At 40.3% G+C, this 72,089-nt stretch overlaps 1 protein-coding gene across 1 annotated transcript; it reads right to left on the bottom strand.

Annotated features, from left to right (window-relative positions):
* Positions 1–23,919: 23,919 nt before the first annotated feature.
* On the bottom strand, positions 23,920–71,297 carry SEC24B (SEC24 homolog B, COPII coat complex component). The gene is made up of 24 exons (XM_054161735.1): positions 71,183–71,297; positions 63,880–64,584; positions 57,496–57,681; positions 53,159–53,263; positions 48,641–48,721; positions 47,209–47,390; positions 45,646–45,830; positions 44,317–44,419; positions 42,369–42,495; positions 41,619–41,728; positions 40,603–40,715; positions 39,235–39,353; positions 38,798–38,853; positions 37,827–38,033; positions 36,794–36,917; positions 36,028–36,186; positions 35,422–35,595; positions 34,658–34,768; positions 33,320–33,495; positions 32,175–32,312; positions 31,637–31,741; positions 30,315–30,407; positions 28,299–28,402; positions 23,920–26,313 (listed from the first exon to the last, which is right to left on the bottom strand). Exons 1-24 carry the CDS (start codon positions 71,295–71,297, stop codon positions 26,199–26,201), a joined length of 3,693 nt encoding a protein of 1,230 aa, XP_054017710.1. The 3' UTR covers positions 23,920–26,198.
* Positions 71,298–72,089: the final 792 nt, after the last annotated feature.

Here is a 72,089-nt window from a genome sequence, read left to right as displayed (position 1 = left end):
ATCTTGTCCATCCTTCAGCCTACTCTTTGGGGGTAAAATGTTGGCAAAGCACAGCCTCAGTTCTTGGTTCAGAAGTAGCCAAAACAGTGGTGGGTTAGCAGCACCCAGCTGCAGCACTGCTGTGTTTTGAACCAGAAAGATGCTTTGAGGAGAATTAAATCCAGCTCAGGTAAACCAAATGCACCCACCTTATCACTATTTATTCTCATCATAGCATTAATTTACATTAATTTGTCTTTTCTCCTAACCATCTCATATATTCATGGGAAACTATGAAATCTCCATTCAAGGCTTCTTTTTGCTAAGCTAAACAAGCCAGGCCCTTTGAGTTTGTTCTTATACAACTTCCTCTCCATTTTCCTCCCTATTTTAATAGCATTCTTTATTCAGTTTTCACTTTCTCTTTATTGAATACAAGTGACCAGAACTGCACACAGTGTTTCAGGTAAGGCCTTTTCAAAAACCCCACAGCCATAACTATCCTCCCATATCTTTCCAGGATATATTTTGACTGACAGATTGGAAATTTATCTTTTTTGCTTTGTTTGTTTCCTTGTTTGTTTTTTTTTTCCCACATTAGTAACACTTTTCAAGTTACCCACATCCTTCTATAATTTATCATTTATTAGGTGTTACTATAGCAAATTCTGTAATGAAATCAAAAAATATGAGATCTGACATACCATCTTTGGTTAGAAAATCTGGTACCAAGTAGTAGAATTTTGTGGAACCTACCTTTCATAAACCACTGTGGCATTTTAACCCCATTTTAATACACATCTTTAAGGTGCATTTGTGTCTGTAGCCTTGAGGGCAACTGTGCAGTTTCATTGACCTGCAGTTTTCACAGTGATTTCTGCCTGTTTCTCAAATACTTCAGCTTTAACTCTGTTGGCATCTAGAACCTCTTTGCTTTGTTTAAAATACTTGCTACTGAAGCTACAAAAGTTTTGAGAGGGAAATTCTCTCATCAACACACTTGAGTGTACTAGCAACTTAAATTTCTAACCTATTTAGAGGTACTGCAATTTACATTCTCTCCTTCCATTATCCCTCTCACCTCTGTGTCACTAGTTTTGCTGAGAAAGCATGCAGTTAGTTCTGAGGTGCTAGACCTACAGTACCCTTTAGCTTCACCCATTCTTCTCCTTAATTTCTAAATTCTCTCTAAGGTGCTTATTCATCCAGCTAAATGTCCTCTCAGTTGGGAAAATTTTCCCCAATACATTTAGCAGTTTACAAGCATTCTCCATTTTCATGTTCCTGGGCTCTGGGGCTGTCTGGAGAAAAAGGGGCTGAGGGCAGACCTTGCTGTTCCCTACAATACCTGGAAGGAGGCAGGAGGAAGGTGAGGCTTGTTCTTCTCTCCCAGGTAACATGAGGAAATGGCCCAAGTAACAAGAGGAAACCAGGGCAGGTACTCATTGGATATTAATGGGGGGAAAAATCATGGAAAGGGTTGTAAAACTTTGGAACAGGCTTCCCAGGAAAGTGATGGAGTCATCATCCCTGGAGGTATTTAAAAGATGTGCAGATGTGGTCCTTAGGAATATGTTCAGCGGTGGTGTTGTTGGATGGGTCTACTGTGACAACTTGGCAGGCTAGGTCACCAACCAACATAACTGTTATGTTTATGGTTAGACTTGAAGAGCTTAAGGGGTCTTTTCCAGCCCAAGTGAAGATGATTGTGTAGCTGAATGTATTTTCTGTTTGAAATGAAAACCTATTATCATTCTTCCACTGAATGTAAAATACATTTATTAAAGATCACTTAATACATAGTTATTTTCTCTGATCTGTCATCAAATTATTTAGGTCAGAATAGATCTCTTGAAATCCAGGCCTCTGAGTCCAACTCTCATGCTTAAGCAGGGCCAGCCACAGCAAGTTCCCAGGACCACAATGCCATCTTACTCAGTTAAAATAACACATCTTATTATTTTTGCTGCCATCAAGCAGCCAAAAAACCCCAACATCCTGGACTGCAAGTACAAACAACAGATAATTAAAAAACCCTCATTTTATTGGTGTTGTTTACTAGTAGCAGACCCTGGTGTGCTAGCCAAACAGCTGCTCTACCAACAACATAGTGAAAAGCATCTGTGCTGCATCTAAAAGCCTATCAATATGTTTGGGCCTTTGTTAAAGTACAGTCAGTGTAAGACATATCCACACTAACCTTTTTTACTCACAAGTTCAGTAACAGAGGAGAGCAGAGTATGGTGCCAAAGCTGGTAAATACTCAGGCAGCCAAACGGTTGGAAGCTGTAGTCACGGCAGTAAGTTTGATACGGATAAACCCAGGATGAACGCAGACAGTATAATTTGATATCCAGTCTTAATATGTATCTACCTGCTGGAGAGAGCAGAACTGATCAAATGGATGACTGCTTCTCAATCTAGCATCACATTTGAAGCCACAACTGCTTTTCAGATGCTCTTTCAGAAATACACAGGCTCCATCTAGTCTTCCTTATCGTAAAGTACGTCATATTTAGGACAGCATGAAAGACTAGGGGGTTCTTTCATTTTTACACTAGCAGTCAGAAATCACATGGAAATAATTTCTTTTTGTGTTGATGCCTCAATTAAAAACAAAGTTTTGCTTTTTCTGTTCAAAACAGAAGATGATTGTACACTCACGTACACGTTTGCATGTAGACTCCTTCCCTCCCCACAAGCCTAGTGTCATACAGAGTACAAGAGAAACTGAGAGGAAAACACCCAAAACTTTCTCCTGCTGCTGTGCTGGCTTTGACAGGGTTAAGTGAACACTCCTAATACTCTCCATTTGTACTACTGGTTCAGATAAATGGGTTTCATTTTATTGTTTACTTGTACTTGATAAGGTTCTTGGATTGATTCCGGTGGCTCACAATGCCTCCCAGGCACAGGATGTTATTCTTACTACTGCATCCAATGCCTTTCACAACACAGTGCCTTTCTCTAAGAAAGGCAGGCATTGTGAAACTAAAATGTCAGCAAAATCAGTTTCTCCATTTTTGTAAGATGAAGGAAATTGTGTGAAATGAAATCAATTCTGTGCCAGCACAATAACCATAAGAGCCAGAAATACCAAGAGAGATGGGAAAAAATGATTATTTTTTTCCTTTTTCTATCAGTGTTGGCCAATACAAAGACACTGTGGAATTCATGATTGACCTCATTAACCCACAGCTAAAAAAGTATCTAAATGTGTTTCGAATCACAGAAGCTGCTCTAAAAGAGCAAGCAAGTATTCTTTAACAAAATCAGTTAACAGCAACAGTAAATCAGATTCCCCAAAATCACCTTCACCTCCATCTGGTGAAGTCCAAACTTGCATGACTTTGCAGTGGGAGATAGAGTAAATCTAATAATTTCAATAGAAGACTAAAATCAAGACTTTTTTGCATCACCTCCTCACTGATTTGCACATATCTCTTGTGTACCTTCATCTTGCATACCATCTGTAGTAAGATGGATACTAACTGATTACTTAAAGAAATGCCAGTAACATTCCTCACTAATAGTAAACTACTTTGAGACCTTCATTTTTAAAATTAAATCAAGAAAGGCAAATAACTAATTTCTTAGCCACACAGTTTGCTGGTTATTTTGACCCTTCAAGGCTAGGCCAAATCATTTGGAGCACGTGGAAATTTTTACTACAATATGAATGGAAAGGTAGTTTTGACTTCAATACAAATTAAATTACATAGAATACATAGAATACATAGAATAAACCAGGTTGGAAGAGACCTTCAAGATCACCACGTCCAACCCATCAATCAATCAAACACCACCCAAACAACTAACCCACGGCACCAAGCACCCCATCAAGTCTCCTCCTGAAAACCTCCAGTGATGGCGACTCCACCACCTCCCCAGGCAGCCCATTCCAATGGGCAATCACTCTTTCTGTATAGAACTTTTTCCTAACATCTAGCCTGAACCTCCCCTGGCGCAGCCTGAGACTGTGTCCTCTGCTTATGATGTTATCAAGAAAATTCAGAGGCCATTAAAAGAAACTGATGCTTTCAGATATTTCCCTGATTTCTGGATGACTTTGGAGAATACTTTCTCTACACAAGTTTGTCACTAGGCTTCAGAACCAGAGAAACAGCTGCGTTTTTTATACAGATCCCTTGGTCAAAATCTGCTAGGACTATTTTACACTTTTCCTGACATTTTCTTGAATCTCATCCAGCTCTTTTCCTCTGTGTTAGCCTCTTGTAAATTGGAGCTTTGGGACTGGCTGCATAAAAGAACTCCCACACTAAAGAGCAATTGTGTTACACCACTTGTTTCACATCCTGCCTTCCTAGGGAATCCTACCCCATGGAAAGCATCCAAGGTCCAACTGCAGAAGTGGTCAACTCTGATAGCAGTATTTGAGCATCAACCCCCTCTTTTGCCACCCCTACCTCTCTCATCTCCTTGGCTTCCAGAACTACATGGCCTGTATGCTTGCATAATGTAAAGGAGATGGTTGTTGAAGTCAGTATTCTCATCTGTGAGCAATGACTCACAGCAACTGCTAGAGGAGCGCTAAGGCAATCACAGCATCTTTGACAGGGATCACAAATCAGAACCTTTACTAACCTAATTGTTGTGTTTGCTAGGACTACACGTATGCCCTCAGAGCTCATAAGCTGGTGAGTACAAGGTAAAACATATTGTACTCACCAGCTTATGACCTCTGGGGGCAACATGTGGGCAATTCTGCTTATCCTCATCCCTCCTTCCTTCGTGGTGGGAAGTAACCTTGGTGAGGATTCACACTTCTGCATCCTCTATATGTGGACATTAGTAACTGGTGCTCCTCAAATCAAATTATTAGGGTTTTTTCTAGGCAAGCTGTAATAACATTATACAGAAAAAAGTTAAAGCCTTACTCAGAGCACTGTTGTCACTAGGTTTCAAATCTTGGAACCAGAACATACAAATTCAAAACCAGGCAGAGCAGAGTACAGGTAGCAAATCCTGCTTCCTGACATACAGAATGATCAGTTAACATGGTATGATGAAAAAGGTGAAAGATGTTTGGGTCAAAGGGTTTCAGTCAAGTCTGCTAGTTTGGAACTTTCCCTCTTTTTTTTAAAACTCTTTGGCTTATTCAAGAGCAACATGTTCAGCACCATCTTCCTACATTCAGGGCCAGAACTTATACTCATGAGGAATTTCACACCTGTGCTGTGCTTTCCTCTCAAATTAGCTGCTCATCAACTCTATTACTAAACAAACATGAAGCAGCTGTAGTGCTCAGAGTATGATTAAAATTAAACCCTTCAAATCCAGCCCAGCTTAGAGAACCTCTGTACAGTTGTTCTCAATTGATTAACTCCAACTAGCTCACTACTAAAACTAATCTATTAATTTAACAGTCGGGGGGGGGGGGGGTGGGTGGTGGTGGTGGGGAAGCTTCAATAAAGCATTTCACATAAAAGGGATCCAAATGATATTTCAAGCAAAACACAAAGTGATGATACCACTAAAATTCTTTAAGAAGAATAAATAATTTACAGTTGTAAATTGCTTGCTTTTTTTTTTTTTTTTGCCTTAGAGCAGTTAAACCATGGATTATTTTATTGATTCAACATTCACTGTTTTGCTTTGCACAACACTGGAAAAACAGAATAATGTCCTTATTGGTCTTCTAAGGGAGGTAATAGAAGATGCTGGGAAGTACAAACCTATCAGCCTATTATCAGCTGCATGTAGCACCTGTGGCAAAATACTGAGCACTTAGCAGAGGACTGGGTTCCAACTAGGCTACAGAATAGGTTTTCGATCTGAACTTTCCAGAATACATACTCCCTGTGTGCAGTCAACCAAACAAAGGAAAAGACAAATAGGGCTGATTCATAGGTTGGCATTATCCTGTTTAATCATAATGTGATGCATGAAATTATAGAGCTAGAAAGTTAGCTACACTGTAGGCGACAGAGTCTTCTGCACGATCTTCCAAAACATTTCAGGAAACATTTCTTTGCCTTTACAACTTCTCTTTAAGAGCAAATACAATCCTACACAAAGACTTCTCTTACTCATAAATATGAGCAATACTAACCCAATCATATACTGTCTTTTTCCTCGTTTCTATTTCAGGTTGAAAGGTTTCACCTGAAGATCCACATCATTTTTACTGGTATGACTAAAGGGCTGAATCCTCTCTATGTATTGTTCCAGTTAAGTTATTAGTATTTCCCTGGAACATAGACAGCCCCATGAACTAGACCTTCATTAGTATTCACATGACTTTGTTCTCCACTTGTTCACTGACTTCAGCATTTTAAATTTGCCAATAGCTTCTCCCAAAGATGGAGCTGGTTTCGCTTTGACATGCTGTTTCCATGCCCACCTGTCCATCACATTCTATGGTGACGGACAGATGGGCATGTGTGTACACAAAACACACAACCTCTCAAAAAGAAACAATACCATTTAGTTATGAGACTGTTATGTGTATGAGACGCAGTGCCTGAGGCAGTGTGATCCCAGAACTAGGGGATCTGTCTCTCAGCCAGATAGACACATCATGTTCTCCAAAGCTGGCACAGAACTGAGGAAACTGCCCAATTCAGTTCTCAGGACTGTGACAGATTTAAAAGCCATGCCAAATTATGTTATAAAATAGAGATATGCCTATAGTTGGGTTTTTGGGTTTTTTTATGTGAGATAGGAAGAGATAAAAGGCACAACTTCCGTAGCTTGAATATGCTTCAGGGATGAATGAAGGCACCATTCAGCACAGAGCCTGTGTACAGAATCTTTCTGCCCTTCAGGAGGAGGAGAAAACAGGATCAGATCCTCAAGACATCACTTGACAGGATGGTTATGTTGTCTTTCTCATGCCATGAGCAGGTTACAACACCAGCAGTAGTCAAAACCATGGCACCAATCCAGACAGGACTATTCTCTAGCCTCTCTGCTAGTAGATACTTTGTGGAGGCATACGGCAGTGCAGTGTATCCCGACAAAACAAGCGCTCTGTCACCAACATCAAAGGAGGCATTTGAAAGAACAGATACCTCCAGCTGCTTTTCCTTTTTCCACTAGCAAGGAACTCACAGGTTACCTTTAGGAAACCACTTCATCTCCAGATGACTTTCCTCTGAATTGCACTCCCACACTGACATGCCCCTCTGTGAAGGCATCACTGGTACCAAGACATAGACTTAATCTACCCTGAAGTTCACCGCTTCAGAGAAGAGTAGAGTATGGTGCAAAAGCTGGTAAACACTCAGTCAGACAACCTGTTAGAAGCTGTAGTCACGGCAGTAAGTTTGATAAAGACAAACCCAGGATGAACACAGACAATATAAATTTGATATCCAGTCTTCATATGTATCCACCTGCTGGAGGGAGCAGAACTGATCAAATGGATGACTGCTTCTCAATCTAGCATCACATTTGAAGCCATAACTGCTTTTCAGATGGACTTTCAAAAATACACATCACTAGCACTGAGTCTGGGGAGTCTTGTGACATGCCTCCAGGAGGAGAATAAATAAGAGATGGCACCTGCAAATATTCTTAACATCTCTTATCAGCACCCATACCCCAAGAAGCAGAGGGGAAAAAGACCTGGCACCCTCAGGTCAAAGGGGTGAGATAGTTGCCTGGGAAAGCAAGGAAGCAGGTCTCACACAGCATCCAGGAGCCTGACAGCCCTCTTTCCATCTTCCCCTTTTTAGAGTTGTCACTGTCATTCGGTCAACAAATGTTCTATTTGTGTACAGGTAAGCTGGGTCACACTCTTACAAACCCTTGATTTTTAATGGCTGCATCACCTTGGACTCATGCTGATTCCACAGGGTGCTTTTGTTTCTCATTGCCTCTAACAGTAAGGTCACCATGTGGTCAGTGTGTTTTATGTTTGTTGTCTTCCTGTGAGTAATGTGTCTCAGGCCATAACCCAAGCAAGACACAGGAGTACAGTCAGTCTGAACTGACGCTGAAGCCTTCCAGCCTGCTGCAGTAAACGACTGGGAACAGTGCTTCAAACAGTATCTGAAAATATTATGTGGTTGTGAACCTTGGTTATTACAGACCTCTACCAAGAAGGGCTGTCCTTTACGCACTCCATCAGCCCCTGAGAAGCAGCCTGACATGCATAAACATCCTCTCTTCTTTTTAACATCCCAGTGCAGCAGAGGAGCACTAAAGGACGATAAAGGCTAGCCTGGAGGGCTCACTTCTTGCCTCACACCACAAGACTACCAAAACTGGCTTTCCACTAAAAGTTGTTCTGCTTAAACCACACACAGATTCACAGATTGCATGGGATTGGAGGGTCACCCAACCCCCCTGCAGTGAGCAGGGATACCTCCAACTAGACCAGACTGCCTAGGACCACATCAAGTCTGATCTTAAATGTCTCCAGGGACAGGGACAGTCTGTTCCAGTATTTCACCACTCTCCTTTTTAAGAATTCCTCCTATGTCCAACCTAAAATTACCCTGCTCCTCTTTCGATCCATTGCCCCTTGTCCTGTCACTACAAGCCCTTCTCAGCGGTGCCCCCCCAGCCTTCCTGTATCCCCATCAGATACTGAAATGTAGCTGTAAGGTCTCCTTGGAGCCTTGCCTTCTCCAGGCTGAACAGCCCCAATTCTCTCAGCCTGTCTTTGTAGGAGAGATGCTTCAGCACTGTGATCATCTTTGTGGCCCTCTTTTGGACCTGTTCTAGCAGGTCTATGTCTCTCTTGTGTTGGGGGCCCCAGAGCTGGACACAGTACTCCAGGTGAGGTCTCCCCAGAGTAGAGTGGCAGAATCAGCCTGCTGGCCACACTTCTTTTGATGCAGCCCAGGCCTATTCCCTGAATTTCACATAATTTGAGGGGGGAGGACCTGGGCAGGGAGAGCAGGGAATAATTGTTCTTATCTTTTTTCACTCTGACTTCAGCCAGCTGCACTTGCCATCCCTTGCATCCTCTCCCTAAGTGAGGAGGCTTCCTCACTTGCTGGGACAGACTGTTTGCCTTGCTCAGAACAGAGCAAATCTCTGTCACCAGGGAAAATGAGGTGCATGGGTATGGTGTGCATAGGCTACATATTCTACCACAGATCCACAGACTGCCCACTGGTACCACTGAGACCCTGTGCAGAACAGTATTTCTTTTAACTTGAATACTTGTAGCCTTCCATTGGATACTGGAGAAAAATGCATGTTCCATTCATGGACCTATCAGAACTAGACATTTGGCACCTCCTGGATGTGACAATTCTGGACACCTTAGTGATGAAACCTGAGCTAGATCTCAGCCATATGCAGCAAAGACAACAACAATGGACTTTGCCAGTGCTGAATAATTTCCCTGGAGCCCAGCATAATCAGAAACAAGGATGATTCCTACCCACTACAGGACTAAACAACTGAAACAGTTCTGGGAGAATTTCAGGTCTTGTGTTCTGGGGCAGTAATAGCAAATCCTCACACACATTCCTATGGACTCCACCTCCTCAACAGGCCAAAGAACAGTGCTCCATTAAGAAGTTAATTGTATAAATTAAACCCTAGCTCTTTCACATACCAGAAATTCTGCCTGGATTATTTCCTACAATTCTGTTCCAACCAGCCAGTACCCTGAGATGTACTGAAACACCTTAGCCAGTCTCAGAGACCCCAGCTTTTAAGATCTAAATCAGATTATGCCTTGTCACCACACAGTTTCATGAAGCTGTGACAGCAAAAAGATTATTTTTATCTTTGACAAATTAGATTTGGAATTTCCAGGAGCAGGAGAGACCCCTTCAGCAAAATAAAGCATAATTGGGGAAAAAGTTGTTCATGCTGCACCTAGACTGTAGTTTGAAAAGCACTGATGTACACCAAGGGTTTGTTGTGGGGAAAACAGCCTGCAAGTAGGTGATGCATACTGAAATATTCCTTTTCCTTTTCTCAAAGGATCAGAATATGGGAAGATCAGCAGTTTCAACTCCCACTCACTCACCTGCTGTGACAGGACACAAGCCAACAGATGTTGCCAACTCAAAGCACTCATTAGTCAGGCTAAAATAGCTCACAATAATGGCTTTAAAAAAGTATTGGGGGAGGAGGGGGGGGAGAAAAGAAGAGAAAACCAACAAAAAAACTACAACACACCAGATGTGGTCTTTTGTTCTGCCTTTCAAATCTTTAAAACCTTCCAATCAGGTTTCATGTCTCTTCTTCATAACCATGAGGGACAGGAATTCTGGATTGCATTGCATTTTTTTTTCATTGGAAGCTACAAATCTGACTTTATTCATTTAAGTTACTGAAGCTTTAAAAAATAAAAAGGTCAATCTGTCTTAGGCTGGTGAATGCTGCCATCTCTGGCTGCCATGTTGCAGAAGAGTTTCCATGTAGTGTGCTATGGGTTAGAAATTTTATTTCCTAATGTCAAGAAGGATGACTGTTGGTTGGGGTTTTTTTGGGTTTTTTTATTTGGTTGGTTGGTTTTTTCTGCTTGTGTTGATTTTAGAAAGCAAATGGCAAAAGCCTACACAAACTAGAGTTGCTAGATATGTGATGGGCAAAATTAATGACAAAAGTACAATGAGATACTGATGACATTCTTCACAGTATCACAGTATAACTAAGGTTGGAAGAGACCCCAAGGATCATCAAGTCCAACCTGTCACCACAGACCCCACGACTAGACCATGGCACCAAGTGCCATGTCCAATCTCCTCTTGAACACCTCCAGGGATGGTGAATCCACCACCTCCCTGGCCAGCACATTCCAATGATGAATGACTCGCTCAGTGAAGAACTTTCTCCTTACTTCAAGTCTAAACCTCCCCTGGTGCAGCTTGAGACTGTGTCCCCTTGTTCTGGTGTTGATTGCCTGGGAGAAGAGACCAACCCCTTCCTGGCTACAACCACCTTTCAGGTAGTTGTAGAGGGCAATGAGGTCACCCCTGAGCCTTCTCTTCTCCAGGCTAAACAATCCCAGCTCCCTCAGCCTCTTCTCACAGGGCTTGTACTCAAGGCCTCTCCCCAGCCTTGTTGCCCTTCTCTGGACACGTTCAAGTGTCTCAATGTCCTTCTTAAACTGAGGGGCCCAGAACTGGACACAGTATTCAAGGTGCGTTCTACATTTGCCTTTTATCTCTCTAACTGCCTCAAAATCTAATACATATTGCCATCATTTGGAGGCCCTCTGGATGGAAGAAGAAGAAAAAGGGAAAAAAAAAAGTAGGACAGTCTGATTCAAGTACTCAGAAGAGTTAAGTGTATTTATTTGTCTTTTGTATTTTGCCCAAGAAAGGGGGAAAATCCCAACAAGCAGAACTACTGTTACTTACATTTTCCACATTTACAAGGAAGTGAATGGACAGGGACAATGAACAGCTCAGAATTCCCTATAGAGCAAAAACTCTTTTCTGTCTTTGCCTAGACTATACCTATTCTATATCCAGTAGCCTACAGGTCTCCCTTCCGCCTCCACAATTACTAAGTCCATACAAAAGCATCTTTTACAAGACATTCACTCAGACTGCATTAAGAAAAATTGCCTTTTTGTGGAAGAGCATCTGCATTCAGGACAAATTACACAGAATCAGGAGCTATGGAGGATAAGAGAAAAATCACTTAGAACAGCTCTTCAGATTCAAATGGGCAATGAAAACAATCATCACAGGTAAATGCTCTAGTCCTGTTGGGGGAAAAAAAAATGTATAAAGAAATTACATGGCAGTCCTGAGGGAGAGAAAACGTCATTTACAAAGAGAAAGTACAGTTTTATGGCCAGGAGGACAGCAGCACTGAAAATTAACACCTTGCCACGGATTCATTCTCCTTTTAAGACTGGCCAATCCGTATCTCATTGAAATGGTAAAGGACTCCCATGCAGTCTCAGAGGACAGGAAGAAAAAATATATAGCCCAAAGGCAAGTCACATACTCTGGGGGGAGGATGGGGGAGCTTACCAATGGTAGACCATTTCTCAGAAGGAATGCTGTGAAGGCAAGTACACCCTTCCTAGACTATGCAAAGCAATCTGTTTATTCCTTACTGACTCACAGCAGAAATACAAAAAGGAAGAGGCCTTTTAGAAACACTCCCCCCGCAAAAAGTACTAGTTAGAAACTGTATTTAAATTAAACTTGATTATAAGCTAGCAAGGAACAAGTACAGCAGTGCTGCACATACGTGAAATGGCAAACATTTCCCTATGGATTTCTTGTGGCTTTCATAATAAGATAAACAAACTCAGCTATATGTAACAAGGGAGATAAGGCTCACTGGAGACAAAAAGAAAGCGTGTCCCAGAGAGGGAAACGTCCACATGTAAACACACAGCACTAAGCAGGTAACTTACCACAAAAAATCTGCTGTGTTTAATTTATAGTTGAGTCCATATTTGCCATACAGAACCAGTAAATAAGGGGAAGGGGGTTTCAATTATATCTGCATTGAATGTGTTAGCTGTTTTGCCAGGAAACGTCAAAAAACCATCAAATACACTCAACTTAAAGAATCAAATTTCCATCCCATAAAACCTGAAATTACAGTACATAGCAATAGGTTGCTGCTTAAGCACTGGAAGTAATGCAGTTTGATTTTTCACTCATTAGTGTCCGGTGATTTACTAGGAGCTGCTCCTCACAGACTCCTTTCTGCTTGAGGGTTCTCTCTCATCTCTAGTAAGGTTGCAGTTCATATTGCAACCTTTCCTTCCATCAGGGAAGTTATAGATCTTTCTCCTACTTACAGGGAAGTTATAGATCTTTTTCCTACTTACCTAACAAGAGTTTCAGAACTCACCAGAGTTCAATTATTGTTGTGACGCTCACCTGTCTGTTAAATTGGGGAAAAAATGGCTAGTTAAAATAACAGTGATAAAGAAACAGGGACTAATAGGTGGAGACAAATGTGGTCATACACATACAAAAAGTTTCCCAAGTACATCAGGATAAAAATCAGGGTCATCAGTGCAAAAGAATGACATGATTTGAAGAAGCACACATGATAAGGCATTTGGGATGACAAGCAGAAATCAGAAGGCCTGGGTCCAAGTAAATACCATATGTGTTGGTGACTGAATGAGGCCATTCTACATTCATGGTTGCCTTTTTATTTCTCTTGCATTCCCTTAGTGTCCAACAGAAAATGATTCTGGTGTATGATCTGTCGCTCACTGCCAAATTGTAGAGCAGGGTCTCAATATCTGGAGAAGCAGATACTGAGAAGCTCTGGCCAGCCAGAAAGTCTTAGCCACAGCAACTTTACAGAGAGACAGGAGAGGACAATGAGGCACTAATGAAGCGAGCCAATAGTGAAGCAAGGCAGAAGAAGCTGAGAATCCACAACCAACACAGGGTCTCTGAACTAGAGATATTGAGGACTCAGGGATTCTGAGCTGGTGCTCCATCCAACCCCTGACAGGCTGGGAAACTCCTTTGATTTTCCAAATACTGTAACTACTCTACCATAAACCGAGTAGTAGAAATGCCATCTTGAGAATATTTACTTACCTGTGCTGAAAATCTAACATGAAGATAATTTCGGGTCACATTTAAAATTTAGAAGATATAATAAAAGCATTTTCAGCATGCAGTATTAAAAAAGCCAAGAATCAAATTACTGCTGCAGAACTGCAGGTCTGGTAAGACCTCAACAGGAGCACTGTGTCCAGCTACGGGACCCACAATACAAAAGAGATGTAGGTCCAGAAGAGTGCTACAAAGATGATCACAGTGCTGGAGCATCTCTCCTACAAAGACAGGCTGAGAGAATTGGGGCTGTTCAGCCTGGAGAAGGCAAGGCTCCAAGGAGACCTTATAGCTACATTTCAGTATCTGATGGGGACCTACAGGAAGGCTGGGGGGGCACCGTTTAGAAGGGCATGTAGTGACAGGACAAGGGGCAATGGATCTAAAGAGGAGCAGGGTAAATTTAGGTTGGACATAGGAGGAATTCTTAAAAAGGAGAGTGGTGAAATACTGGAACAGGCTGCCCAGGGATGTGTTTGAGGCCCTGTCCCTGGAGACATTTAAGATCAGACTTGATGTGGTCCTAGGCAGTCTGGTCTAGTTGGAGGTATCCCTGCTCACTGCAGCGGGGTTGGGTGACCTCCGAGGGTCCCTTCCAACCCAATGCAATCTGTGAATCTGTGAGAAATCACTACAATATTTCAGTGCATGCAGTTTGTCCCTCAGGGGAAAAATTACAATATAGTTGCTCTCATTGTAACTCGCATCAAATTTCACTCCTTCTGTAAATGAGTAAACAAAACCACATCAGTCTTGGCTGTTACATCAATCAGCAGCTTAGATATTTCACAAGGGCACCATACTTATAAAATGAAAGCCAAAAAAAACCACCCCCCATCTAAACTATCTGTCAACTCTGCTATCAGCAGAGTTAATTCAAGTCTCTCCAGTTTGAGAAGGTGCTTTTCTATTTCCTAACATAAATAAACAAGACAGAAGAAAACTCCAGTGCCCAAGTATTTGGTCCACGCTCTTATAACACTTGGCTATGTTCACGGACACTCATTCTCACTTTGCCACTTTCATCAATCCCGAGTGTCTATAGGAAATGTTGTTTGTAATGATCCCCTTCAAAGTTGAATGATGAAAGTGCACATTTTGCAAATGACACCTCAGCCAATCTGCCCCATCTGCATGAGAGACAGCAAATGATTTCACTCTTTAGGCATTCAAAATAAAATGCACATGCGGCAGATTCCAGGCTGGCAGGAAAATCCAGTCATTAAAAAAAGTGATTTGTTTCCTGCATTTGCAAACATAAAGGGCTCCATTTATTTCCATTGCCATAATGAAAATGAACTGTTGGATTTTTAATTTATTTATTTATTTTTAAACAATCATAGCCAGCACATTTTGGAAATGTTTTAATTTTACAAATACTAACTAGCAAATTAGAGTTTAAATAGCTTTCCTAAAGTGGTACCCTTTTGGATCCAGTAGTCTGATTTATGGCGTTGCTTTAGCCCTGTGGAGAAACATTTTGCTCTCTTCTATATATGCTTGGTTGTTGCTGGAGTCACTGAATTAAAGAAGACATTTAAATGATGTGAATTTTAAATAAAAACACATTCATTAACAAGAAGATACATTTTACATTATAGGAGTCTGGGGAAAAAAAAAAGTCTCATTTTGTTTTAAAAGTAGAAATTTATGGTCTATGTCCTTCCAATCTTTCCCTCTTTTTCTTCGTAATTGTCCAGTTCTGGGCCCCTCAGTTTAAGCAGGACATCGAGACACTTGAACGTGTCCAGAGAAGGGCAACAAGGCTGGGGAGAGGCCTTGAGCACAAGGCCTATGAGGAGAGGCTGAGTGAGCTGGGATTGTTTAGCCTGGAGAAGAGGAGGATCAGGGGTGACCTCATTGCTCTCTACAACTACCTGAAGGGTGGTTGTAGCCAGGAAGGGGTTGGTCTCTTCTCCCAGGCAACCAGAACAAGGGGACACAGTCTCAAGCTGCGCCAGGGGAGGTTTAGACTCAAGGTGAGGAGAAAGTTCTTCACTGAGCGAGTTGTTCGTCATTGGAATGGGCTGCCCAGGGAGGTGGTGGAGTCACCATCCCTGGAGGTGTTCGAGAGTAGATTGGACCTGGCACTTGGTGCCGTGGTCTAGTCGTGAGGTTTGTGGTGACAGGTTGGACTCGATGATCCTCGAGGTCTCTTGCAACCTTACTTATACTGTGATACTGTGATAATGGGGAAAATAGCAAATAATGAATATAGCAAACATGATCGATCCAGCCCCATCCTAAGAAAGACTGCAAACCCGTTTAACTTTACAAAGAATGGATTGCTTAACTAAACTCTCTGGGACTATTCCCAATGCAAAAAATATAAGGATGTGTGTAATTCTTTCCAGGATCACGATAGGTAGGGGTGATCTGTAAGGAAAAAAAACCCTACTCGTTTTCTTCAGTTGTCTTAGTCTGTATTTATTTTCGGGGCTACAGCGACACCTGGTGGACAAATAGCAAAATACAAAGCCCCTGCACTCCCATCGATTTTGAAATACAACATGTTTTCGCTTGGATTTAGGTTTTTCCCCAAAGTTAACAAGGAAAACAAAACAAAACAATTCACCTTGGATACTTCTTAACAACTTTAAAGTTATTAAGTGTTAAGTAATGTTTGATATCCTTCAACAAAAATGGTCAAGGTATCTTTCACAGAATTACTAAGGTTGGAAAAGACCTTTAAGATCATTGAGTCCAACCTTAATCCAGCTACCATGAGCACTAAACCATGTCCTGAAGCACCACATCTACATACTTCTTGAACACCTCCAGGGATGGCGACTGCACCATCTCCCTTGGCATCCTGTTCCAACACCTCACCACTCTCTCAGCAGCTTTTCCTAATGTCCAGGCTAAACCTTCCCCTGGCACAACTTAAACCCATTTCCTCTTATCCTGTCACTTGTTACTTAGGAGAAAAGACCAACACTAGTCCCACTCCAACCTCCTTTCAGATAGTTACAGAGAGCAGTAAGATCTCCCCTTAGCCTTCCCTCAGCTGCCCCTTGTATGACATGCCCTACAAACCCCTCACCAACCTCATTGCTCTTCTCTGGACACACTCCAGGACATCAATGTCTTTCCAATGCTGTGGCCTCTTAAGGTCAGAGTACAGGGGCACAATCACTTCTCTACTCCCACTGGACACACTGGTTTTGATACAGACCAGGATCCTGCTGGCCTTCTTGGCCACCTGGGCACACTGCTGGCTCTTGGTCAGCTGGCCATCCACCAGCACCCCCAAATCCTTCCCCAGTGAGCTGCTTTCCAGCCACTCTTCCCCAAGCCTGTAGGAAGAGGTTGTTTTTGGATAACTGTGGAAGGCTATGGAGAAGATTTGCCTTTGCTCAAATTACAGAATATTTTGTCTTTGATTCTGAAAAGACTGTAAACACCTTGTAACTGAAGGAGAGAAATTAGGCAGAATGTGTTTGGATGTGTTAAAATATTGCTTTGTTATTTTAACCTATTGTATGCCTTAATTACATCCATGCCAGTAGAAAATAACCAATTAAGATGTGACACATGTGCCTTCTGATACACTATATCACGTTGCTGTATAATGTAGTAAAGGTCTTTGCCTGCTTGCATCTTGTCCTGGAAGCTTTGCTGAAGGTGATTCGAACATCTATATAACAACAAATGGAAGCTGTACATGAGAAGGATGAAAAAAATCTGTATTATAACACAAGCCTGTAGAATTGATCAGGGTTGTTGTGACCAAAGTGCAAGATGCAGCACTCAGTTTTGTTAAACCTCATTCAGTTGACCTCAGCCCATTGATTTAACCTGTTCAGATCTCTCTGTCCAGACCACTGCTTCATAACATACTGAAAGACGTACCTTTTCTCTGCCATTCTCCTTTTCAGACAACTGCTTATATACTTTGAAGTGCTGGTAGTCATGCTATATCAACATAGAGAAGCCCACTTTGGCAAGACTATGCAAATACCCCACAAACCTAAGGTTGCACAGTTAGGCAACCCCAAATTCCTCTGTTTTCATGAAAAGAGGAGCACAAAGTTTTGGTTTTGCTCTGTCCTGCTGGAACATATTGTCATGGTAGGGCCAAATGGCCCCAGCACAAACCCAGACAGACCTTGAGGTGTCTAGATGAGGTGTCTAGACGAGGTGTCTAGACATGGTCTCCCCTCCTTCCTGCACAAAGCCAGGGTAACACTGGAAAAGGTACAAAGGGGTTGGGACCACGCATGTCTGGTAAACAGCCCTGTATCTATGTTCCTGTAGGTCCTCTTCAGATATTGAAACATAGTTATAAGGTCTCCCTTGAGCCTTCTGTTCTCCTGGCTGAACAGTCACAAGTCTTTCTCCATAGAAGAGGTGGTTCTGCTCTCGGCATGAGTTGGCCACAGAGATTGAGCTCAAGTCCTTAACTTGACACCTGCAGTATTAACAAGAGCTGAGGATCCCTTATTTACCCAAGTAGTTTCTGCACTTGAGCAGTCTGAAGGACCTGCACTACACCTTTGAATGACTCATGGCTTTAAGTGTGAGAATGTGTAAATTTCACATCATCATTGTGGGACAGGAACCGACTGCTCAGAACATAGCACAGTGCAGTCCTTGTGGTCAGGGGTCCTCAGTGAAACTTGTGTAAATACTCAGCACTAGTAACTGAGAGTTAGTAATAGCTATGCACTGCTTGGCACCCTCCACTCAAATACATGAAAGAGAACCAGATTGGAATTGAAATAAAATAGAGTCCCAAACCTGAAAAAAGAAATAATAAGTGACCTCAGACAAGAACAAACATTAATTACAGCAGAGGAAACCAGGCACACCTAGATGCACAGCTGATATTTAATTAGTCATTAGAAACACACACCAGAGCTCAGTACAAACTATGAGGCACAACTGCCCATTCTAAATATTCTGCCACCCCATTTTATGCAAATATAGGGACATTGTTTTTATCCCTAAATATTTGAGAGAATCCACTCTAACCCCACTCCCTTCCCAGGAAATCACACTTTGTTTACCTGCTTTCTGAAGCACATTTGTGCAAGGGCTTTGTAGTAACACTCACTGTTTGGGTAATAGTTATTGCACTCTTTGAGGTGATGTGTTGCCTGCTCTGTTAGTGTTTCAGGCTCAGGAAGAAAGACTGCCAACCTGTTAAGAGGAAAGGCTGGTTTCTAGGCCATTTTATAGTTCATTCATGTAAAACTCTCAAGTTAAAGCTGAAGGACACTCCTAAAAGTCCTAACTGTTGTTTCACTAAGTCTTGCCTAGATCTTTTCCATGATGTGCAGTTTCTACAAGAGTTAGGTTACTTTCAGTTCCCTGCTTCAGAGTTTAGGACATGCCTTAAAAAAACAACTGGAAGATTCTCCCTGCTACCTTAGGAAATTGCCACTGATGAAGGAAGATAGCTCACAGGTTGTTTCTGTTTTGCTCAAGAACTTCTCCAGGACGCTATATAACTGATTTTGGGTTTTATCACACACTCGTGTTTAAAGACCCAGATATTACTGTTAACAGTTCAATAACAAAACTGTCTGTATTTTCTTCTCCTGAGCAGGAATTGCTCAGGTCTTTTATACAGTTTTTCAGTCACAGGTTTTTTTAGGTATGTGTCCAGGTGGTTAATCCATTGTCCTTTTCACCATCCTCTCCCTTTCTGGGGTAGATGATGGGTAGAGATGATCTTGTCCATGCACATTCCACAGAGTCCTTATCCAGTAGTCTTCCCAATCCCAATACACATCAGCTATTGTCTGGGCTAGGAGCAAAGGTGATTTTATCTTTGTTGATTCACATCAAGAGGGACAAGATTGCCCATTGGAATGGGCTGCCTGGGGAGGTGGTGGAGTCGCCATCACTGGAGGTTTTCAGGAGAAGACTTGATGGGGTGCTTGGTGCCATGGGTTAGTTGTTTGGGCAGTGTTGGATTGGTTGATGGGTTGGACGCGATGATCTTGAAGGTCTCTTCCAACCTGGTTTATTCTATGTATTCTATGTATTCTAAGATTTAGTCCTCAAGTACGGTCCTAGCAGGTGGCGTGGGAAGACAGAACACCATCAGAAACCAAGAATACCAAGACTGAGAAAGCAAATTAAGACAACAACGTAACAAGGTATCAAAGAAAGATGGATACAGAGCAGTTTGCTACCTTCTCCCCTCCCCAGAACAGAGACAGTAAAATGCTCTCTACCCTTCTCCCTACCCTCCCATTCTCCCCAGAGCTGAAACCTAGGGAGTGTTTGGCAACTCTCAGACAGAAGAAAAATAATTATACTCATCTTCACATGTGATTACATTGCAAAATTCATTAGATTTAATTATTCAACCTAAGGTCAACAATACTTCTTTATTTTCATTAGAAAAAAAGATCAGCAACGTTTCAGCTATCTCTACACATGTTGGCTGGAGAGACAACTCTAGGAAGGACAATCTGCCCCCTAGGGAGCTCTTACATTTCACCCTGCACCATCCAATACCAGTAACTCTGAGACAAGATGCTGAAGTAGCTGGAAGGGCAACACTGCTCCCCGGTCTGGCTGCAGTTTGACATAGATGGAGCAGAGGACAGATGCCTCACATTGTACTCCTCAGCAGTTGTACTCCTCTTGCAGAGCTAATCCAGCCACACTGCTAGAGGCCGGTTGCGTTTGCAGAGGTGTTTTCCACTCAACTTCAGAAATGCATTGGAAGGCTGAAAGGTTTTGTGCAAATAAAGTACTTTTGTTAATTAGAAATCATTGTCTGAATGGGGTGAGGAAAAGGGGAAGCTTGGAAACAAATGGCTTTTTATTTGGAGTAAAGATATAAAGCACTCAGAAACACAGCCACAGCACCAGCAATTGCTAAGCTTGAACATCTGGATAGGCAGTCAGAGCACCAAACATTCAGAAGCTCTGCACATGGTCATCAAGCTGGATGAAGACATCCAGCACACATACCAGGGATTCCAGTTCCACTTTTGCTCCTGGCTGTTCCTGGCTGCTCCCAAGCTCTGCTGTGGCAGCATGTTCAGCTGCCAAAGCAAGAGAGAGGGAATCCCTTTGCCGCAGCTGAATGCTGCGCATTGTATTCTTCCTTTGCATTAGCATCAGGCCACCAGGTAATTCTTAGCAACATTCTGTATTCAGAAAAGCTCAGATGTATAGCCTGTAGAACTTTTACAGAAACAGCACTTAATGATAGAAGACAGTACTGTCCTAAATGTTTTTTTTTTTTTGTTTCTGCCTTTTCCTCGCCTTTCTCCTCTTCTAACACTGAAGTATTTTGTTAATTTATAGAACATCTTTTCAAACAGTTTATCAGACTAACATTACCTATGGCTGGCAGATTGCCAAGATGGTTAATCATCACCAACTCTTCCTCATGCTTGAGGCTTCTCATGCCACTAAACACTTCATTCAAAAACACCACAAAGCCTCAATGTCTCGCAAGCAGAAGAGACTGCTCAGGTTGACAAACACAAGGGAAGATAATGCTGCTTGCCAGCCAAAGTGGACATCTCTCCAACTTTCCTGACCTTTTTAAAGCTGACATTTCTCTTTTAGTGGCAACATGATTAAGGGTGTAATTGGAGATCTGTTGTTTGCTGATGCCTCGAAGATGATGTTCTCCTAACATCTGAAAAGGAAACAAACAAAACCCAACAAAGGAAACATGCATATGTTGCTTTAACAAAATATAAACCAGAAAATTATAAACAGGTACAAGGAAAACATGTTTTAAAACTAATTTTCCTCCAATTTTTTTTTTTAAACAAGTCTGTAACATTTCCAGTTCTGCCACCTCCTCTACTTATCTTCTGTACAAGTGTGCAACTGCTGCAATCTTGTGCATTATTGATACTACTGATTAGGCAGCTCCATTGTTTTGCTAAGGACCTTCAAAGAAAAAGAAGAAATTCCGTGAAGCAGTTGGTATCTTCTAGTTATCAGAGTTGTAAAGGAAAAGACATCAAAGACCCTGGAAGTGGAAATCACTCAGAATTCAGGATCACAACATAAATAGAAGAAACACACCTGGCTATTTGAATTTCCATTGCTCTTGTAATAATCTTCTTTTACATCATGTGAGAATAATCTTGCTACAAACAAGCAGAATGTGTTAGGATTTTTCCTGAAAAAGCACCACCAGTAGCTTATGAGGAAAATCAAAATGTTTTCAAGAGGAACTTCAAATGCCAGTTATTTTCAATTGCTGTACCCACACTTTCCACATTCCTGGGTATGACTATAACACCATGGCAGTTTAAGTCAAGGCATATGAGGCTGCTATAATCACCTTGAAATCACCTAGTTCAATACCCCTGCCAGAGCAGGATCACCTAGAATAGGTCACACAGGATCACATCCAGGTGGGTTTTGAATGTCTCCAGATAATGAGACTCCACAACCTCTCTGGGCAGCCTGTTCCAGTGTTGTGTCATCCTCACAGTGAAAAAAGGTTTTCCTTCTGTTTACGTGGAACCTCCTATGTGGGTTCCAAAACCCACATGTATGTAGGTGGGACATATATATATGTATGTGGGACAGCCCTCCTGTGTGGGGCTGTCAAATAATTCTAGGAACTGACAGGGAAAAGAAGTGACATTAACAAATCATTAGTCTGGCCAGCCTCCTTTTAGTGTTCCTAACAAAGCAACTGAACACAAACTCTGTTGTGCTACATCTTGGAATTATCTGGGCCCAACAGGAACTACGATTACATTCTTCTAATTAAAACTTAACCCTTGTGATTGTAAGAGAGCTGTTTGATTCCACCTGCTTTATGAAAACCTGGGAAGCAATAGTGTATGTAGACACACCTCCATCCCTTTGTTTAAACAGACTAAACTGTCAGAAAGAATTACAGAAAAGATTTAATATGCATTAAAGTATGAAAACCTGCTTTTGCACACACAAAAAAAAAGGTCAATGAAGTAATTTTTTGATATAGAAACTTACAGATATTTGGGGTATTCCATAAATTCCTCACCAGTTAGCACCTCAGACCTCCATACTTGCTATGACTGAAGCTGCTAAGCTTCCACAGTTACATCCTGCTCACAATCAGAACACAGCAATGAGACAAATGTACTCTAAAACCCCAATCAAAGTGAGATCTTTCAGGACTGTTATGCATGAGTTAGTACTTCTACTTATAGAAACTGCTGAAGTTGCAACTTTTCCCGCATAAACCCACTTCTGTCTCATACCTTGATGATTCTGCATGTAATACTGAAAATGTTTGGTCTGAAATGATGTTAAGAGCCCATATGCAAAGATACTAAAGAGCACCTTGACTCTCAGGATTACTGACAGCAATTTGGGCTTTTTAAAAACCACCACAACAACAAAGTATCTGACAAACCAGACAGAAACCCAAACCCAAACCAAACCACCTACCCCTACTCATCTTTTCTCCATTGCTATGAAGCTCTACATTAACAAAAAAGCTTATTTCATAGATTCATAGGATGGTTTGGGTTGCAAGGGACCTTAAAGATCATCTAATTCCAATGCCCTGCCATAAGCAGGGACACCTTCCACTAAACCAGGTTGCTCAAGGCCTCATCCAAATTGGCCTTCAACACCTCTAAGGAAGGGCTTTCCATGACCTCCTTGGGCAACCTGCTCTAGTGTCTCACCACCCTTCACTATAACAAATTTCTTCCTAATATCCAGTCTACATCTTCCCTCCTCAGGTTTCTACCAGCCCCCACTATCAGCATTGGGTGGTTATTCCAACCTTCAAGTTAAATTGTTCCAACACAAAGTTTACCTAATTTTCTTATAATCTTAAGAATAAAGGATCAAGCCTACTAATAGTTCTCTGGCAAATGCATCATGTGTCTTTACTAGAGTAAGAGTTCCCTGGACTGACAATTATCCACTTGGTAAGAGGTATGAGATGTTCTTTTAGAACCAAGACATGGTAAAAGCTGTGCACTGTCAGTATTCAGAATGCTGAGGATTTGAACTGATGCCCCAAAGACATAGTTAGCTGTGGCTAGGATACAGCTTCCCCAGCAAATCTTACCTTTTAATGAAATAGTGTATTCCTGTTACGCAGTTTTGAAGGTGTTTTGAACAAAATTCAACTCCCAAGATTAGTAGGGACTAATCTTTTTGGTGCGTATACTTTTGCCATGCCTGCAGCTATTCCATTGTTCAAAATGGTGAAATTGATACACCAAATCCAGAGATGTTTCAAATTCAAAATACTTCTGTAGAATCATTTCAGTTGGAAAAGACCTTAAAGATCAACTAAAACCTCCTCTGGGGCAACTTGAGGCCATTCCCTCTTGCTCTTGCCCTATCACTTGTTACCAGGGAGAACAGACCAACACCCACCATGTTGGAGAGAGCAAGAAAGAGCCTCCCTTTCTCCAGACTAAAGAATCCCAGTTCTCTGAGGTGTCCTCACCTGTTCTCCAGACCCTTCCCCAGCTTTGTTGCCCTTCTCTGGACCCCTTCCCCAGCTTTGTTGCCCTTCTCTGGACCTACTCCAGCACCTCAATATCTTTGTGTGGTGTGGGCATGAGACCACCTTTTTAAAATTTAAACCAAAGATCAGCCAGAAGGGAGACATGCTCTATAATCAGTACAAAAATAACTAGATTCTCTGCACCATGTCATAATTTTACTGAACAAATAGCTCTCAAGATGTACTTCTCATAATTCTTATATACAAAACCATAGAAGAATAAAGCTTTCAGTAATGGTTTTACAGATTACGTTGCAATTAATCATGTTCCCAGATATTCAATACCCAGCTCACGACTCAGAAGCATCTTTCATGAGGCATTTAAAACTATACCTTCCCCGCCCCATCTCTGCAGTTACAAATGATTATTAAGGTGCCCCACTCTTCACCAGCACCTAGCTTTCACCCAATGCAAATTAATCTACAAACAAGCACTGAAATCCTGGAGGTCTGATTTAGGGACAACATTCAGCATCACCTCAGACATTTATTACACGATAAATTAATTTACTAAATGGAAAGGTTTTCTTCAGTAATCTTTGGGTAACTTAAAACACATTTAGTTCAGGACAACACACAAATATAACTTAGAAGGTATCTTCTCCAAACAGTAAGTTGTGCTAACATGCAGAGTAACACCACTTGCAGAATTTAATTAGTGTAGCTTTTAAAGCGTTTGCAAACCATAGCTAGTACATTTTTTTTCCTTGACTATTTGATTTGGGGGCTATGGTAGTTAAAATGCAATGTTAGCATTTTCAAGGCTACTTTAAAAGAGAACATAATCATACTAATAACCATTTGCTTCTCTTTGTACTTAATTATCCTGTTGTAGTCACATTTCATTAAACCAAACAAATAAAGCGAGTTCAGAATACTAAGTATGAGTGATTGTGCTTCATGAGTTATTTCTAATGTGCTTCTAAGAAACAAACAAAACAAAACCCAAACAAAGCCATCCTAACTTAACCCAATTCAAAAATCTGGGATCAATTCATCAAAAAGCCCAAGCCATTGAGTTCTGAAAACATCAGCAAGAACAAGGTTTCAGAAAGATGCAACAGTGTGATTGCATTTTGAACGGTGACATTTCAAAGCCTTTACTTTCACCAATGTAAGGAATTAGTTTTTACACCTTTTTGTTTTTTCTTCCTTTAGATCACAGCAGAAATCAAATCTTCATGTGTGAGTCACTACCCACGCAGACAACACAATTTACAGAAACCTGGACCAAGACTACAGCAGTTTACAAAACATAAAACAAGGTTAACAGATATGCCTTCTTTAGAGGATGATACATAAGAAGGGGTTTAGGAACTCTATCAATAGCTCACTTCAGACTATGCAGTGTTTTCTCCTCCCTTTCAGGGGACTCTGAAATTAAGTGGTAAACACCTTCTCTTCAGTTCAGTAAGAGTTTAGCTGCAATAAGGTTATACTTGCATAAATATAAAAGACTCACATGATAAAGCAAAATATTTTTAATTAGTAAGCCAATCATAAATAAATTCACCTAAAATTAACAGAAGCAGCAGATGTGTTCTTTCTACATGGATACTTCTCCTTAGCATGTTTTAATAGTCAACTTCATTGTCTAGCCTGGGACAAAACAATTCATCATTGAGCACTCAACAATTCTGCACACTGAGCTAAGTCTTTTTTTTTTGTTGTTCTTTTTTTTTTTGTTACATTTTTTACATTTTCTTTACAAATGTAATGCTTATGTACATAATATATTTTATTTCTACAATTGATGTACTTTACTGAAACTCTACAACTTTCACAGGGAATTCGCTGAAGTCTTTAGTAAGTATGAATCGTTCCTTTTAAAAAGAAATTCATATAAACAACTGACATACATCACTGCCCTTGGTCACTTCTGTTAAGAATTTGGATCTGGGAGGGGAACTGTAATCAATGTAAGAAAAAGGGCTTTACCTAATTGTACATTTCGTCAAGAAATATCATCTCACATAGCTACATCAATTCACCAGCTTGCAATGAACAGAGCACCATACCGCTGCGTAACTGGAAACATGTATAACCAATTCAAAGTTTACTAGTGAAACAGCTTCATCACTCCTAGCACTTTTAGACTGAAGTAAGTCTGCACAATTCTTTTGGAAACGGATACTCCTTTAGCTCTAAAGCTTCCAGAACCAGTGCTGGTCACTGTACATTGTGAAGAACAAGCATCCACTTTCATCACTTCCAATATGCTTCTCTTGGCCCACGCTTCTGTCTGCAGTCAGGAGTTTTCCTCTATTATTCCTTGTTCACTTACAAATCTGCTGTTGAATATTAAGTAAGAATTCATAATATGAGAAAGCTGCTTCTGTCCGATCCTCAATTAAATGCTGGAAAAAGTCTGTTTTGGCAGGGTTCTCATCTCTGAAAGAAGAGAGGAAGGTGTTTTTATTCAAACACTGAACAAAAATACCCACTGTAAATTCAAGCAAAAAATTCCAACTAATTGCTTATTGCCCTTTGAAGTCTAGATTCAGTTCAAAGATACTACAATTGTAAATAATCTCAAGTTTAGGAAGTAACCTGGAGTTTGTAACACATTCTCAAACAACAGCATGAACAAACAACACTACAGCATCCTTTTTTTATGAACTACAGAAAGGTTTAAAAGTGGGTGAAAGAGAATTTAAAGTATCTTGCAGAAACACAGAAAGGAAACCAAAATGATTTTTCTTTTAGAACTTAAATATACTGGTGGCAAGGAATTTCAAAGGGTTTAAATTAACACCTGACAAAGGTTACCTAAAAAAAGGACAATTTACATCTCTGGTTACACATAAGCTCTATCCCTTCCCCATTTTTCTTGTCTAGTAACAGAAGAGAGAAGGTAAACAGGTGAAAGACCTAACATCTAAAATTACTGTCCTGATAAAAGCTTACTGGGGTACAGCAAATACTTGCTGGGGCAGAGTGTTTTGTACTGGTGTAATGCAGCATGAGGTAATGCAGAGCTACAGGCTGGGGTCAGAGTGGCTGGAGAGCAGTCAGGCTGAGAGGGACCTGGGGGTGCTAGTCGACGGTAGACTGAACATGAGCCTGCAGTGTGCCCAGGCAGCTAAGAGGGCCAATGGCATCCTGGCCTGCATCAGGAACAGTGTGGCCAGCAGGAGCAGGGAGGTCATTCTGCCCCTGTACACTGCACTGGTTAGGCCGCACCTCGAGTACTGTGTCCAGTTCTGGGCCCCTCAGTTTAGGAAGGATGTTGACTTGCTGGAACGAGTCCAGAGAAGAGCAACAAAGTTGGTGAGGGGTTTGGAACATAAGCCCTACGAGGAGAGGCTGAGGGAGCTGGGGTTGCTTAGCCTGGAGAAGAGGAGACTCAGGGGTGACCTTATTACTCTCTACAACTACCTGAAGGGAGGTTGTAGACAGACGGATGTTGGTCTCTTCTCCCAGGCAAGCAGTACCAGAACAAGAGGACACAGTCTCAGGCTGCGCCAGGGGAGGTTCAGGCTGGATGTTAGAAAAAAGTTCTATACAGAAAGAGTGATTGCACATTGGAATGGGCTGCCTGGGGAGGTGGTGGAGTCGCCATCACTGGAGGTTTTTAGGAGAAGACTTGACGGGGTGCTTGGTGCCGTGGGTTAGTTGCTTGGGCGGTGTTGGATTGGTTGATGGGTTGGATGCGATGATCTTGAAGGTCTCTTCCAACCTGGTTTATTCTATGTATATTCTATGTAAAGCTCTACTGTTTATCACGGTCTGTAAGCACTGCTTGCAATTCTAGTAGCAGCCACAATACCAATAGTGGAAGAGCTTCAGTCAGTCCTGTGTTTAAACATCATTTATCTGAGTAAGAATGTCATCATGCTCTCTAAAATGTGATCTCCCAACCAGCTCAGTAAACTGAGTATTCCAGAAAACACAAACAAAATGTAAACTGAGGTATAAGCATGTTATAGAATAGAATAGGGTCACAAATTATAGAAGAGGGTCATGGCTTGAAAAGATTTCAGAACATCCTCATCTGCTGTATGGAGCTCAGTAACTAAGATATAGAAATTATCAAACCATCTACAGATTAACAGCATTACTGGATAGATACATATATATAAAAGTTGCAAAACATCCACCAGAAATTAACGTGCTTTACCCCACTGATCCACTACTTTATTATATTCTTATCAACAAAAATATGCAACTAATTACTACCAACAAAACTAGTAGTAACTGAATTTGCACTAGGTTCAACTATGACCTTTGCTGCCAAAAGGTTTTAGACAACAGCACTATCTCAACTTCAAAATCTCTTTCTTCTGGAACACATACTCCTACTTTCATCAATGTCAACCAGAAATTGTAAATACAAATTGCCAGTAATTACTCATTATCTTAACAGAAATACTTACTTTATTACTTGAAGAACTGGACTTAAAGGTCTATTGTCTCTAAGCCAAGATATAAAGGATCGTGTCCTTTCTGAAGAAGGTGCATCTACCTCTGGAAGTTGTGTCTGGTTGAAGGTAATTGAAAGAAGTCATCATCTTTTATTATCAAAACACTTTAAAAAACACAGTTTCTGACAGTCATAACATGGCCCAAACCACAATTTCTATTAAGAAATTCCAGCCCTGGATTACATATACACATTGTTCCTAAAGTAAATAATATCTGTTCTGTAGCAATCAGTACATCTTTAACTTCAGCTGCTTTAGAAGTGCAAAAGATTTTAGAAAGCAAGCACATTTAAACAGCTATCAAGATGCTGCTTTCCCAGTTTCCTTGCTCTGTCAATCAAATCTGTACATGCTGTATTTTGCATCACTGAGAAAATGAACAAAACATGAAGTGAAACCTGAATTGTAAGCTAATTTCCAAGCAAAGATTAGACTTGGCTATTTGGTTAGGGAATGAGCTGGAGAAAACAGAATTAAAAAAAGACCTTGCTGCTATATGATCATTGAATTAAAAAAAAGTTATCATGCTTCCTTTGTCCAAGTTCTTGCCAAAAACTCTGTCAACTAATACCTACACCAGCTGATCAAAGGCAACAGTTTTAAACTGCTAATACAAGCAAAATAAAAGCTCTGAACAAGGAATCCAGTTTTATAGGGGTATTAAAGCTCCCCACTCTTAATCTGGTCTTACAATTACCACTTGCCACTTACTTTTCCTCTTCAATACTACACAAGCTTTACAAGCAGAAAATGCCTTCCTGTGTGTTTTTGGTTCTATCTGAATATAACCATTTGATTCTGACCTTTCCTGGTGTCTTAAAAGGGTCCATTCTTACACACCACTTCCTGATATTTTGGAATCAGTACCCTCAGAAGAGGGGTATTCTCTATAATGGCTGCTCTATTACAGGCATGAGACTATGGGAACAGTTTACAACAAAAACCTCTCCATGAAAACACACATACAGGGGTCTTTGATGTTCTGACACCTGAAAGGGTTTCTTTTTAACATTGAATCAAGACTTGGAAACTAAGTGTGGTGGTTTAGGCTGGGTGCTGGCCCAGATGCCACTGCACAGGCCACACCTGGGAGGTCCCAAGGGGTGGACCCAGCCCAGGGGGTGGTCACAGAGAACCAGGTATTCCATTCCCATAATGCCCTGCTCCCCTATAAAAAGTCCATGCGGGGTCTTCACTTTCTCTTTCGTCCCCTGCTGCTGCCTAGGTAAAATGGCATGAGCTGCCTCCCTTGGGCCTGCCCAGGCACAAGGCTGGGTTGGGGGCAGGGGAAAGAGCCCTGGGGGGGTTTGGGTGTACCCCCAGGTGGGGATGGGATGTTCCTGGGTATGTTCTGGGATCTCTCTCTTTGTCATGGTGCTTGTGGGTCTCTGTAAAACTTTCATTGTTGTTTATTGTTATTTTCCTACTTAAACTTTCCATCACTTTTGCAATCCATTTGCCTGAGTCGTTATTTCTGCCTGTGGTGGGGAGGGGATCTGCCCCAACCCATTACACTAAGCAAAACTTAACTCTTAGGCTTTACTTACAGGCCTATCACATCATGCCACAGACTTGGTATCTTACACCAAGTAAACACAAGGCTTCTGAAAACCGTATCAATAAAAGAACCCTAATTAATATGCCTGAATAGCTAAGATTTGTATTCATGGTATATAATTTCATCCTGTTCTTGTGAGCCCACATGTATTTCCATAAAAACAATAAAAGTAATAACACCATAGAGTGGTTTTTTTGGCATTCCACTAATGTCGAAATTTACATGTCTACATTCTTTCCTTAAAAGCATTTGACAATTTCTGTCTCTTATGAAGCTGGCAAAGGGTTAAAAGGCACCCAGTAAAAATTACCTCATTCATAGCCACATAATTTAAAACTGAAAATGCAGAATAGATTAAACATAGGTTCCAAACGCAGGCACTACAGAGCACAGCTCATTGAAACGCCTACCATTTTCTGTGGTACTGACGCATAGTTTGGGTATCCAAGGACATCTTTGATGAAGTTGTTGTCGCAGTTTTTTCCAATCCAAATGTAGAAAACCTGGGAGATGTCAGAATCAGTTTTAGGAGAGGCCTTGCATATATTTTAGAGGAAAAAATGAGGTGATGCAATTGGAATAACACCAGAAGAATACCTTGCATGCAAATGAATCGCTTGAGAGCTCCAGCTGCAATTCCTATATATTTCTATGTACATTCACCATCTATGTATGCACATGTAAATATGTATATATATAGAGATGTACATCTCTCTCTTCCTTATTTGTATGTTTACTTATACATTGGCAACATTTGGACTAAGATCATTAAAAAGCAAAGTAAGCAGAATGCAAACTGAAAGACTGAAGATGCAGGACACATCTACATTGGAACAGTCAATGTAGTAACTTCCCATGTTACCCTCTAAAATGAAACAAATGAAATTGTATAAAGTCACACCACTGTGCCAGTTACCACACACTGACATTCCATTCTAAGCAAGTCATAGTAAAGCATCATAGAATGGTAGAGGGTGGAAATGACCTCTGGAGATCCGAGTCCAAACCCCCTGCCAGACCAGGATCAGTTATCAAAACATGTTAAGAGTAATTATGCCAGATATCTGCATAGAGAAGCTAGCTTGACATTCACTCGGGAGCCCCTGACCTCATACAAGATTGAGGGAAAGTTGAGTGGAAGTTCACACAAGTGCTTTAGCACTTTCTCAGCTGCCATGAGAGTAGCGTAATACTTTAACTAGTTAAGTGTGTTTTAATGTGTTTTTCTGCAAATGCCTTCAACTGGATCTACAGATTTTGTTCACTCCCTGCAAGTGCACTCTTACAACTCCTCGGTCACACAAGCCACAAATCACAACCCACTTCTATTTGTATTGAGAAGGTTCCTGCACCAATGAGTAAGTATTTCTTATGTATTACATCCTCCCTAACAATGAACCACTAAGAGAAAAATCTGGGAAACAAAAATCCAGAAGAAAAACCCACCCAAACAAAAACCAACATACCTCTTGGTATGTTCTGATCACTTAAGCATAGTAAAAATTTAACCTCAAAAGCCTTAATATATAACCTCAGAGGAACAAACTATGAAAGCCTTTTGCTGGAGTACAGATTACTGCCAGGCTGTCTGGAATGCTGACTCCCTACACTGCTACTGTTGAGAGTTAACTGCTTTCAGTAATATAGCATGAATGTTTTGTTGTTGTTTTTTAATACAACAAAACACCACCAAAAAAATGCCAAACCAGAATGTGTAAAATCAGTAACTTACTGAACCACAATCCATAAGAAAAGCTCCTTCTCTTGTCAACTTCTCTGCAGACAACTTCTGAAGAGGTGGCTGAGGAACAACTCTGTCATTTACATGTATTGTACTCTGTAACAAAAAACAAAACTAAGCAACACTGGAATAGAAACAAATCTTTTTTACAAGGTAATCCTTACAACAAATCATTTTAACAAGGTAAAATAAACCAGGAGAAACCATTGTTAATGTCTAGCAAACTTTTGAGGAGTCTCATGAACCAAAGCACCACGTTAAGCCTAAAATGATTATGTACATCTAACAACTGTAGAATGGTTATTTAACATAAAGACTGGTTTATTACCTAAAAAAGAACAGCACAAGTTCATTTGTGTAGGTAATATTTCTCATGCTATAGATGCAAAACTTTCAGAAGCATTCATAGAATTCTTTTCTTGGGAAAAGGCCTTGAAGATCATTGAGTCCAACCATTATCTAGCTCAACACCAGATTTAACAGACCAGTAAAACTTAAAAATTGTTACCAAACAGGCTTCATACATTACCTCATCAATCAATTTGTCTATTCTGTACAAGTTGGGATGTATCATTTTCATCAAATGAATGAGAGGCTGGCTCTTCATCTGGCACATTGCATAGACGCGATCATCCAAGCGCGTACTCGTGCCTGTTCGAAACGCTTTCTGTAAGAGAACAGTGGTGGTGTTACTCTGACTGGCAGAATCCTTTTGGTTGGAAAAGACCTTTAACATCATTGAGTCCAACCATTATCTAACTCTACCAAAGCTGGTGCTAAACCATGTCCCTCAGCACCACATCCATGCATCAACAGTGCCAGGGAAGGCAATTCAGCCTCTTCCCTGGGTGAGCCTGCTTGGGTCTTGGAGAACCCTTTCAAGTAAAGAATCTTCTTTTTATGTCCAACCTAAACCTTTGCTGGTGCAACACAACGTCATTTTCTCTCCTCCTATCACTTGCTTCTAAGGGAGAAGAGACCACCTTGTACCTCTCTCCATCCTCCTTTTTGTTAGTTGTACAGATACTTAAATGAATCCTCTGGTTTACATCACATTACAGATTATTTGCAAGTGTCAAGTAAAGATGGCAAAACTTGTAAAGAAATCTTATTGAGATACAACAGGAACTCAAATTCAACACAATACTTCTTAAGACTTATCTCATTCTTGCTCCTTATTGACACAAGAGAATAAATAAAAAGATAGTAATTTCCCACACTGTGTGAAATTGTTATGAGTGGGCCAGCATTTCTCATTTTCATTCCTGATAAATGTTACTAGCCTGTGAAGCTCATTGAGGCATAGTAAGCTCAGAGGAAACCCTGATTTTCCTAATTATAGCAGGGTGCTGACACCATTTATCAGCAAATCACAGAATGGTTTTGGTTGGAAGAGATGGTAAAGATCATCTAGTTCCAAACCTCTGCTATGGGCAGGGACACCTCCTATCAGACCAGGCTGCTCAAGGCCCCAACCAACCTGGCTTTGAACACTTCTGAGCTTGGAGCCTCTATGATTTTTCTGGGCAACCTGTTCCAGTGCTTATTCCCTCTGGGGAAAGAATTTCTTCTAATGCCTAATCTAAACCCAGCTTCTCCCAGTTTGAAGCCATTGCTTTATACTTAGAGCTAAAGAATGAAACAACAAATATCAATCTGCTGGATTATACATACCTGTTTGAGAAGGGCCAAAATATACAGCGGAAACAGCTTGAGGGAATTTGGTGCTACCAGCATGGACTGCTGCAGATTTGAGGCCATTGACATGTATGCTGCCAGGGAGTCTACCACAGCATTAACTAAGGCATCTCTTGCATCTGCAAGACTAGATGAAACTGAGCGATCCACAGCTGTTTGTTTAGGAGAAAACGAGAAGTTACTGGAGCTGGTCTCACTCATTCCCTTGAATTCCAAAGATATTAGTTGTGCTTTTGTGATACTTGATTTTTTTTTTATTTCTTTAAACCCACATATATGCTCCTAACTTTTTGTAGGAGTGAATAAGAGGATTGCCCATACAGAAACTCACTGTCACAATGCCTAAAAATACAGTGTGGCCAATCTCCACTCCCTAGTTCCTACTTTTGGAGGATTAAATAATTTGTTTAGAGTTGTGGTATGTGCTTGAGTCTCAATCCTTTCTTGAACCTTATATAAATAACTTAGCTATCAATACAACTCTTTGCTGTCCCACCTCAGAGCGTTTCAGTGGCGTAATTCTGATTAGTGTAAATGAAACTTCATCTTTCGCTGCTGAGAAAGGGCCACAAATCCTTTGTTTGGAGGCAGCCATCTGCTGGACTGAAGGCACATTTACAACCAGATACAGGAGTACTATTATTTTTTTTTCTTCATAGAAAACCAGACTGGAAGTGACCTCAAGAATCATCTAGTCCAAACTTTCAGGGTAAGAATATAGTTTAAATGAGATGGCCCAGCACCCTGTCAAGCTGGGCCTTGAAACTGTTCAATGTATTTCTTCTAATTTGACTACTAATGTACAACAGCCCATACAGGGCCATACACAAAATGGCAGAGATGAGTCTATCAAACAGCTACTTATGACCACAGCAGGGGATAACTGAGAATCCTCAACCTAACAGCAACAGCATAGAAGCATAAAAAACTAGTTCACATCTTGGATTCAATATTGTCAGAAGTTTTCAAGCAACTCACTGAACTGAATCCTAGAATGCTAATGTTGGAGATAACTGTGGTAACACAACATTGAGTTTTGATCCCAGTGTGTTATGATCCTTTAATTAACTCTAGAGAACAACTTAAGGCTCCTTTTAAAAGACTGAAGTCAACTAAACATTCAGACTAAGGAACACTTCAGTTCATAGTTTTGATGTAACTTAGATTTTGTCATCTTTTATGTTCTCAGGCTTCAGTGTGCCCCATTCCAACCTTTTTCTACAATATTCAAGTTTCATTCATTAGCTCATCTAAACAGTTGCCAACAGTAAGAACATCCAGCAAGATAATCAGATCTGGCTGGCTTACACTTACCCATGTTTGCTAAGAGGCATACAACCGCTTGTACATCTGCTCCTGCATACACATCAGCCAGAGAACTTACTACAGGCAAGCAAAGTGTGTGCACTCTAATTCGACGTTCACCTAATCAAAGTAAAAATCATTATGTAGTATCTCCTGGTAGAGATACACAAATTCAGGCATTACAGCGTATCTCCTCTCATCTAAGATGCACTCACTCTATACAAACACCTGTTATAAAACTGCTGTCTCCCATTCCTGTCTCTCAAACTGCTGAAATTCTGCATCACTCTAAAGCATTCACCTTAACAATCACTAGTTCCTAACACAAACTAGCTTCTAACATGAACGTTAAGTGGCTCGATCCTACAAATGAAGTACATCATCCCCAAATTTTGCAGCATCTTCTATGCTACAATGTAGCAGCTCCTCTTTATGCCCACCCACTGTACCAGGCAACCCACTTGAATCTATCACGGGTCAGTGATTCTGGTCAAAGCATGTGACTAGTGCTTGTGACAACAGCGTGCCTTTAAAGCAAAGGAATCTTGCTGGATCATCATTTATCTCCATCATCAGATGGAGATAAATGGCATTTTCCCATCAAAATAGAATTTACAACGATTTAATTATGTCATTAACTGGCAAGTAGCCACAGTAGTTTGGTAAGATTCTCTCAGGACACATAGAAATAACAAAAATCTGTGGAACTAGCTATATGAAGATTATGTCAGAAAAAGAAACAAAAAGCGGTCAATTAATTTCAATTTATTTACCTTTGCTGGAGGTATACAATAGAGCTGTTTGAAAACAAACCAAAGATGTGTCAGTCAGACTTTCCTCGATGGACATTTGTACTGCAAATCCAGCATCAGGGTTGACATTGGCAAGGGACAATAAATCAGTCGATCGTACAAAAAAGTTCCCATGAAAAGTGTGTATTGAAAGACCTGAAAGAAGATGAAATAATTCAGGGTGAGGTTAAAACATCATAAAAAGATCCTACCAATAATTGAACCCCACATTCCTGAAGCTAAGTTTAAGAAAATAGTAAAAATAGTTACTTTAATTATTGCACAGAATCACTAGCAGCAATCATGAGACATTTCAGCATGATCCCACAGCACTCACGCTCAATTTTGGACACTGAACTGGATAACTCCCTTATACTACACATCAACTCAGTTCAAGTGAGGTTGTGCTATCTTAAGTACAAAACCAAACATAAAATTGAATGATAAAAGCAGAACATAACATAGAGAAGGCAACTACCTGTATCTTCAGTGAAAGAATCTGCTTAGGATTTAGCAACATTAGATTCCAAATGGTAGTCAGCGTGCCTAATGCTAATTTTGCCATGCAAAGTGGTATTGAAAACAAACCTTTTGTACATCTTATGCGCATCACTGCTTCAAATCCAATTTTTCTTGTAAGGTATCTTTTAAGGTCTTTTTGCAACTTTTCAGCCTGAGCAGGATTATGGCTACGATGGAAAGAGGGATAGTAATAGATGCATCCTGCAGAATACTTGGACATGCAAGCTGTAAAGAAGGAAAAGATATAGTTAAGAGATAACAAAAGTGAGAACATAAACTGTGTTCAGCCTTTTGCAAGTCCTATCTATGTTCATCTTTTTTTGATAATGACCCATATCTGTAAGACAGAGAACTGGCCCAGACTCAGGCCACTGAAAACAGTGATGAGTCACCCCAGCACATAATGGTCTAATAATACACTTCAGTAAGTATGTTACCTGTAGCAGCTAAGACAGGAGTACATGCAGAAATAGTTTTGCCTCTACACCATTAAATGAGCATATGCAGACACAAATCTTGGCTTAATACCAAAGGTGAGAACCCTATCCTACCCCTGTGATTAAACTTCATTAATTCCTTGCCACCTGAACATTTCCTGCTCTTGAGCAGGAGAGGCTCTTTTTGTTTAAAACTGTGAAATCCAAGAATAAATTGTCTGATACCATCAATCCAACACTCCTCTTCTTTAATGCTACCAACTTCAAAGTCAATTCCTTTGCACAAGCTGCATTTACACAAGTGTGAAAAGATCTAGGAACTCCTGAGTAGCCTATGCTTCTGAAGGAAGACAACAGTGTGCAAAGAGCGAATGCATACATTAAATATTCCTTACCCAGAGAAGCTAGATCAGAATATTGTGAACTTAAAAGAAATAAATCCACAGCAGTCTGCTGGCCTGAGCAGTCCAGCGCCAACTTCTTATAAAAATCTGTTGCTGGACCAAGATGCTGGACCACCTTTGGTGAAAGAAAACATACAGGAAAAGGTTGAGACAACAACTGTAATCTCTTAAGATTTCATGGATACTATTCAGTAGCAAAGTATCATAAGGAAGGTTCCTATAATAATAATAAACCAGGTTGGAAGAGACCTTCAACATCATCGTGTCCAACCCATCAACCAATCCAACCCACCTAAACAACTAACTCATGGCACCAAGCACCCCATCAAGTCTCCTCCTGAACACCTCCAATGATGACGACTCCACCACCTCCCCAGGCAGTCCATTCCAATGGGCAATCACTCTCTCTGTATAGAACTTCTTCCTAACGTCCAGCCTAAACCTCCCCTGGTGCAGCCTGAGACTGTGTCCTCTTGTTCTGGTACTGGCTGCCTGGGAGAAGAGACCAACATCCGCCTGTCTACAGGCAGCAATTTATAGGCATTCCAACCTGCAGAAACTGTTTTCCTTATGTTCCATGTTTAGTTTAGATTTACAGGCAGTTAAGAGTCCACTTGCAACTAAGTTTACATTCTTATACAAATATAACATTCCTGCAACTATGTAACACTTCCTGGATTCTCTAAACAAGGTCATAAAAACAGTGAGAAATCATGTTTTAGGTCTATAAACTAATATATCCATGCTTTCATTCAAAACCCAGGTTGGCATTAACTGAATCAGAGAGATTTGCAGCTTCTTTTGCTTGCAAAGAATAGCTGTGGACCAAAAGTGTAAGGACAGCCTGTGCACTTTGAAACAATAATACCACAAGAGTATGAACTAGTGATCTTAAATGCGCAAACACAGAAATGGAAATTTAGTGATGTTATAAACACGACTCAATAGTTAACCGGCAGAACTATGCAAGTCAGAAAAACATGGCCAGTCCCTATGAGATAAATATTAAAGGAAGTTTTTATACCTTTGTGCTTGACCTTTGATTGGGATCTTCTCTGGAATGCAAAAGTCCTGCTCCCAAAGACGGCAACTGAGTCTGAAACACGGATATCCGACCACCCGTTGGAGACATGAGTTTAAATGCAGCCTGAAGAGCAGGGCCCAACGCACTGTGGGTTTCTCTTGTGTTGGTGAACATATTTGGTAATGCGTTCAAGAGATCTTTGATCAGCTGCAGGAAAGATGGAGATTTGTTCAAGAGATTTTGCAAGCTTGGGATTTTCTGGTGTTCCTAAAAAGCTGTACTGCCATAACTTAAATGGGACCATCAGTGCCAAATACTTCAGCTTCGTTTTTTAATGGGTTGAGGCAGACCCCCTCTCCACCACGGGCAGAAGTAACGACTCAGACAAACGGATTGCAAAAGTGATGGAAAGTTTAAATGGAAAGCAATGAGTGTTTACAGAGAGCCAGAAGCACAGTGACAAAAGAAACCCCAAAGCAGACCCAGAAACATCTCATCCCCACCTGAGGGTGCACCCAAGACCCCCAGGGCTCCTTCTTCCCCCCCCTCCCCACTAGGCTAGTCTCAGCTGGCCAGATCTGAGACTGCACATCCCCCCGTGGCCTTGGGCTGGGAGACATCTCTGGGTGACGGCGAGGAAAGAAAGAGAAAGTGCCAGACCCCGCACTGGAGTAGAGTAGCACAAAGAATTATGGTATGAAATACCATTTCCTGTGTCCACCCCTCTGGGCTGGACTTTTGGACACAGGAAGCACCCCCCATAGCAGAGGGCAACCAGCCCAAATTACTACACGTTTCAAAACATTGAGGAAAACAAAGTCTATTTTAAAAGCTGTGATGCATCAACAAACCAACTTGCAATATTTTTGTAATTAAAAATGACTGCTGGAGCTTTATATTCTGAAAACAAGTTTCACTTCTATTTTTGTAAGCAACTCTTTCATTTAATGATATATTTTGAGCTATTGTACCTCTTTGCTTTCATGCAGATTTACAAGTAAACTGTCTGGTGTGGGGAGGAAAATATCTGTAGGGAGAACAGAAAAAAGGCATTTTATTAAAGAAAAAAAAATAACATTAAACTAGAATGAAACATTTCAATGTCCACTGCTATATGTACCATGAAACAAAGTCTACTGTTCTGGTACAGGTACTCAAGAGAATGCTGCAGTCTATACAAAGCTCGCTGTGTTCAAAGCAAAATTAACATCTGAATCTCGCTTTTAAAATACCACCTACTCTCTAGTTTGTGTAAGATTATTTTAAAAATATATCTCCCATAAATTGACCTAGTAACAGAACATTTGAGAGATTCCAGTATCTCTTCTGAGACAAATAAAAACAACCAAAAAGAAGGCAAAAGTAGCTTCGCAAAAATATAGTTAACGTTTTCTTTCTTTTAACTTACCATCAATATCTGAGACAATCAGCATCTGAGGCTGGGATAAACCTTCTTGCAAGTTGTAGAACTGAACAGTGCTGTCAAATGTTATGAACCCTATTCTTGTTCTTGAGTCTCCAGGCAGCCTGAAGCATTAAAAAACAATTAGTTAAGCCCTAGATTTCTCTCTCAAGATGCATACACACACAGAGCTCCTGCTGATGTTGGCAGAAATTCCGCTCATGTATACAAGGGTGAAAGGAGAAGGAAAGAAAGGTCCAAAACAGTAGGATAAGTAGGATTTTCTGAAAAGCTGGGATGATACAATTCACTAGACTGTTACAGATAAGCATTCACTATCGATGTTTTATTCTGAGAGTGAGCCTAGTTTCATTTAAACATTACACTGGCACATGAAAGAAGGCAGGCTTCTCAGTTTTGCAGCAGAAAATAGACTGTTCTGTTCTTCCATAACTCAAATTCCCCATTTACTAATGTAGTCAATAGAGTACTTAGAGCTCTAAACCAAAATCCAATGCCTCTACAACACAACAGATTTATTTCTCATCTGGACCATGTTCCTATGCAAAAAAAAAAAATTACAGGAAGAAAAAGTAAACATTACAGAAATAAAATACACACACACACACACACACAAAATAATAAAAAGAGGAAGTACTAAAAACAGTGATGGCAAACAAAATCAATAGAGGCAAATATAGTTTTTATTAGCTGAGTATGTAAATTAACTGGATGTACTGATTTGGCACAGGATTTCAGGAATTTTCCTAAAACAACTGAGCATGTTTCAAGTTGACAAAACATTTGTCAGGAACTGATCAAAGACTAAAGCAATAAACAAATGTGAAGGATTTTATTGTACATGTAGATGTCTTGATCAGGAATTAAAAGCAAGTTTCCTCAGAAAAACTTTTAGAAAACAACAAGGCCTTCAGATGAGGCAAATCCATTTTCAAAAGATCTGAACACAGATCACAGGTTTATTAACCCTCACTCAAAAAGGCAGCACTGACAATCACACACAAGATGTTTCAGTGCAAAAATGAGATGAGAGAAAGCAGCACAGGTAACAGTGATCCAAAAAACTCTGAGCTGACATCACAATTCACCTAGGCAATCTCATACTAGTGGTTTCAGCCATTTCTGCACAAGTCCCAGCCAATTTCCTTTGCTTGGTTTGGCTCCGAGTTGGGTTTTTCTGTTGCTGTTTTATTTTTAAGACATGGGTTGCATTTCAGAATCTCTGACAACACAACTTTTGTCCTTCAGGGACAGAATGATTCAGCACTACATGCAAGTTTCCTGTAAAACTGTAGGTTAGTACTGTTCACAATAACACATCAGCTTTTTTGCAAACATTATTGATATTCTTACTTGTCTAGGTTTTCCAACAATGACTGGCAGACTATTGTCAAATATCCAGCCTCCACTGCATTATGAGACACATCTAAAACAAATAAATATACCGCAGGCTGAGGAGGACGAAGCTACAAAGTAAAGACACAAAAATAAAGTTCAAAAATCATATTTAAAGAAATGTTAAAAATGATCAGTCATTAGCAGGGGAATTGGGAAAAGGGAACACTTATAAAAAAATGCACAGTATAGATATGCAATAAAATAAAATTGATTTACCAAGAGTCATGTGGATGCACAAGCACAATAGTCAGTGGTTAATAATTCCAATTTGTAATAGGCACAGGATTTTATGCTTCAGAACAGAAACTGGATACTTTTGTCTCTCCCAACAGCCAACTCAAACACGACTCTAATACCAGACAGGTAATTCAGTCTTCAACAAAGCACTGTTCTTTCAGTATGTGGACAATGAAATTCATTCAACTGGATTATAATAATTTACCTCAATCATTTTCCCAGCCATCTAACAAGCTGCACTTACTCGCTGCCAGAAGTCTTAGCCACAGTGTTTCAATTCAAAGACGACAGAACAAATTATTTTTGCTGTTGTTAATAATGTCATTATAAACAGGGACTTGCCCAGCCATTGCAGGTTGACTCCTACTTAGAATTGTTTCTAACTACTAACTAAACATTTGAACCCATCTTCATTCTGTCGTTATTCCATTACTGGTCTTTCACAACCTCTTCAAAATGAGGGAGAAACTGAGAAACCACACTGCATCAGACTCAAGCTAGACTACACCACATTAAACTACAGACACTAAAAATGCCTCTAACTGGCACAAGCCTCTGAACAGCTACATTTGCCAAAACTCCAAATAAATAAAGAATTGTAATGATTTTCAATGTTACAAGGACCTTCACAGGAAAATAAATGCACACCACTGGAGCAATATGCAACATTAATTTTAAAGGTATTTCTATTAACATGCTACTGCTTTTGAAGTTACCATGAAAGCTTTTTTTACCATGTAGTCTGAGGAAGCAATGAATTCCACAGTAGAATTTTGGACCTCAGGCCGTTTGTGAGGCTCTCCGTAAGATCGCGTCAGAGGATTATACATAAATTCTTCAGGAACTATTAAAATGAAAAAAAAAAAAAAAAAAAGAGGATAATTGGTTTTTTTTCCCCCCCACAAGAAAAGTTTGTGTATCTGCCAGCAAATAAAAGCCATTATGGCAACTACAAGCAGACTAATGCAGACGTATTTCAGTTATCACCAACAACAGAAAACTCACATTAAGGATACACAGAACAAAGGAACATTTCAACTATTCCAAGCAACATAAAAGTTAAATAACTGGAAACTAAAGAAGGTTTATTTTAAACAGTAATATATCCCCAACTATAAAACACCAAGGCAAATAGAGTGTTTCACAAGAAGCTTTAATCTGTATGGTCTTTCATAAATCTTTGGCCTGAATTGCAGGCAGTATTGTCACCCTGCTGCACTTGCACATTGCAACAGCAGTTGGTGGAGTCAGATGATTTCATTATACAAGTAATCAAGATAATATGGTTGCATTTTCTTCTCCCAGAAAACTGAAAAACAACCTTTTGCTTCAGAAAGTGCACAGCACATCTGACTTATGATTCAGAGATTTTGACACATATCTTAAGAACACTATCGTTTTAATCTAAGGTATCCCACAGACCGGTGCAATGCAAATACTTGAAACAGACTACAAATGCAAGCAGCTCCTGCAACAAAGCTTACCATCATTAACTCTATAGCAGAGATTGCATTTCCACCTCCTTTGATCAATGAAAGAAACAAAAGGGTTGATGTATGTCCTGCAGGATCTGCACCTCACTATTGTGCTTGATGTTATTACTGGTAATTGCTGAAAAAAAACAACGGAAAGCTGTGACAAAAGTCCATAATACCTTTTAGGGAAAAACAATCCCTGTGCAGTGCAGAGTATAAAAGCTTCACAAGCCAAGATGTCCTATCATCTTTCCCTGTATCACTTTAGTTTATTTTCATACAATGATGATGCCTGGTAAAAATATCCTCCCCCTTAAAATCAGAAGTAACACATAATTGTCTCAATCCAACCTCACTAATCAAGAATGTAATTTTTTTTTAAAATAAAATGACTTTCAGTTACACAGTTATGATAACACAGCTGCCATGTTATGAGGACTTATGAAGGACAGGACAACTTTGGGTGACTAAACATGCCAGCCAGCAAACCCTACGCAAAGAACGCTTGTTATACAGCAAAAAGTCATACGAGACAGTTATTCACCTTTTTCACTGAATTATGGAATAGTTTGGGTTGGAAGGGACCTGCAAGATCATCTAGTTCCAAGTCCTTTGCCATGGGCAGGGACACCTCCTACTAGACCAGGTTGTTCAAGACCCCATTCCAACCTGGCTTTGAACACTTCTACGCTTGAAGCCTCAACAACTTCTCTGAGCAATCTCTTCAGTGCATCACCACCCTCACATGGAAGAATTTCTTCCTTATGTCTAAGTTAAATCAGGCTTCTTCCAGTCTGAAAATATTACCCCTTGTCCTATTGCTCTGTGACTTTGTAAAAAGTCCCTCTCCATCTGTCCTGGGGGGCTCTTAAAATACTGGAAGGATGGTGTAAGATCTCCCTGCAGCCTTCTCATTCCCAGGGTGAATAACCCCAATTCTCTCGGCCTGTCTCTGTAAGAGATGCTCCAGCCTTCTGATCATGTACAAACATGCTCTAACAGTTTCATGTCCTTGTGTTGAGGGCTCCAGAGCTGGACACAGTACTCCATGTGGGGTTTTACCAGGACATAGGAGAAGGGAAGAATCACCTCCCTTGACCTGCTGGTAACACTTCTTTTGATGCAGCCCAGGATACAATAGGCTTTCTCGGCTCCAAGCACACATGGTGAGTTCATGTTGAGCTTCTCATCAACAGCACCCCCAAGTCCTTCTCCCCAGAGATGCTCTCCACCCAGCCTATATTTGTGTTTGGGATTACCCCAACCCAGGTGTGGAACTTTGCATGTGGCTTTGTTGAGCTTCACAAGGCTGGCACTGGCATGCCTGTCCAGGTCCCTGTATGTTGACTGCACCACACAGCATGGTGTTGCAAACTTCAGCAAACTTGCTGAAGCTGTCCCAATCCCATTGTCCATGTCACCAACAAAGATGTTAAACAGCACCAGTTCCAGTACTGATCCCTGAGGAACACAACTTGTCACTTGTATTTTTACATAACAAATAAATCATTTAGATGGAAAGGAGCTGCTTAACAGTTATGAACACAACCCTCAGTCTGAACATTGTGCTTACTTTCTACTGAGAGCATGTGACACACTAGTAACACATTTGTCATGAGCAGCCCTCTGGAAGAGGGCACTGTAAACACCTTTTCCAGAGTGCCTGACAGTTCTGATTCAAGTGCAGAGCAGTAATTCAGAGCTTCAGATAACAACAGCCCAAGAAAATATTTCCAATAAGGAAAAAACTTTGAAGGATTTGTCCAAAGCTTTTCTCTTAAGAATTGCAACGAAGCAGCAACTTCAAAGCTTTTCCCCCTACTCTCCCTCTGTAAGCCCCCCAAATTTTTTTTGCTACTGTTAAATTCAGGACTTAAAGTTCATTATATTTTATTGTTTGAACAAAAATGGATATATTCCGTACATACACTCAGAAAAAAAATGCAAGCTCATTTACCGTTAGGTCTCTGAAGGGATGCAGCAACAAACCCAAAGGAAGCTTGGCCTTGTTTAACAAAGCCTGTGTCTGTGGAATATTTGTCAGCGTACATCGAAATGAGCTGAAAGGAAAGGAAAACTTTTTGTTGAAAGAGGAAATTTGAAAAGATGTTGAAAACATTGTGTTAACACCTGACTTTAAAAGAATTTGAAATTTAAGAAATCCCTCGTTTGACAAAACTGATTTATTGAACAAAATTTAATGCATCAGAGATTTAAAAAGCCTTCAATGAACAGTACTCCCTAATTTAGTAGTTCAGCCATGCAATTGACCTTGAAATAAAAAGATAAAACTGCTTTAGGTACAACCCTCATTGTAAATTGTTTTTTTATTATTTTATGCATGATAAAACATTTTTTGGGGAGACATAACTAAACAAGAAATACACTATTTACTAGTTCTCAAAGTAATACTTATCTAAGAGGTGAAAAGGATCTCAAACACTGAGGAATCAGAGTTCTAAATCTCTGTATGCCAATATATGGTTCTTTTGTGTCTACAAAGTGAAGGAGGAACTTACAGCTAAATGAAGGGCACTAAAAAAACCCAACGCAAGTACGTGCTGTCCAAAGCATTCACACCTCAGAATGATTTCAAGAGACCCAGTTTTCTGATGAGACCATGCATTGTCTCTAGAGCAGCAAACTCAGTTAATTTGGGGTAATGAATTAAATCTTTTAGGATTAAAATTAAGATCATTGCGGGAGGAAAATTTCCACTGCACCACACTGCACTTGACTTGGGATAGCAGACAATACAACATAATGTTAATTAGAGATGAAAGGAATACATCCTGATTGTAGAATTACCACAGTAAAATATAGTCACAGTTTATTCAGTGTATTTAGGCATGATCATCACAACTTTCTGGAAAAAATCCCATGCAGTATTACAAAAATGTTCTACGAGCTGTGCTGCATGACATTGAGGTGTTTATTAATAGCTATTGTATTCAGATAGATACAACTAGGCAAAGATTAAGCAAGTTCCTTAATGTTTTAAGTAAGCTGAACTCACACTGCACAAAATATGCTCTGATGGCAGGACAGCTTCAACATTTGTGTCCAGACACAGGATAAACTTCTTTTCAAGTGAAAGGGGTTATAGCAGCTCATTACAGAGATTTAAAGTCAGGATTCAGTTTAGACATTCTCTGATACTTTAGATAATGACTAGTCTCTGAAAAAATGTAAGATGCTAATATTATTACTCTGAAAAATGTAAGATCAGCTTCTGAAAAACAAAGGATGCCCTGAAAAATATAAAGATGCTGTTCTAGACACTTACTCTGGACTGCAGTTTAATTTCCTAAGATCTGAATTCAAGTTAGGCACAGGTGCTGGAACTGATGATACAGGCAAAATATTTCTATCTTGTGTAAGGTTTACTGGTCTCAAGCTTTCTGGCTGCTGAGAATGCTGTAGACTTAACCCTCCTAAGGAAGAGGACAGCTGGTTCACTCCTGGATATTGCTGGAAAAAAAGGAAGAGCATTGCAAATGGGTATACAAACAATCACATTTAAATAACCACTTTAAATCATCTTGTAATCCAAATTCTTCCAGATATGTATTAAAAACAAACAAACTATAATAGCAGTATTTAGCAAAAAATCTAAACAAACAAGAATTGTACAGTAGAAGCTAAAAGATGCTAAGACAAATGTGACATACTTTCCAAATATGTATCATTGGACAGAATTCGAATTCACAGAATTACAGCCTCATTTCAGTTGGCCTGCATCAGAAATAGTGTGGCCACCAGGAGCAGGGAAGTCATTCTGCCCCTGTACTCAGCACTGGTTAGGCCACACCTTGAGTCCTGTGTCCAGTTCTGGGCCCCTCAGTTTAAGGGCATTGAGACACTTGAACATGTCCAGAGAAGGGCAGTGAGGATCGTGAGGAGTTTGGAGCACAAACCCTATGAGCAGAGGCTAAGGGAGCTGGGGTTGCTTAGCCTGGAAAAGAGGAGGCTCAGGGGAGACCTTATTGCTCTCTACAACTACCTGAAAGAAGGTTGTAGACAGGTGGAGGTTGGTCTCTTCAAACAGGCAACCAGCACCAGAACAAGATGACACAGTCTCAAGCTGCGCCAGAAGAAGTTTAGGCTTGAGGTGAGGAGAAAGTTCTTCCCAGAAAGAGTAATTGGCCATTGGAATGGGCTGCCCAGGGAGGTGGTGGAGTCACCGTCCCTGGAGGTGGCCTTCTCTGAACACACTCCAGCACTTCAAAATCTTTCTGGTAGTGAGGGCCCCAAAACTAAACCCAGTACTTCAAGGTGTAGCTTCACCAGTACTGTGTGCAGGGAAACAATCATATCCCTGGCCCTGCTACTCACACTAATATGCTAACTTATAGTACTACACTCAGATCAATAAGGAATTTGGATCATCTACAACAGCCCGTTGGGTACATTTGCCAATTGGGCCTTATTTCAGAGAAGGGGATTTGTAAATCAGTACATTTCACTTTCTACATTGCTCTGCCAGGCCTTGCACATAAGACAATACTTGATATCACAGCCCATAGTTCTGATCAAATGTGTATTTGCTGATCAAGTGTTTTATGGTTTCCTGTCAAACCACAGCTTTTTGAAACACCAAACCTTTAGGCTGTACATGCTGGTAACATTTGATGAAACAAACTTGTTAAGCCTAGGAGACACACTTAGAATTTTAATTCAAAAACCTTCTCATAAGGATTTGAGATCCAGAGTTATGACATCAAAACAAACATACATTGTGTCAGAAACTATAAAGTATGAAAATGTTAAAACAAAATGAAAATGTATCATGCAGAAAATACTTTTCCCATGAAGTTACTTCATGAAGTACCTCTTTAACAACACAAACCTGTGGATAGTGCTGAAAGCCAGGATGGTGTCCTGGATTACTGGTCTGTACTGGTGTAGGTGGTGCTGCATTTTGGTATCCAGGCTGCAGTGCTGGATACCCATAACCAAAGGGCTTAGAAGCTTTTGATGTTTGGGTAGCTGATGGAGCAGGAACGGGGCTGCTGGTCACAGAACGTGTCTCTGGAAGGACAAGAGAAATCCCACAGATACTGAACATGCTTACTGGTTTTGTCTTAATTTAAATATAAACTCCCCTAAATGCTTAACAAACAACACTTAATTGATGTTTTTGTATTATCCATCAAGTTGTTTCTTACCATTGACCAAATAATCAGCAAGGAAAATATGGCTAAAGTGACAGAACCATTTCCTAAATGCAGACAAAGCTTTCCTTGAAGTAATGCAGTCCCTCTTGCATATCCCTGCAGCACAGCACAATCTCACTTTTTTTAAAGGCCAAATTTTAAGTAACAACAGGCCTATATTCACAGAAGAACAGTTGTAAGACTCCTGGTAAAATCCACCAGGAAAGTGGCCTAAACAGAAACCAACCACCCAACAAAAGCATGAACACTCCAGGAGAAAAAAGATCACTAAGAAAAATAATCAAAGCCAATCAAAAGACTGAAGAAATTTAAAACTGATCCTGTTACTCCTTGAAGGAAACATAACAAAAAAATTGTTTTTGAAATATTCCTTCAGCAGAATCCAAATGGTTCACCTAATAAAGTGAAAAGTTAGAATTTGCAATCCTGCATCCATGCTCCTGCTATCCTTACCACATGAGCTCAGACATGGTGTGGACAGCAATTGTGGCTTTTTACTTGACAGAGATTTCAGTTTACGCAATAACCTATCGAACTAAGCAAACTACTGTGTTACGCTCAGAAGCCAAAGCAATGCAAAAGAGCCAAAGGGGAAGGCTCTAAAAATTAATCCAGTTATCATTTACAATATTGGCTAACATACCATGTTGAACAGCATCTTTTCCACCTGCTCTGAAAAGGACAGCTCTACAGACTTGAAGACTGAAGTAGTCTGTTAGCAGGTTTATTTGCAACAAACCAGACATTTCTGATATTTTTAAGGAAATAAAAAAAAGCCAAAATAGCAGCAATTTTCCTTAAATGAAGAAAAAGAGAAAACAAAGTATCCCAAGCACCTCTGCAAACTGATTATCATTATCAGTGGCAGGTCAACTATTCTCAGTTACTGATGCCAACTCAACCAGGCATCCAGTGTAACTCAAAACAAGAAGCCTTGTGTTCTCTCTGACATGGTCCCCACTCTTTTCATAGGGATTTCCTTTCACCAACTTGTTAACTGCCAATAAACAATACCAGATATTGAAAAAAAAGATAAAAATCATAGCCAGAAAACATTTAAGTCTTTGAACAGAAATTCAGATTTAATATGCATAAAGAGCTTACCTGGATAGCCACCTCCTTCCAGGGCATCATAATTGTTCAGGACAGGAGAGGCACTGCTTGTAGTAGAGGAACTATCAATTGCTGGGGGAGGAAAGTAGATTTACATGAGGTGCTTCAGAAATGACAAATTTTGGAGATATAAGAGATAGAGAACTTTTTGTAAGAAACTTTGGGGAAAAAGACACCACTTCATCCCTAGAAAGCTATTATCACTGCAAAGAGGAGGGGGAGGAAGAGATTAACAATCAACATGGTATAAAAACCAAACACACATGACTCTCAAGGATTGAAAGAAACAGTTAAAAGACAAGAACGACGAAAAATGTTCCTTGATTATTTTTTTCTACTAGAAGTTCTTGCTAGATCACATCAACTGAAGCTACATAAATCATTTTCAAAAGTCTGTGTTGTGACTTCCTTTACAACTGCAAACAGCAGAAGATGCTCATCATCTTCAGAGTGATTATGCAACATTCCCACCTTTAAGTAATTAATTCTTTCCTTATTTCTGCACTGCTGCAATTCAGAGCTTGTTCTTCTTTCCATGTAAAGCTTCTGTTTTCCACCTAATACTGACAGGAGGTTTCAGCTTCAGGTTAAAACAAACAGTTACTTTTGGTACAGCCAAAAGTAACTACATAAAAGTAAGGAACAAGAGTTAACTAACAAAAAGTGAAAAAGCACATGAGTACACAGGCAGATGTTAGCACTGGAGAAACTCCAAATGCTTCCTTTCTAGTTCACTCTATGCATATATCTTGAATATCTTACAAAAAAAAACATTACAAACAAACAAAAAAATTAAAAACCCTTCTTCCAGTGTAATCTCCAAAGAAAAAGGGTCAAGAATATTAAATGTATCTGCTCTTTAAAACATCCCAAGCCAGAAGTATGACAGAAAAGAAAGAGTACATTTAAGAATTAAAAAAAAGATAATATATATAACATTCGTGTGGCAGAAAAGACTCAGAAGATATTCACTGATACTGCTCTACTCAGAAGAACTAGCCCTGACAAGCCCATTGTGAAACTGAATGTATTTCAAGGGAGAGCTTCAATGGTGGAACATTTGAGATGTCCTAGTAAAGAGAATTCTGTATCTGGAATCATAACATCACTGACATCTGGGACACAGTAAAAGCATAGCAACATTATGACTCCATAGAGACTGCAAGATCTCATTTCCTACCAAGTTTTATCTTTTATTCTCTTCCAGAACCTGAATGGAACAGCACTCATCATTTTGTTCCCTCATCAGGAACACAGCTTTTGAAGATTTGTTAATTTCTACTACAGAAAACCGAAAATATACTTTTAATTAGTTCAACAAGATGAAGATTTAAGAAATTGCAAGAAATTTTTCTTGTCTGATCAGAAGAGATGTCTTCATTTAAAAACCAAAACAAAACAACAAAGGAAAGCTCTAAAAGTATAGATGCACAGTTGTGAACATAAGACACTGGTTCAAGCTCATTTAACCGCTATGTCACCTTTTACAGAGGTTTTCCCCATAAAAACTTGTATTTATTGTATTCATCTATAATATTCTATACAAAATGAGCTTGCTCTTTCCACTAGGAAGATGTAACAAGTGACAGTACTAAGAGCAAATGGCCTCACATTGTACCACAGGAGGTTTGGATTGCGTATTAGAAGAAACTTTTTGACTGTAAGGGTTCTCAAAGACTGGAACAGGCTCCCCAAGAAGGTGGGTGAATCTCCATCCCTAGAGGTGTTTAAAAGACAGAGATGTAGTGCTGAGAGACATGGTTTAGCACCAGCCTTGGTAGAGTTCAATAACTGTTGGACTTGATGATCTTATAAGTCTTTCCCAGCCAGTGAGCTGCAAAAGTACTGTTTCCCAGGCTCTGCAGGAAAGTGAATCCTGTTACTGAGTATACTTACTGAAGACCTTTCACTTCAGGTCTTTGCTTCTAAACAACTTTCAATTTTTGTAACATTCCTGAGATGCCTGTAAATTACGACGTGCCCTCTTTTACTCCCCACTGGAAAACAAAAGGTTGACTTAAAAACAATGAGTTGGACAGTTTCCTGCAGTTGAAAAGTAGCTTTGAATTCTAGGCTGGTCACATGCATCATGGAAATCTCAGATTCTCCATCAATAAAACCCACAAGAACTTCATTAAAAAAAATAAAAATCAAACAACAGTTTTCCTATGCTTAAATCACACTACAACAGCTGTTGAAGTTTAGTTTAGCATAATAAGCACCACACCAGAGACCAGATTAGGAAGACAGAAAAAAGTTTTATATAGAAAAAGAATTAGAAAACACTGCTTAAAGTAATACTTAAAGCATGCTTTTACAGATAGCTAATCATTTTACCAATGTAACTTTTGCTTGCAGAGTTTTCAAGAATCTTTGGCAACACACTTAAAGATCTAACTGCTAAGAGTGACAAAACGAGAAGCTACACAAACAACCAGATGTCAACATCCACGGGCATGGCCTGAGCTCAACACCTGTCCACAGAATCTGTTTAGAATTTACATTAACTCCTGGTGACAGGGCATAAAGCAGGATATTTATTAATTATGTAGCCTATGTATTGAGCCTGGGTGCCCCTTCACTCTTTTACATAAATCAATTTAAATACAATGATAGCTACAAGGCTACAGGCTTTAGCGAAGCACAGAATTTGAGAGAGAAAGTGAGAATGTAAGAAGCATCAAAACTGACTGTGGCAGGTTTAGGGAACAAAGGAGACAACATTTGATTGGGGGGGAAAAAAAATTCTGACAAAACCTTTGACAGAAGCCTTGGCATGGGATTAGGCAAAGAATTATTTTCTGCAGAAAACTAAGCTGCTCTGCAGTAAAAAACCAAAATGCTCTCCTGGTTATTTTAGCCTACTCTTTAGAAAGCAGAGTTCAAACAGCTACTGCATCACAAGAGCCAAAGTAAACTTCATATCCCAAAGTGGAATTGTTTTGTAACTGGGAAAGTTAGACTCACAGCAAAAAGGGAAAAAATCCACCTGGTATCCAAAGTTAGGAAGTATCCTTAGACCTCAAAAGAAGAGTTACTCAACTCTTACTAAGCATAATTTAATACCAATATACAAGTCTGTTTAAAGATCAAATGTGTTACAATGCAAAGGGCAAGAAAGTAAAGAAACCAAGCCAATAATCCAAAATAGCAAGAAATGTACAGAATGTGCAAATTATCCCCATACTTGTGCTCCACAAGGGGTGGGGGTAATAACATCACTTCTACTGGTACAACCACACCCTCCAACTATTGTGTTATTACTGGAATAATAAGTGTCTTCAGCTGAAAGTGCTTTCTTCCTTGGTAAAAGAACAACTATTTTCTTCTAACATTCTATTAATAATTCAACAATCACTATTATTTAATTGATAACATAAACCTATCACACTGTTCTTAATTATGACTTGGATGCCACTGTTGTATTGCTCCACTCTTCATGGTATCATTAAGAGCCCACTAAGCTATTTTCACAGTACAATGGGTTTATGATTTAATTATTGTTATAAAACTTAATTATATGGCACTGCCTTCTTTTCTGCCTAGTTACAATATGAATTATAATCTTAAGCAAAAAGTTACACAAGTCTGCTATCCCAAATTAATACTCAAAGCCAGCACAACCAGATTGGAGCAGTATATCAAGTTATGTGCTGTTATTTTCATCTGTTAGTAAGGGTAGAAGTCTAAACGCTTTTTGCACTGTTGCCACTCCCATATAATATAAATTATACAGATTTTTCTTTAAGTTTGAAGAAAAAAAGTTACTATCCAATAAACTAAGGCAGTGAGAAACACCAAACACACAAAACCAGGCCATTCTGACAAAACACAGGCAGAATCCTTGAAATAGAGAATGTAACAATTGGGACAGTCTCTTACAAAAAGGCCAAAAAAGTAAACACAATGTGTGCATTTGCTATGGAGCAAGCAGGTTAAAGCTGAACCTGTGCCAGACCTCTGAGACATACCTTAGAAGGAAGGGGAAAAAAAGGCAGCACAGATTAGATTTTGTCTTTAAAAGGCACAGTTAGTAACTTTCAATATTTACTACCTCAAGTGTAAGATTTTTCTACATATAAAATGAAAGACAATGTGAACTTTGTGCAATTTAATGATAAAATGGCATCTTGCTGCTGTACATAAGCAACAACTAGAAATGTTCTAGAGCTGGTTATCTTCAGTGAAGAGTTTAAAGCCAAGTGCAAATCCAAATATTAAAAATACAGGAGTCTTGCAAACTGTGACTATTACTTTGTCAGATGCATAAACCACCTGATACATGATAAAGATTGGGGGAAAAAAAGAAAAAAGGCTGTTTGCTGACCACTGCTGAACTTCTTTTTGTTTACTATTTTAATAACAACTGGAAAATTTTTAGTTAACTAGATACATGATGAAGCAGAGTGATGTTTTGCCTTACAGGAAAAAAAACTTTCAGGGCATGGAAATATGGAACAAAACTTGAGTAGGAAGAGAACAAGATACTGGTGTAAAGCTAAAGCCAACCTGCTTCCTCATCCTCCTCATCCTCTTCCTCATCATCTGAACTTGATGACAAGGTAGCTGGTGCAGAGCTAGCTTGATTATTAACATATCCACCATACTGCATGCCTGTGAAGTGGAAAGCACAAACATAAGAATCAGACAGACAGGAAAGATGAGAAACACCAGTCACAAATCATTGCATTAAAAGTGAGAGAAATGAGCCATTCTAAATAAAATCCCAACATGCAAGAAGTTAAATCTACAACCCTAGACTACAGAGCTCTAGTTAATAAATGACCATACAAGCAGCACAGCAGAAGTTTTTAGTGGGCTAGTTTACAAAGTATTAGTAGCACATGGAAGTTAGCAGGAAATTTTATATATGTGTGTATGCTCATCTATGTCAGCGAGTTAAACATACACATAATATGTGTAATAGACATACATAATGTATTTACTACCAGCTTGTCCACTGGAAGACTTTAATAACTTAATGTATAGCAATATATTAGTTACTTCCCAGAAAAATTAAAATTGTTTTAGCAAAACACTACCATGAAACTTTTGCTTGACACACCTGTCCCTTTTAAAACAGGAATGCTTCAGGATGGAATTCTGAACACTGTCAGAAATTAATGAATTATACTGCTGCTGCAACACGCAAGAGTACAAATCTATACCTCAGCAACACAGTCTATTAAATTTAAGATAGCTAAAACCCCCAAATTGTTTAATCTTATTTTAAATTAGAGCCTAAATTCAGGCTCACAGACCCATATTTAATCACATAAATAAATCATCCACTTGTAAGATTTGGTGATGATGTAACTCTTACCACTGTCACTTCCAAACCATAATCTTTAAGGCTTTATGGTAGTGGGTGGTTTTAGCAGTGAGGTTTTTTATTGGTTTATATTGTTTATATTCTCACACTAAGTATCTTCGAACAATACACGTAAGCAACACACACAAATACCATTTTACAACAGAATAAAGCATGCAGCAGTGGCTTATAATTAATTTGCTACATCCATCATTATTGATGCAATTTCAGCATCTCCAAGAAATCTTAAGTTTCTCTTGTCACGAGGCAGGGTTGGCAAGGATTTTAAATGTGCTTGTAGTCGGGCAGGGACATTCTAAGTAAATGTAAGTGACCATTGATTCTCTCTTTGGGATCCAATAGATTGCTGCAGTGGAAAATATCCCTAACTCTTCAAAACTTTTCAGACTTGAGAATTTGGGATTTTTTCCCCCTGTAAAAGCACTATGGCACCATTAATGTTCTTTATTTTAACACTATCAAGCAGTACAGAAGTGTTGCATGTTATGCATTATTGTGAAACCTCCAAGGTCATTAATAATCCCCCCATCCACAACTTCTCCATCAACTGTATCAAACTTTGTATTATTTAAACTATTGGCTACAAATGTTGTTACCTGCATGGCTTTTTAAAAACACTTCAATTTCAACTAAGAAAATACAACAGAACCAAGGTAAGGATCTATTCAAAACAGTGGAAGTAAAAAGAAAACACTGCAAAACTGTTTTAGAATGTTCTTGAGAGGCTGAACTTTAATTAAGGGGTTAGTGCAAGCAGAGACTGATTTTACTTTATCTATTGCATCAGTAATCCCACAATTCCAGTCAACTTTGTTGACAAAAACAGTAGTCACAACAATGAAAGCAAAATAGGCCCAAGTGCAACCAAGTAGGTACAGTGCTTCAGTTTCTCTGAACTACTACAATACAGGACTAGCTCTGTAACAATTCAGTCACATCTTTTATGAAGGCTACTCAATGCACTTGGTAAGGAAGGTACAGGACAACCACTCCCTGTGCCAAACCAGACTACAACCAATGAGACTATGTCTTTTTTGCCTCAGGTCTAAGAGAGCCTCGTGTCTGAGGAATAAGACAGAAAAACGGGATCATTGGGAAGGAGAAAAAAACAACTTCAAATAATTAACATGCAAGTAAAAAGGAAAAAAACAGTCAGGTTGTTAAGAAGAGACACACTGTAACACAGAGCCAAAAGAAAAGAAGATGGGAACAGTGTGAATGCAAAGACAGGCCTCTAACAAATGCCATAGAGAGGACAAGAAAGTAAATCTACCTGGAAAGGCCAAGCCAATTCAAAAATGGCAAGCACAAGCAGATGAGGCAAGACTGAATTAGCCTTTCTGCTAATGCTACACTGATGTCTTTGGAATGTTTTTTGAAAAACAAACTTCTACTCCCCCTTTCCCAGTCACATACACAAAGGATGCATGTGTTCAGAAAGAATACAGAAATAAAGAGTGAATAAATACAGAGATCAAAATACATGCTTCTGACACAGAAGTTTAGGAATCATTAAGTATGCCACTATGAATCCTCTGGAAGAAGGGCTCCTTTGGCTCTAGGTTCTATCCAGCCTTGTAAGTTTGCATAAATTTTCATTGCCAGAAATACTTGAAATTCTTGCCTATTAGAAGATATGCTGTGCTGTGCTAGCACAACTGTCCAGCCACAAAATCAACCTGAGAATTGATCTTGCTGAAAAATACCTTAGTTTAAAAAGTCAGTGACAGGTGGAGAAGCCTCCCATTCTCATTCACTGTCCAGCAATACCATAAGGGAAGGGCAGAAAAGGGTAGCTGAAGTCAGCAGTTCCAAGTGCTACCATATGCCTAATAACAGTTTCTGCTGTGATCTTTCAGAGAGTTGCTAACAACATAAAGATTTCCCAGTCTTAAAACTGAAAAAGCTCATTTTGAAATCATTGTTTGAGATTACTTCATAGGTCTTTCTTAACATGCCACCATGTCATTTAAATCATCGCAAATTTCTTGGGCTAGAAATTTCTGAACCCTGCTACAAGTGCGCCTGAAATCTAAAAATATCAGGCTCTGAGGTGTTATCCCACCACGTTTTACATACACCTGGAAATGCAGGTGGGAAGACACAAAAGGATTATCTGGGATAAGAATTCATTTGCCTATGAAATAAACCAGCTATATTAGGGATTTCAGTACAGCCACCCATACCATGCAAAACTTGAAAATCTAGTACATAGCTTTCATGTGGCTCAAGTTTGACAATGTAGACTCCATCCAAATTTAAAAACCCCACATGAATAAATGAACTGAACTCACAAGTTCTCCAACTGGCTCCCTATCCATAACCCAAATATTTTCAAAGAATTTACTCTGGTTTTAAGATCTTAGAATTAAATTTGTATGGATGTTTATCTAAGATTAAAAAGGCTTCGATACATTTTTATCCTGCTACACTTCAAACAAGTAAACAATTAGAATGTTTTAATTCTGCATGGGAAGGCCCATATAGGAGCTTCAAACAATGAAATCCACTTAAATGCATTCAAACAGGTTTTCCAGAATGCTTTCATGCAGACTATACTAAAATTAATAACTCAGTTCATTTACTCTTTGCATTATTATTTTGAACTGTAACAATCCAAAAAAAATGCAGTAGATGTCTTCTACTTTTGTTGTAAGTTAATTTCTACAAATAAAGTTATCACACTTAATTGTTGATAAAATGGTACCTTATCAGACAAAGAGTACTTCATGTATTCCATACTTCTCAAATGAAACTAAATAGAATATTCTAATGCTTGCAAAGGTACAATGTAAACATGTTATGGATTTATTATTGATTATATTCATGTCAATATAACCAAATCAATGCAAATTCCTGACATCTTATATTCCTGACGTGGGTATAGTGATGGTTTTAAAGCTCATTCGGCTACATGCTGCAGTTACCTTCACTTACATGGAGGAATCTGAATTCAGTGAAGAGCTCAGTCGTGACTACAGTGATTTGTATTTCATGTATCAAGTGTACCCCTGCACGAACACCTATATTCCTCATCAAGGCAAGCACAGATAAACTGCTAAACTCCTTTTTCCCATTACAAACACGGTTATGCCATTTTGTGGAAGATGAAGCAACAGTACTTCCTAGCAAGTGCTGGTTTACACCTGATTTTTCAATACACAGTGATTACAAAAGCTGCTTTTAAAACTTTTTTCCAAGATTTAGTGAGAAGCTTTTTCAGAAGAGTAAGGGAAATAAAAGAAGGGGGTTTTGAGGAAGAGACATGGAAGACTGTCAACAAGGCAAACAAGCCAAAGATGACATAAGGCCAAAGGAAATCAAACAGAAGAGCGATGAGAAGCTAGAACCAAGATGGTATGAAACAAAGGACACTAAGGGAGCCTGATGTGATGCAAGAGATGTACTCCAGTCTGACAAACACAGAAGTGCAACAATAAAGCTTCCAGCATTCATGTACACACGTGGAACAGGGCTGAAGTCTGTACTGTAACTTCCCATTCCCTTTTAGTACCTTCCTGAGGGGCCATCTCTGGTGGCTGAGTAACAGAGGGTGAAGATCGTGGCTGTGAAGAAAGGCTTTGAGCAGGTGTCCTTACTGATGCAACCCCAGCAGAAGCAGTGGATGTTCCAGCCCCAGGCTTGCTAAATGGAATGCTCTGGCTCACAGGATGCAAGGGCTGTGAAGAATCACCACCACCTGAAAACAGCAGCAGAAAGCAGGCACGCTTTTGATTTGCACAATTACACAAGACAAGCAACCACGTTTGATTTCACTGTCACTGCAAAAGCACTACCTTACCTCTAATAGAGATGCCTTCAAACAAATGTACATGGAAAAGGTGATTTTTTTTTTTTAAACTAGAAAACTCCAATAAAATAAACAAACTGCTCTGACAACTAACAGCAAAAAGGAAAGCCCAATGCAGTAAGATCAAGATTACACAGAACCTAAATCAATACGGTTTTGATCCATCCCTACAACTCCACACTTTCACAGGTTTCTCTCCTAAGACAAAAAAGGACATAGCCTAAATAGGAAGGCTCCCTTTCCCCATATCTCCCATAGAAATGAAACCTGAAAGTCAGCTGTGAAGCAGACCAGTATTCTGCCTCCCTCACGGAACTGGCCCTGTTCAATTTTGTTCAATCTGTTCAATCAACTGTGAATATTCCACAGAATTTCTGATGTGTTTTAAACATCTGGACTAGATATAATCTGCTTAAAAAGTCAGATTAGGGCTTTGAGAGATTTAACACAGTCCAGTTGAAATTCTTATCAGACAAGGCCAATCTAACTTCAATTAAGATAGCATTTAAAAGGGTTCCTCTTTGTCTATAAATTGAAAAAAAAAGAAATCATTGTATTACGATTCTAACAAAAATTGACAGACTAAGAGGTTCAAAAATAGAACAAAATTCAGTTTGTACTTAAGTTACAGAATCCATGGGAGGATGCACATGTAATACTGACTTTTCCTGAAACAGTGGAGTTGATATGAGAGAACTTTCTTTAGAGGGGGAAAAAGGGGTGCCTTCAAATAATCCTTCTGTTTTTCTAATTTACCATCAAAATTAAGAGCATATGTTTTATTGAAATTTCATTGGTTATGCAATTTTGAAATACCATGTTGAGCACACATATGGCTTTTTCACAAGTATTAGCAAAACTGAAATAGGTACTTCTCCAAAGTACAGCTCTAGCCTTTGCTGGTATATATTATGTCTTGCAGACTCCTCACAGAACCATCAGCACCCGCAAGCAGTAATGTGCTTGTTAGGGTAGCCACACAGCTTCCTCAAGCACGGTATGCAAGACAACAAGGCAAGGTCTTTGTGACATGAGTGTGCTTACCGAGGTTTTTCAGCAGAGAGCTACAGGGCTATGCTCTTCTCCACGCTTCAAGTCAACACAGCAATGCTTGCAGCATTGAGCTTCCTGCCAAGTACTCACAGGATGTTAGGGGTTGGAAGAGACCTCTGGAGATCTCCCAGTCCAAACCCCTACCAGAGCAGGACCATAGAACCCAGCACAGATCACACAGGAACACATCCAGACAGGGCTGGGAAGTCTCCAGAGAAGGAGACTTCACAACCTCTAAGAAGAACCTACTCCAGGGCTCCAGCACCCTCCCACCTCACGTTGAGGTGGAACCTCCTGTGTGTTTCCATCCATTTCCCCTTGTCCTGTCACATTCTCAAACCAAAGTTATCCAAAATACTTTTCAAAATTATGTTGATTGTAAGAAAACATTTTAAATACTAATAAGAACATTTTTTTTTCCCTTTGAACAAAAATCCAACCTGCAAAATTCTATGTTAAACTTTATTTGGAGACCCTGGAAAGCTTTCAAAAGCCATAAGTAACCAAGACCAAAGGAAACACTTGGACAAAGTTGATTTGTAAATACATCCATAGTAACTTCCGTCACATCAGACAATCTACTGTTATGGTAATTACACTATCAGTTTCTTCAGTAAGAAGATTCCACCCTGTCATGTAACTACCGATCAATTCAGGATGGTGTACTGTAGTTTAATACCAGTTTACAAGAGGAGTTTCCTATCACCTTATCCAGGACAAGCTCAATCAGGCCATACAACATTCCCATCAACCAGTATCATGAGAAGGCAAGAGCTCTGTAAGACTACAGTAAGTACAAAACCCAATCTCAATGACTCAGTATTTTTTAGTTTTCATCTTCTGCTCTCTTCACCTTTAACATGCACTGAAGTTTTTCCTCCAGTATTCTAACTATGAATGTCTCTTGCACTAGAAATGATCAAATATACACCTTGGTTACAAAAGCCACATACCAATAAAGATCTACAGCCAAAAGGTACATTACAAAAATAATCTGCAGAGCTGTGCACATGAGAAATGCAATTAATTGCTTCTCTTACAGACAACAACTTGCAAGTTTTTATTTAATTCCAACTTGAGACCTGCGCGTAGTAGTTAAAAAGTGCATCCATCACGACAGTATCTTCTCAAAGTTTTCAGAAGGGATGCAACAGCCATCCCTATTGAGTCACTACAGATGCAGCCTTGATTCCTTGCCCTCTCCACCCACCAAGATAAATCCAATTTCTGAGAGATTTACCATCTCCCTGTTGCTTGGTTTTGAACAGTAACCTATCTCCCTGACTTTCTCTATCATGCCTGCCCTCCTCCTCGCTTTCCCAACCACACGCAGATTTACAGGATTACAGCCTACATTCTAAACAGGCTGAACACGAGCCTGCAGTGTGCCCAGGCAGCCAGGAGGGAGAATGGCATCCTGGCCTGCATCAGTTAGTGTGGCCAGCAGGAACAGGGAGGTCATTCTGCCCCTGTACACTGCACCGGTTAGGCCGCACCTCGAGTACTGTGTCCAGTTCCGGGCCCTTCCGTTTAGGAAGGATGTTGACTTGCTGGAGCATGTCCAGAGAAGGGCAAAGAAGTTGGTGAGGGGTTTGGAGCACAAGCCCTGTGAAGAAAGACTGAGGGAGCTGGGGTTGCTTAGCCTGGAGAGAAGGAGACTCAGGGGTGACCTTATTGCTCTCTACAACTACCTGAAAGGGAGGTTGTAGACAGGCGGAGGTTGGTCTCTTCTCCCAGGCAGCCAGCACCAGATCAAGAGGACACAGTCTCAGGCTGCGCCAAGGGAGGATTAGGCTGGATGTTAGGAAGAAGTTCTATACAGAGAGAGTGATTGCCCATTGGAATGGGCTGCCCGGGGAGGTGGTGGAGTCACCATCATTGGAAGTGTTCAGGAGAAGACTTGATGGGGTGTTTGGTGCCATGGTTTAGTTGTTTAGGTGGGCTGGATTGGTTGATGGGTTGGACACTATGATCTTGAAGGTCTCTTCCAACCTGGTTTATTCTATTCTATTCCTATGGAACTTCGAGGAATTTAGATCTTCATCTGACATACAGAAAAGTATGTGCATGATACATAGAAATTGAAGTGTCTCCTGTTTAAACAGATTGCCTACAATTACAGGACAGGAGGTATGATCCAGGAAGCATAGAATCCCACACCATACACCTGCAGAAGGAGATTTCTGTATTCTTCTCAAGCAGGCAGAATGGAGTCTACTAAAATCTGGACACCCTGGTTGACATCCACACTAACTGGAAAGCACCAGAAGAAAATCAGTGGAGTGCACCCATTTCAGCTGAAATAAGCTGGGAAAACATTAATGAAAAGCTACTGACCTAGAAAAAAACCCAAAACTAAATAATACAGTGTGCTATTTATATAGCTTAACACCAGTTCTGGACAAATTTTTACCAACACTGTTCTGCTGAAATGCAGAATTTAAAACTAGAAGAGGGTGTTTTTTGTTAGATGAAATTTGTTTAAACCAGCAAGCTGAAAAATCTCAAATAAAATATTTCTTTTCTACTTAACTTACTCTTGCTGAAGTAGTCTCTTTGTCTGTTACTCATCAAAACAAGTCAACTTGCAGCAAAAGATCCCCCTCAAAATAAATTTACTTTCTTCTTATAGAGAAATCTCAGTTTTTCTGAACACATTTCAGTGGTTTCAGACAGTAGCAGCCAAAGTTTTAGAAAAAGATTTTGTTGCAGTTCAGTGTTCTAAGTACATGACATACCACTGCTCAGAGGTTTTATATTACTAGATTCCTCATACTGCGTTTTTTCCAGGGCCCTTTCCAAATCCAACTGCAAGCTCAATGCTTAGAACTTTTCTGATCAAGTAAAAAAACTCAGAAACCACCAAACTTCTCAGAAGTTCATGCCAGTCTATGTTTCCTGAGTAAGTCCTGCTTAAACACAGATTTTATTAAAAACAAGGCATTCTTCTGTCTAGAGACTTTTCAGTGTTGATTGCCTGCACAAAACTGGTACTGAAAAATACATTAAGCCAGCAGTATCCTCCGTGACAGTGTAAGTTTTGCTCATTTATAATTTAACGATCTTAATGGGTCATCTTTCACAGTACAGCAGCAATAACAAGCAACTGACTAACAGGACACTGCAGGAAAATTTCTTTCTAGGAATAGTCACAGAAAGCACAGGCAGTCTATTTAGCGCTAAACTTCCAAAATGGCGTAAGTCTTCAGAATTTGGTAATGGGATAGGCTGTCCCTTAGAGCAAATAATGGCAATAACCAGTAGCTAGGTTTTCCCAGCCTGTACATACTGAATCATTTGTGAGCTAAGGTTGAACCACAATTCAGAGAGAAGAGAAAAAAATTTATTCCCCAGATAAATCAGCTCCACAACCAAGTCCACTGTGCAAAGCAGCACAGGGCCTGCTTATCTCAGCAGCTTTACAAGCTCAGAGATTGATTGTGGTTTAAGTAATTATGCTGCAGTCCAGCAAACAAACCAAGTACTACAACATTATTCAAGTGTAACAGAGACAGTGGATCAGTGTTTATTTCCCTAACCGTAAATTGTGTACCCACTACGTACCACTGCACAGCCAGTGAGCTCTTCGACATGCAACTGCAACATTACTACTTTTTCTGGAGGCCATGTATTAACTCAATCACTCCCTTAAGAAGAGCACTGAATGGTTCATAAGTAAGACTTTCCATCACCTGTATCGCTCTTCATCACCTAATCAACTAAACCATGGCACCAAGCACTCCATAAATTAAACTAAAAGCTTCTGTAAATAGTCTGGACACACAGTAAGTTGCTTTCATACAACTACAGCAAATCATCTTGTTCTGGAATGACATCTGCCTGATGTAGATTCTGTTCTCAAAAAGTACAATTTTTTTTTTTTGGTCAGAGTTTGAGACTTTAGTCCTTGGAAGAATTTATTGTCACACCATGAAATGCCATTAACTTTGGAAGCCTTTTAAGCATCTCACTATTTTTCTTTATTTAAACAGTATTTTTGTTTCATGTTTTTGAAATAATACAGAAAATGACCCAGACAACCACACAGACAGAATTCTTATCTATTAATATTCCAATTTTGAATGTTGAAGCATGACATTCTGCACCCTAGTCTTGGTGGGGAAACAAACAGAAAAAAAGAGTCCTCAGCTACAAGGACTCCTAGAACAATTCCAGTGTACTGCTAAACTATAATATGAAATACCTGGCATAAAAAAGGAAATGCTGTACAGATCTCTCAGAAGGTAACAAAAACTGTACCTTCTCACAGTTATAAGTCAAAACTGCATCCAGTCAAAAAATTACCATAACAGAAAAAAAATCCAGAATTTTCCTGCACACACTATTGCTTTCTCAGAGGGGGAGTAAGATGCTTTACTGTGGAGGCACTCACATTTCTGATCTCTTCCATCCTTCCTATCGAGTACTGCCTATCCTGTAACTTGTGTTCAGCTTTCCCATGAAGCAAACAGTGCAGCTACTAGTAAGGAATGACTGTAACTTGCCCCCAACATCAAGTCTTTGCTTATAAACCTCAGCTAAATCCATTGAAATTTTCATTGAAATGCTAAAAAAAAAAAATAGTATTAATTAAAGCATCCCAACTGCCTCTAGATCCATATAGGTTTCTAGTTTCTGAACTTCCTGAAGAGTTGGAAGAATCAGCTTAAATCACAACTTAAAAGATTTCTCTAGCCAGAAAAGGGGAAAAAAGTATCTTTGTGATTAACAGCTGGATTTCAGAAATAACACAGTCCTTCAAAACTGCATTAAGGAAAAAAAACTCCTCCCAAGGCCACTCTGATGAAAAGACCCAGAAGTAAACAAAAAAACATCCCCCAAGGTCTCTCAAAGAAATATGCTAGTGACATGATTAGCTGCTATTGTGAGGACTGTGGAAATGAAATGAGAAAAGCTTCAAGACTGAATAATAACAGAATTCAAAATTATGTTCACTATGTGAAATTCTGTATCAAGTACTGGATGTTTCCCAGAGACACCTAGAACTTCACTATCCTTCAAATAATACCATACCTGTATTTATTTGGTTGTTGACTTTAGCAACAGATCCCGTGAGAGTCCTGTTGAGGTTGTCTTGAACAGACGGAGCAGAAGGAATAGCTGACGGTGTACTGTATCCCACGGGAACATGCTGTTGAAGTGAATGAGGTACTGATGTACTCTGGCTAGAAAATGTATTTGTCTCTTTGAACTGTCCAACAGCAGGTAGGCTCTGAGAGGTAAATGCCTGCCCATACACACTGCCAGCAGCCGCAGGAGGATAGGAAACATTGGGATAGGCGGCACTGGAAACCACAGGCATGGTGTAGTGAACAGAATTAAGGGGAAATCCCTGAGATGCAACTGAAGAGCTGACAGAAGTGCTGTAGTGATCACCAAATGCTGAATATGCCTGCTGAGCACTCGTATGCAAGTAGGGTGCAGATGATATTGCTCCTTGAATAAGTCCTTCAGCTGACCCCACTGTATGGGGGGGAGTCTTGTTGTACAACTGCTGCGATTCCTGTGTATTCAACACACCGGTACCCACAGAAGGTGTCATAACATTTTGTGCTGGTGCTGGATAATAAGTAGGGTAGTAACTGGCTCTATACTGATTATCCAAATGTGAGGCAGCAGCTTTACTGGGCACTTGGGAATAGTGTCCTGAGGGTGCACTATAGTTTGGAGGATACGAGCCATAGCCAGAGGGAAACTGCATCTGACTCTGCACAGGACCTGAAATGAAAAGAAAACATCACATGTACAAAAGTTGCAGATGTTAGCAGTGTCAATGGACTCTCTACTCTTAAACTAACAAAAAATTCCTTTCTTGTCTTCTGCCACTGTTTTTGAGGTCAATTTCCTTCAGCGGAAACAAACTGACATAAGGCATGCAAAATACAACACCTGAAGCAATTTATAAATACACAGAGAAAACACATTGTTTCCATTATCAAGAGGTTTCCATGCAGAGACTGTATACTTCACATCTGTACTGAATGTTTTTAAGAGGCTTATATTTAAAGAACTAGTAACAACTGTATGCACCAAATTGATGTTTTTAAGTGCCTGTATGTAACAACATGCCTTAAAGAAACTGACTGGTTATGGAATATGAAAAGCTGCAGTCAAACCAGTATGGCAATACATAAAAATCCAGGTACACATCTTTACAAATCCTCAATAAGGTAACCATGATACAGTGATGTAGGGCAGTTAGATTCATCTTCTCTGTTCTTTGGTTTTATGCTCTTATGAAAATGGACGTTTTTAATCAAACTACAGAGTATCTGACAAAACCTGAGTTCTATTTGCTGCCTGATACTTACATCAGGTATAAGAGCTGTTGTTTATCAGAGAAACTGGCCTCTGCTGTCACTGCAACTGGCTCTGCAACATTAGAGATTAATTACATATTGGTCCAGCAAGAGTCAGACAAGTACTTGTTTGCTAGAGACCAAACATCAACTATGTCCAAGTTGGCTTTCTCAATGCCAGCTCGTCAAGACCATATCTGAAAGCACTTCCTCAAGTTCTTTTCCTTGACTCTGTTTTCTAAGGAACCACAAATAACATTTCCCTGAAAAACCTCCCTTCTTAAAACCACCACCCCTTACTGGTGAGGTCATGCTTAATGAGTATGGTCTTATTTCCCAGCCCTTGGTGAACAGAAACACGAGCACAGGGCTGAGCCATTCACAAATTAAAGAGCAACTGTGATAATAATGAATTGTTGATTTCTCCCTTTGTATCTAACAGTTCCAAAATGCAAGTATGGCTCCTTGTCTTGAAATTCTGAAAAGGCACTGCTGTCCAAGTAACACACAGAGACTATAATTAATTTGCAAAGCAATGTTAATGATGAATTAACAGAATCCTGTAAGGTAAGGAAGGAAAGTACTGTCAAGAATGCTTTCTGAAAATTAAAAATGCCTTTTCACAACTGACAACCCCAAAAGCTAATAAAAAGATAAGCAATGAACAACAGTAAGTTGGACTGCTGGGTCAAAAGACAGAAAGGCACTTCAGGAGAAAGTATAAGGACCTTAACAAAAAAATTACACACTCAGTTTTGAGAGCTGCTTCATAGACCTTTGTAGTTTATTCTCCTTTAAAAGAAAATAATTGTGAGTTAGGAAGTCATTAACAGCTATGTGAACTTGGGCAGGTATTCAAATTGCTCTTTTAAAGCCTGAAAAAGCAAACTCAAAAATACACCAATAACTTATGTCAGTCAAAGTATAGTGTGTTAAGCAGTTCTAGCCCTGAAAATGGCAAGATTTTTTTTCTCTGAAGAGTCAGGTGTTTTACCAAAATATGTGAAACACACTAGCTGAGCACATATATTTTAGAACTAGTCTGGAAGCACGTGACTTGTAAAGAAAAGGTTGCCTGTAGAATCACAGAATTATAGAACTGCCTTAGCTGGAAAGAGACCTTTCTAATCAAGTCCAACTATTTAGAATAGAATAGAATAGAATAGAATAGAATAGAATAGAATAGAATAGAATAGAATAGAATAGAATAGGACCAGACCAGGATGGAAGAGACCTTCAAGATCATCGCGTCCAACCCATCAACCAATCCAACCCACCTAAACAACTAACCCATGGCACCAAGCACCCCATCAAGTTTTCTCCTGAACACTTCCAATGATGGTGACTCCACCACCTCCCCGGGCAGCCCATTCCAATGGGCAATCACTCTCTCTGTGTAGAGCTTCTTCCTAACATCCAGCCTAAACCTCCCATGGTGCAGCCTGAGACTGTGTCCTCCTGTTCTGGTGCTGGCTGCCTGGGAGAAAAGACCAACATCCACCTGTCTACAACCTCCCTTTCAGGTAGTTGTAGAGAGCAATAAGGTCACCCCTGAGACTCCTCCTCTCCAGGCTAAGCAACCCCAGCTCCCTCAGCTTCTCCTCATAGGGCTTGTGTTCCAAACCCCTCACCAACTTCTTTGCCCTTCTCTGGACACATTCCAGCAAGTCAACATCCTTCCTAAACTGAAGGGCCCAGAACTGGATACAGTACTCGAGGTGCAGCCTAACCAGTGCAGTGTACAGGGGCAGAATGACCTCTCTGTTCCTGCTGGCCACACTGTTCCTGATGCAGGCCAGGAGGCCATTGGCCCTCTTGGCTGCCTGGGCACACTGCAGGCTCTTGTTCAGCCTACCATCGACCAGTACCCCCAAGGTCCCTCTCTACCTGGCTGCTCTCTAGCCACTCTGACCCCAGCCTGTAGCACTGCATGGGGTTGTTGTGGCCAATGTGCAGAACCAGTACTACGTATCTCCGCATCTTTGAACACCTCCAGGAATGGGGATTCAACCACCTTCCTGGGGAGCCTGTTTCAGTCTTTGAAAAACCTTTCAGTGAAGAACTTTCTTCAAATATGCAGTCTAAACCTTCCCTGGTGCAACTTCAGGCCATTTCCTCCTATTACTAGTTACCTGGGAGAAGAGACCAACACCCACCACACTACAACCTCCTTTCAGGGAGTTGCAGAGTGAGGTTTCCCCTCAGCCTCCTTTTCTCGAGACTAAACAATCCGCAGTCGCTCCTCATGAGCCCTGCTGTCCAGGCCCTTTCACCATCTTCGCTGCCTGTCTCTGATACTGCTCCTGCACCTTAACATCCTTCTTGTAGTGAGAGCCCCAAAACTGAACCTAGTACTCAAAATGTGGCCTCATCAGTGCTTAGTACAGGGGAACTCAAAATCATCTATTGCAAAGTCTTAGCACTGTTTTAAAGCATACATCATAAAGACAGATTATATTACCAATACATCTATCTCTACATTACAGAATGCTCAAGTCATCTTTATTCATGTTTTTAATGAAAAGCATCTCTAAGTTAAAATGTTTCATGAGGACACCAGAGTATAAATCCCATGAAGATCTCACTAAGACTGACACACTTGATATTTGAAAAATATTGTTTATTTCAAACTCTCAATCCTTTAAAAGAAAGTTTTTATAATTACAGATTATTCCCATTATATGAGGGCATTTTGTCCATTTTATTATAGGGAATGAGTACAAAGCAATTTTTGTGCTGCAATCATTAGCTGAAGCCACTAATTATGAGTAGGAAATTGGGTAATTTTCAATTCTGGAAATCAGGGTACATCATCCTTGTTATTTTGAAGTCTGGCTAATAAGACAACCTGTCCTGATGTCTCAAGTACTCTACCTTTCTCCCAAACCTCCTGACAAGTCTCTCAAAAAAAAAATAATCAGGTGTCAAATACCTTAGCTGTATACAGAAGGTATGCTGCTAAAACACCATCTCTATAAAGAAAGTAATGTATGCAGACATTAATATCTCATAATGTTTTAATGTATAATTGCACAAACATTAACGGGTGAAGCTTTGCTGGCTAATGTCATGTTTGTTTGGGTTTTACATTCATGCATTTTCTTGCCTGATTAAATTTAGCCACCTGCCATGTACCTTCTAGCCAACATCTGTTGTTTTCTGTAACTTTTTACATCCCTTTACCCACCTCCAGAGAAGACACACCATAGTTCACTCCTTATGGGATTGATGAAGCAGGGGGCAACAGTACTGTGCCTCATTAAGAGCTAGCAAGCAAGGAAAACAAGCCACGGCTGAGCTCTCACAATAGCTTGGTCATGGAATTCACATCTAGATTCTTCATTCACTTAGCTTCCATTTTCACAAAATATCCAGGGATTTATTATCTTTCAGAACTCTGCCCTCCTTAGCAAATTTGATGAAACTACCTGAAAGATTCGAAGTCTGAGGAATGATGAAAAACAAAACTAAGTAACATCAGTGATGTAAATTATGCTCCCAAAACGCTAGTGAAGATATCAGTGGAAATCTCACAAACCAGTTCTAGACAGAAGTCTTCTGCAGAACTGCAGAAATTCAATAAAATTATCCTCTCAGTGTTACATTAAATTGCTAGCACTGAAGTCCTCCATCACTACGGGAAAAAGACAATCTTACAGTACTGACTTAACAAGAATCATTTTATTACACTGAAATTAGGGAACAGGTCATTTTCCACTTTGATATAAATCCACCTGGAAGACTACTGCAATAAAAGCTTCTTAAACCTGCAAGGCTTTATTCAGAAGAATTGCATTTCAAAAAAAATTTGCAGTTTTTTCCCTTAAAAAACCCCAAAACCCAACAACAATCAAAACACCCATAAGTTATATTAAAATTGAAGTCTTCAAATGTCTCAAGTGGGCTTGCTCATTGGACCATGCAAAAACTTCCTACTGTACACACAACAAGTTGCTTGCTTTATGAAAAAAACAGCCCCTCCTTCATCAGATCCCAGTAATTTCAACATTTCACCCCCCAAAGTATATAAAAAAATCACATTTTATGATTTTAAACAGAGAGCACACTAAACATCTGAAAGGATGTTTTCTTTCAGCCAATACAGAAATAGCTGCATTCACCAAGTATCTTACATTTGAACTCCATTAGACTGACACAAAAATGAAATTTGAAGAGCAATTACAATCTTATTCATGAGATTTAGTTTCTGTTTGGCAGAATGGAAATTTCCAGTATAGTCTTTTTCTGTCCTTATTCCCCTCTACTCACCCTCCTATGGCAATATTATAAACAAGAAGCCTTAAATCCTGTGCTGTAACTTCAGAAGATTAGCACTTAAAAATGACAGATATACTAATCTAAAAATTTGGGAATGCTACTGCTGAATGACACAAAATGACAAACTTGGGAGTCCTTGTCTACAGATCATCAAATACACATCATTCTGCTATTTCTTAAGGAACAAAGAACCCAAAGCCAAGTAATTAGCATGCTACACAACAAAATTTCAAGCCTGAGCAGTGTATACACTTCTCAGAATTAAAGTGTTTTGCAGAAAAGGTCTACTAAAAGGCTTTAAACATGCTGGTGTTAAGCATATTAGCAGCAACATGGCGTTAATGAAAATAACAAATATAATGATGGCTCTTGAAAATTACCATTCCATTTGGCTAACACCACCAAAAAGTACTATGTCAGTTTCTGTTTATGTGAAATACCTCAAAGTTACAGACGCTGTAGCAGCTGTGTCCTGATAATGGCATGTTTTTTCATTAGAAGACTAATCAGTTGCAATTTTCTCAATATTTCTGACAAAACTCAGTACTAGAATACTAAATTTTGGACATACCTGAGGCCTTTAAATGTCCCTAAAATCTACTATTTAATTACTTTCATTTTCATTCACTTCAGTGAGTTTCTGTTATCTGCAAACCGACTCAAAACCTACTTTATAGGCAAGTGCTTACTGCCTGTAACAACCCCTTCGGACATGAGAAATATTCACAGGTAAAGAATTTGGCAGGTCATTACCCTGCATACTAATCTCTACAGAAAAAAAATGCCTATACACAACACAGTCTGACTACAAAACAAAGGGTTTAATAGCAGGAGTTACAACTCCACACAAGCAAAAGATCCAATTTCAATACCAAACCGTCATTAGGTAGGGATGAAGATCATGCAGGCATTCTGAGAAGTTAATGAGGTGGATTAATAAAGAATTTATTTTATGGTGCACCAATTTAAAAATTAAGAACTATACTTTAATTATTTTAATTCATAGTGTAGTCTCAACAGCTCTTCATCTGAAAAGCAAATTAGTATTTTGTGACTTTTAACTCTTCAGCCTTTATTTTTCAGAGACCCACACTTCACCGGTCCAATCATGTTTAATCAGTCTCAAGATCCAGTTGTGCCTAACTGACTGCCTGCCTACCTACTACTTTTAAGTCCATTAACAGTTACGAATTAAGCACTCTCACCTTCAAAGCGTAGTTTCCTGCCCATACTCACGCACGTCTGCCAGAGCCGAGGCCTGGAGATGCCTTGGCCTCCAGAGCATTCCCGGAACGCCACAAAGCAGGCGCTCCGACACAGAGCAGCTCCCAATTGCAGAGAAAAACGCAGAGACCCTCTCCCTTGCTTCTTTAGCGAGACTGGGAGAGTCTGCGTCTCCTTACAAGTTAACTCCGCACGTACCGGCGGGGCCTGGGGGCGGAACGCGCGTTTCCCAGGGGGCTCTGGCGGGTTCTGCTGCCTGAGAGAAAAGGCTTCACTACGTTCCGGCTCCGCCGGGGCCCACCAAACCCTCCGCCGGACCCACGCCCACTCAGCCCCCCACAGCGGCCGCTCGGCACCCCACACCTCTCGCCGTCCCAGGAGGTGGGAAAAGCGATCAGCTCCCCCGCGGTATTCCCCAGCTCCCAGCTCCCCCTGGACTCCAGCGAGGAAGCAACGCAGCTCTCCCCGGGGACCGCCACCGGCGTTAGGCCCGGCGCAGGCCGCCAGCCCCTCACCGTTCTGGTAGCGAGACGCGCTGCTCTGAGGGACCGCGGCCTCCCGCGGCCTCTGAGGGACGGCGGCGCCGGCACCACCAGCGGGCCGCGGCGGCAGCCCGGCGGGAGCGGACATGACTTTTCGCAGCGCTTCCTCACTCCGGCCCGTTCCTCTTCCTCCGTCCCGACCGCAGCCGGGTTTCGAAGGGGTCGCCAGCGAGGCGTGAGCCCGGAGGCCGCGGCCGCCCCTCGGCGCGGGGAGGGCGGGAGCACGCAGGCGAACCGGGGCGCCGCGCCCGCCGCCCACAGTGCCCCCTGGCGGCGCCTCCGTAGCACCGTCCATGCTCCGCCTTCCACAGCCGGTGGGGAAGCCAGGGGAGGTCGGGACTGACAGAATCGTACCCTCAGTAAGGTTGTAAAAGACCTCTGAGATCACGGACTCCAACCGTCAGACCAGCACCAACCTGCCCATAAAACCATGTTCCGAGATGCCATGTCTACGCGGTTTTTGAACGTCTTCAGGGATACTGACTCCACCACCTCCCTGAACAGCCTGTTCCAATGCCTGACCACTCTTGCAGGAAAGGCATTTTTCTTAGTATCCAACCTGCGCCTCCTCTAGTGCAGGTTGAGGTCACTTCCTCTTGTCCTGTCACTTATTACTAGGGAGAAGAGACCGAGTTCAGCCTCACTTTGACCACCTCTCAGGGAGTTGTAGGGAGTGATGAGGTCTCCTCTCAGCCTCCAGACTAGACAACCTCAGAGCCCTCAGCTTCTTCTCACAATACCTTTCCTCAAGACTCTTCACCTGCTTTGTTGCCATTCTCTGGATGTGCTCCAGCACCTCGATGTCCTTCTTGTAGTGAAGGCCCCAAAACTGAACTCAGGACTCAAGGCGTGGCCTCACCAGTGCTGATTACAGGGGTAA

Source organism: Dryobates pubescens, chromosome 1 (genome assembly GCF_014839835.1).
Source record: "Dryobates pubescens isolate bDryPub1 chromosome 1, bDryPub1.pri, whole genome shotgun sequence".
NCBI classification, from domain to species: domain Eukaryota; kingdom Metazoa; phylum Chordata; class Aves; order Piciformes; family Picidae; genus Dryobates; species Dryobates pubescens.
Note: the sequence above shows the minus strand (reverse complement) of the source record. Positions and strands in the feature narration are given on the sequence as shown.

Excerpts from the sequence above, each read along its gene's own strand:
- SEC24B (XM_054161735.1), bottom strand. The coding sequence starts at position 71,297 with ATGTCCGCTCCCGCCGGGCTGCCGCCGCGGCCCGCTGGTGGTGCCGGC. Across the intron at positions 41,729-42,368 it reads CTGCTATAGAGTTAATGATG|TTCCTGAAGAATTTATGTAT; the intron begins GTAAGCTTTGTT and ends TCATTTTAATAG. Across the intron at positions 33,496-34,657 it reads ATGCCTCTTAGCAAACATGG|CTGTGGATCGCTCAGTTTCA; the intron begins GTAAGTGTAAGC and ends CTAAACAAACAG.